Genomic DNA, 52,605 nt, shown 5'->3' with positions numbered 1-52,605 from the left:
GCATGCAGAAAGTACGAAAGGCGAATAGAATGTGACTTTTATCTTTATTAAGCGACATCCAACCTGTATACAACCCACTGCGTCGTCATTAGTAGGCCTGAATTGTTACCCAGTCTGATTTAGTGTATTTTTTTCTAAAACCATTAAATACTAATCATTGATTGTTTGTAATAATAATTTTATTGAGACGTTATTTTAATTCAGTCAGCTACGAAATTGGTAAAATACCATTCAAGAGGAATGAATGCGAATTATTCGAAATTGATGTAAATTATATCCGCACTATTTTAATTAGGTGAGCTTAAACGCTTTAATTATTGCTAATTAATCGTTGAATTATTCAGATTACACGAATAACTGAAACTGGATGTTCATATGAGTTTGCTTATAATATTTGAATTTTTGAAATCATTCAATAACCCTCCCATTCTATCAGCTTTTTTTGAAAAATGAAAAATTTTAAAGTTGCTAAACGTTAAATAATTGACTAGTTATAGGACGAAATTTAATAAATACTATTATTAGTTATAAAAAAAACCAAAATTGAATTAAAAAAGCTGTGGCAGCGGTGGGATTCGAACCCACGCCTCCGAGGAGACTGGTGCCTTAAACCAGCGCCTTAGACCGCTCGGCCACGCTACCGTACCAAACACAATCACATATGATGTATAAAAACATGGACAGTCAATGCATATACAGATAAACAGGGTGATCACAAAAAATACTGTCAATAGATTTAACATTTTGCATTTTCATCTACTTCGTCAATAACACAGGGTAATAGTAATTTCCTTGACGTTCAATTTTATTTCCTCTGATTTACCACCGCCCTTTTGACACTTTACGACCCTATACGCTATGCACACATTCAATCCGTCCTCAATTCTCATACGTCACATATTCACGAGCAAAATTTTACTACAAGAGATATAAACCGAGAGACGAGCGGTTTCCGTTTAGTTCTATCACCCTTGTCGTCGTCATCAAAATTAGGGCTTTTGTCCAAAATTTTAAACGAAATTAACACAAAAATTTTGTTGCGATTTTCGAATCAATGAATCGCATTTGGTTTTGATCGATTTTTATTTATTTGAAATAAATAAGCCGATATAACAAAATTTACATTTTGGGACGACAAGCACAAGCTTTCGGTATTATATTGAATAAAGCCCGACAAAAGTATCAATTCGGGCAGAGAGAGCGAGACAATTGGGTAAAACCGTAAAGCTGGTTTATATACGGTGTGATAAAATAACTAGATTAGAATACCGGCGCGATTTTGATCGAATCAGTGGAAATTAAATAATAAGGCGTCTCTGTGCCTTGTATGCTAATCGGGGCGGCAAACACAAGATTTTAATTGGACTAATGCGACAAATGACAAACTGGGACCACCCTTGTCGTCGTGGGGCTCTTCCTGTTTGAGTTTCCTTTACCAAAGTTTCCGAAATTCCCCCGTAGATTAATCGTAAGTAAATGTACTAATGGGCCATTAAGCCCGCCGCACCATCCCAAAAACTTGCGAGGTGAATTTAGGCTTAAAGAAGAAGAAAGCGCAAGATTAATTACGGATAATGATAAGGTAGCTCTTTTCAGGTTATAGATTTCCTTGTCGTATTGTTTGGATTACTAAACCGACTAAATAGAATTTAATAGCTGCGTTAACGTGCGAAAAAAAGTCTCAATAGCATTCTCGCAATTTGATTTATAGTCTTTTATAATGCACATTTTTCCACTACTAACATGATAAATATACCATTTATTGACCGATTAGTAACTTGAGAAATTAGTTTTCTCTACCTTAATGGTCATTGACTAAAATAGAGTCTAATCTCTAGTTCTAGTCTGGCACAAACACAACCATAGACAACCTAACAATAGACACTAAACTGAGATATGAAAATTCTTTGAGGAAAAAATGACCACAAGAGGGCCAGTCGGATTTTACTTGTGTCAATACTGTCATGTCATACATCAAGATCAACCTTTTTCTAAATCCTAACCCTATTTCCTATTTCTAACCTGCGTCTCTAAAGAAAACAATTTGTTGTAATTTCTGTGTTATTTTGTGTTTTTTCTTCTGTTTTGTTAGTGTTTTCTTATCATTTTTTTTTAAACATTGGAAAAGCTGGTTGTGTGATTCGTGGTTGCAAACCAGACAGTGGTGGTGATTGATGACACCGTTTGGACGCTAGAGGGCGTCAAAATTCTTTCACCCTAAAATCACATATTTTGGGACACACCTTTCTTTGACCCTAAATTACTCCCTTATTTGACAAGTTACGTCAAAATGTCATAGAAAGGAAAAGATAGAGCAGATTTCAAGCTTTCTAAAAATGTCCCCCCATGAGCTGATTGATGACACCGTTTGGACGCTAGAAGGCGTAGGTTGAAGGCTAGAAGGCTCAACCGACATTTTGTAACATTTTTCATTCTCTTTCTAATGATATATAAAGAATCTAGATTGGAGTGCAAATTACAGCTTCCCAAGGCTTCAAACTTAGCAACAACGCTGCAAACTCACAAAAAGTGACACAATTTTCGAGTTGAAATATCTTAAAAACTAAAAAAGTTAGAAAATTAAAAAAAAAAATGTTAATGTGTGTTGACAGGAAATAACCTGTCAGTTAGTTATGATTAAGTTAAATTTTCGTTTTTTCAGTAAAACTTTGACACCCTGTAGCTTCGTTATTGTTCACGTTTCCAAAAAATGTTATTTAACCTTGAACCTTATTTTTTGAAGCCCTATTCGCAGGTGAAAGGAAAGCCCCAACTTTGGAATCACCTTGTATAAAAAAATTGATTTTAATTTATTAATTAAGATGTACTTTCTACCATTCAAGTATCCTACAATCAATTTTGACCACACTGTATACATTTCTATTGACAGGGCTACATTGAGCTTTGGTTTAAACGGAAACAAAATTTAACCTTATTTACTTCCATAAACATTTTTCTGTAAATTTCTGTCTTTAAATTTATCTAAAAATTTTAGAGACAACAATTTTGTGCTTTCTGGAGTGCAATGAAAAATTGAAAGAATTTGTATATTTAAGGGTGATGAATCGTTTTGGAAAACTTTAAGAATTTCAAATTTATTCGAAAATTGGTCAGAATTACGCCAGAGAGTTTTCTTAGCTGAAAATTCGCTCAATGCAGCGCAATTTCGTTTCTCTCCCGACTCTTGCCCGGGAGTATGATTGAATATACGTAAAGCGCCTTCGGATGAGATGACTGCAGGGCATTTTGCATGAGAATTGCGCCAGAACTATAAAACTACTGCAGCATACCGAAAATGTGTGTTTTAAACCGTTATATAGTCGAAAATTGCCGTTTTCCTTAGCAAGCAATTTTCCAAATCGAATAAGTTAATAAGCCCTCACCCCCTCCGCCCTATTGGCGTCGCATGCCAAGCTATAAAAGAAAAAATGCCCGGTCCTGTAAGTTTTCTAAAGCAAATAAAATGCATTAACTGCAAATCGAATAGTCGTGTAGTGGTGGTGGCAAATGGGGTTTTCAGGCCACCGGAATTTATGCTTTTAAGTAAACTTTCTCGAAACTGGTTTCATCTAGGTTGTTTAGAGGTTATTTTTCACCCTTACGCGCGTATTATAGCAGCTCGACTATCTAATATCGAATTCAACGCTTTCCTAGACTATAATCCATTAATCTTGGATAGTTTCGTGTAAAGTTTTTAGATTTTGTCACACCATTAGAAAAACGTATTACAAGATGATTTTTTGGTATTGGACTCTAAATTAGGAGTTGGATTTTTTTTGTGGTGTAAATCTATTGTAGTATAAAGAAATAAATGATTAAATGCTAGTAGCTGGCAAACACGAGGCCTTTTGTTATTCCCCTAAACAGAACACCGTCATTTTTCTTATTTCAAGCACGAAACTCGAAGATGAAAGTTCGCCTTTATCTTGCTCAAAGATGCAGGGAAATATTGTAGCATCATCAAGTATACAGACACGGTCCGTCGAACATTCCATTCTCCCTAAACTGGCCCAGATCCCTTTTAAACATCCTCCTCTTTTCGGTGCCACAGCCCAAAGGGAATAAATCTCATCTCGGGATGCATATACGGTGGGTTTTGTCTAAAAGATGTGCAAACTAGCGTGGTTTCACTTTACAAATGCAAATGTGTGGTTGTGTTTGACCTTTTAGACAAGAACCCTGAAACGTCGTACACATTTTCTTTAAATGGCTCCAGCCACTCACGCAAACATCTCTAACGTGACAATAGACAGCTGTTGCGGTATAGAGCAGTCAATCCAACTTAGAGTAACTATAAATTTACCCTTTACGGTTTAGCGCTGATCTGACCCGGAAGTCACTTCGACTAGAAGCTGATTATCGTTAAAACTTGACATAAAACGTTATCCTCAAAGAAAGAGGGACTTCGTTAACGAGACTTCTCTATTTCTTGACGGAATTGTGCTCTTATCCCTCTCTCTCTCTTTCCTGCGGCGTTTGATTTATGACACGGTTTTTTTGCCGCAATAAAACAGTCATCAATTTTTTGGACGTATGTCGTCGCGATGGCTGTATAGAGAAAAACGCCGGAAAATAGAAATTACCACTAAATTGCGTTGTCGATACCCTTGATCATAATTTATTAGGTTATGATACACGTTTTATTATTTTATTGCTTATAATGTCATTTTTTTTATGACTTCAAATTCTGACAGATGACGTTTGGCAGCCAGTTACCATTCTGTCCTTTATTCAATTCCAAACCTGAAAACTGTCAAATCATCAGTGTGACTTTGCATAAATCAGTGCATTTTTGGCATTTAGAATCTTTGATTGTGATAATCAACTATTCGGAAAAATTACAAATTAAAGGCGTCAAAGGAGAGGATTTTCCACCCATCCCCCCCGTCTGTACCTAACAATAAGTACAAAGGAAACCGTGTAAAGAGACCTTCCCGGAGTGAATATTTAAAACGCCCATTTCTCGACAAACAGAGAAAGGAAATCGGCATATTCCGAGTGCTTCGTAAATTTTTAAACTCCACGTCGAGCATACAAATTGGTGCTGTAACTTTCGGCTTTTATTTTTCGACCGTTATTGTAGGTATACACGGTTGCATTTCCATACAGGGAGAAATTTATCAGTTGAATTTACGATTTTAATATCAAATTATGTTGGAAACAAAACGGTGTAAACATGATCACTGAGAGAGTAGCAGTTTTGTCATAATCCTTTTGCTTAGACTATTGGTCGTAACCAATAAGAATCACGGAGGGCGTGTCAACACACCTCCCGACCAATCAAAAACGATATTCATTCATGAAAGTTCCAGTCAGAAAGAAGCTTTTATTGACCGTATGTCAAAATTTACATTAAGACATTGAAAATGGTGAGGTTTTGTTTTTTGTTTATCAATCCCAATCCTCTGACCGGTTTCGCCGTATTACGGCTCATCAGAGAGGCTATAGGGCTTGATAACCAAAGAACAAAACCTTCGTTCCAGTATAGTCAACTGGATGCCAGAAATGATAGTTGTGTGCAACATCTGGTGACATCTGTACTCAACTCTATGAGTTAGAAAGTACAGATGGCGTTCCAAAATCTAGGAACAGCACCATTAATGCCGCATCATTCGGTAAACACCGATCTGATTGGTTGAAAATGGTGAGGTTTTGTTTTTTGTTTATCAATCCCAATCCTCTGACCGGTTTCGCCGTATTACGGCTCATCAGAGAGGCTATAGGGCTTGATAACCAAAGAACAAAACCTTCGTTCCAGTATAGTCAACTGGATGCCAGAAATGATAGTTGTGTGCAACATCTGGTACATCAACTATTATTACATTAAGACATGTCTAAACCGTGGATAATATAGCGTTTTTTCAACTATTAACCATATTTTTTATGGTCCTTTTATTGAATTTATTTATTATAGAATGTGATTTAAATTTAAACAATCATAATTTTGGTCGTTGGAACTTTGCAGGTTTACCAACAAGAAAATAACATACACAGTCCAGAATTACTACCAACCTGCACATTTCAAATAAACAGACACAACTTAACCTCACTCTAGTCTGTCTTGTCAAATCGGTAAACAACTGAAGCACTGTCAATGTCAATTGTCAATCAATATGTTTCTGTCCTTTGCTAACCTTAAAAACACACCGATGCCATGTTGCCGAATACTGCCGTAAAACAAAAATTGCTCTAAAATAGTTTATATGACACTTTGGAGTTTATTTTTACTCTTGAATCAATTTGAACCACCCTGTATAGAGATAAATACTTGTTTGGACTGGTTTTTCCTTGTAAACTGAACTAACAGCAATTGCCTGTACAACATTGTAACTGATTCGTAAAAGGCTATTGAAATGTAATCCTGGTGGATGTCAAAGGGCGAGCTTGTATTTCAGATTAACGGTCTAATTAAGGAAAATCGTTTGACCAAAACAAAGTAACTCCAAAGATGAATGATTAACCGAGATCGGGGAGAATCGTGTACTTGCTCTGTAAATTAATTAAAGACTAATTGGGGGCCAGCGAAATCATCTATTCTATGGAGACCTTTGAAAACACGGGCCGGGCGCCAATTATCTGACAATTTAACAAGGGGTCTTGTCAATTACGGGTCTTAGGACGCTTAATTTGTCTTGATTTGGTGCCGTTTGATTTAATTACTAACACCATGCGACTGAGACGTTTTTTGGACCGCAAATTGCTGGAACAACGAGGCGCAGACAATTAATGCAAATCAAATACCAGATTTCCCCATAAGTTCCTCGTTGAACTGACAAATTAACGTATTGACGAATCCAATCTGTGTACCTTGAATAATTCAGATGAGAGAGATAATGAAGTGGCGTTCCCGGTTCGATATAGTATAAGGAAGCTGGCGAGTTAATCCCTTACATCGAACCGAATGGTATCTCAATTTGCCTTCGATTAGATAGCATTTCATTAGAGACGAGTTCATTGATTTCTGCTAATTGGCAGAAGCTGGCAACTAGAAATTTGCATACTCGACCCTCGATCTACTGCTTGTAATTTCTTCTTGCCACGCCAATAATTTACCTCTACCTATGCCCACTTTTTCTTGCATGATTTACGACTAATTTCATATGAAGATCGTGCTGGCAGGTAACCATGTCATTAGTGTCGGCTCGATTTTAAAAAATGAGTTTTTTTTACTAAAATGTATGGATATTAATCTTTTTGTAGGAAAGAGATAAGAAGAGACAAGTCTTGATGTCGTTATAGTCAATTAACCTTACATTTCCATTGTTTTGCTAACTTACAAGTAAACTTACTTACTTAGTAGTAAAGAAAGACCCCTAATACCCCCCCATTAATTTTTTTAGAAAAATGAAACATTTTTTTGTGCTTATTTCACCTAATTTAAGATTCTTTTGTGTAAATATGCCCTTTGCTGTGCATTGGAACCCTGATAGAGCAAAATAAAAATTGGCAAAATACAAAATGAGCCCATACTGACCTCTCTATTATGTGACTCTGTGAGGTCACAGCAATTGCGTTTGATTCCTACTATATGTAGGTAAAAATGTTTGTTCTGGTATTTTTCTGTGATATCATCAAAAGGCGTTCTTTTGTTGATGCCACATGCAAGACCGAAATTAAGCTGTTAAAGACGGTTCAAAATGCGAAACTTTCTTTCTTTATTCCAGATAATTTAATTTTAAACCTCGCCCGCTGGCAAGGTTTAAAATCTCAGTTGAAACTTCCGACGCCCTCGAGTTTTGGTCTTTTTGTAGTTTTTCGTTTCTCCCGAATTTAAGCGGCCTTGCGGCATCCATTGTGATCAGGTGAAATTCCTAACTCGGGGGAAAAATCCCGAATTTGGGTACTTGGAAATTAATTTTGACGTAGTCAATCAATAGTTGGCAACGGAAACAAGCCATTTTCCCACAACACTGAATAGAAAATCGAGAAGAGGCCTTCACGTTCATTAATCTCTGCCGACGAATTAATCAGGACGATCGTTGAGAATTAGTAAAACACTCGTTTCCTCATTAAGGATTTGGAAATAATTGTCCTCCGGAATTAAAAGGTCCCCAAATCCTTTGTCCCCATTTCACAAAAGGACCGAATATTAAGTGAATTAAGTTATTAGGGATTTTTCGCTTCATTATCTATTCAGCACTAGCTTAAGAACACTTTTAACTGTTCTAAATGTAATACATATGTTTTTTCATTCGGTCATTTCATTTTAAAAAAGGTCACGTGACTTGGGCAATCTATAGTTTCAGTCAGGCACGTGATCTTTAAATTGCAAAATGGTTAAATGGTTTCGTAACTTTGAAAAACAAAGAATTTACGTTTGAAATATATTAAGTGTACGGGTGCAGTATTTTTGTAAACACTTTCAAATCAAAATACGTCTAAATTTAAAATTTTTTAATCAGTCACGTGTTTCAATCTTTGTTTTCACGTTTTACGGTTCAGAGTGTAGCACAAATGTCAACTCTTTATAATTACTCATTGGTTGGCATATAGAGGTCGCCACAGATTGCATCTGGCTCTTACTCACTTAAACTGTCTTTTTCCAGTTATTGTATAAATTTAGGGTAATAAGGTGGTATTTTAGGACAATTTACCGTCAACAGTTTCACAATATAGCAATAATCAACTTGCTGCTACACATAAATCCTCCCCTGAAAGCAAACTCAGCTCGAAATTATCAGTATTTCCACGTCATTAGCCCTTTTAAACAAAACATTGTACTTACTTAAGTGATTAATAATCGCGATTCCGGTGCAGTGTCAGCGATGCAAGCAGGTTGTTGTGACGTGGAAAAACCGAACCAAAGCCATCGATTAACGTCTCGACATTTTATCATTCTAATCCGACACACCTTAGTAAATACAACAAGCATTTTAGCATGACAATAGAGGTTTATTACTCTATCAAGAGCATACGTTAAGCCGTTCAGCCTGAGAAAACACCGACATAGTAAGACGCCGCCATAAAGGAAAATTACCTCGAGATAAAGCACTGTCTCTCCTCTCTAATTATTACCCCCTGCCCTATATACTCAGCTTAATCCTTATTGGATGGATTAGGATGCTTCCGGTGTTATATTTATCTAATGAAGGGTAATATACGCTCAAAAGGAGCAAAAACTCCTCTTTGATATAATAATTGTAAAACATAACGTGTACAGGAAAGTAAAGATGTCAGATTTGATATACATAAAACCAAGAATCCAAATCCCTCTCTCCAACATCAAATGGAACGGAAGAAATATGCTAAAAGCGTCATATCGAACTTTGCGGACCACTTCACCTTTTCTTATACGGAAAAATGGCTAGTAATAAAACACCCATTGTATAAAATAAGATATATAAAAGCCACAGAAATCGATTTCCTTTATGTGCACTTTTTGTCATAACTTGAAAGAGTATGATACACCCTTAACTAGAACGTGTATGATAATGATTTTCGCAAAATTGTCACTGACGAGTGAAATTTATGAACCTACCTGGTAACAGGGTCATAAATTTTTCTGGGTGCGTTGACTTCGTTCCAGGAACACCGTCAATTTTTCATAGATCCGGGCCTGTCAGACGGGGCGTGTGCATGTATCAATGTCATTTGATTATTCGGCATTTTCCTCCCAAAGTAGCTCTCTATGTACGTGAATGGGGAACATATTGAATACAAACGACCGTCAGTTTTTCTGAAAAGGGTTTGTACCACTTTTAGTCGGAATATCATGTCTGGGAATGACTTATTTTCATTTGTCTAGTTTTAGTTTATTCTATATTCCAGATTGTACATCATTTCACTTTTGACTACCCTACATAGTGGGTATAGTAAAAATACTAAATAATTGAGCTATTTGGATATTGTTGTGCATTAGAACCCTCCTGGAGCAAAACAAAAAAATTGTCAAAATGAGCCACAACTGGCCTCTCTAGCTCTTCATGTTAATGATATATTGAATTTCAAAAAGCAGTAAAAAAACACCCCTAAATTTTAAAGTGCTTTTTTTCTACTTATTTCACTTAATTTAAGGTCCTTTGGTATAAATATGCCCTTTGCTGCGCATTGGAACCCTTCTAGAGGAAAATAAAAAATGTCAAATAGCATATTTTTTTACAATTTGTTTGACACACGTCGCTTTGACACTAAATGACTGCCTTACTTGACAAGTTACGTCAAAATGTCATAGAAAACAAAAGAAAGAGAAGATTTCAAGCTTTCCAAAAATATCCCCACTTGAGTTGATTGATAACACCGTTTGGCCGCTAGAGGGCATCAAACTTCCTTTACCGTAGTATCACATATTATATTGTAAATATTTTTTAGTTAGATTTCATGTATCTCTTAATGCGGCCGAGTGACTGGCAAAGAAATGGTTAAAATGTTAACTTAGGTTAGGTTAGGTCTAACTCTGTTAGTTTTTGAGATATCAAAAAACCGACTGCATCAGCGCCTTTTCCGGGAAATTTTAACATAAAATGACACCGAGACGTCAACTGTAACTTGACAAATAAAAAATCTGTATTTTTTGACAGTTCGAGGCCGCCATTTTGAATTTTCTGTCAAAATATTGACATGCACCTCATTTTAAAGGAAATTTCACGTAGTTTCCAGAAATGACAGACAAAATGGCGTCCCAGGCCGCCATTTTAAATTTTCTGTCAAAATATTGAGTTACACCCCATTTTAAAGGAAATTTCACGTAGTTTCAATAATTGACAGACAAAATGGTGTTTCAGTGCGCCATTTTGAATTTTCTGTCAAAATATTGATTTGCACCTCATTTTAAAGGAAATTTCACGTAGTTTCAAGAAATGACAGACAAAATGGCGTTCCAGGCAGCCATTTTGAATTTTCTGTAAAAATATTGACTTGCACCTCATTTACTGCAAGTTTGAGCGATTAGACAGAATTTTGGTTATGTGCTGCAAGTGTATTTTATTAGGTAGTAATTCTGTTAACAAAACGTCATCGGGGGAAAAACTGGATTTTCGAGAGAAAACTCGAAAAGTTTACAGCGTCATAAAATTTAATAGAGTGGCTCTTTAAAACCTGAAAGCTCCATTATTTCGTAAGGCAGGAATTATAAGGCAAAAGTTTATTGCACGGGTTCTCTGTTTATAACCGGGGCTCGTTTATCAAAAAGCCTGCTTACTGCTGCTCCGTATAGTTAGTTATTAGTCAACTTTCGAGGATTTACTAACTATAAAATTTAGTTGTCCTTTACTGTATGTTTCCAGTCCGCAATTACGGACCTTTGGCAATTAGCGACCTCGGCAGCACCTGGTTGTAATTAGGTTTGTTGTTCGACTAAACTATACTTTTGCAGTATCATCGAAGTGGGAAAGCAAGTCGAGGAATTCGGGGCCGATAATCTCTCCAATAAAACAGATCAAAGCTGGAAAACCATTAAGGGAATAGGCGATTATCTGTATCGATTTCCCAGTCGGACCTCATGCACGATTCGTGAGAAAATCCAGACTTTTCTTCCATAATCTCCGGGACGATTTACCAGTTTTTTTGTCTTGAATGAGTTGTTAATATGGCGGAGCACGTTCCGACTGCTACAATTTAAGTACAGTACCAATAATCCTCTGCCCTCGAATGATACACGATTACGATCCCGGTTTATCCAGAAATGTAAATTATATGTTGCCGTTTACGTTCCAACTAGTTAAAGTAAACAGCAATGTATCTCGAAACTATTAAACATCGAGCACTGTACTTCCAGATATTATCCCCTGTGGCGTTTAAACTTTGCTCGTTTTATGCTCCATAAAATCATCCACATGGATAAAGTCAATATTACAATAACCATCTTTAATGGATATATCTTTTAAATCCAAATACACGGGAAACTGGTTGGAGGAACACAGTGGTAGGACATTAGTTACAGTGGCCTCTCTAAAATCGGGCAACCCCTTCCTAACCTAACATTATAAATAATACATGACACTGTCACTTCATATTTAAGAAAACAGGGCTAAATTGCTAACTGACAGCTGGAATGCCCGAAACGAATGTTTTCAAAACTGATCACCAGAGGAACTATCTATTATTTTGTAATGCCAATCAGAAGCAGTGGCGACAATTAGGTTTTGTAATGTAAAATGACTTTTTTTTAGTTTAAATTTTTGATTTAAAAAAAATTTCCAAATGCTTCTCGGGTAGTCGTAAAAACATTCCAAAACACTATAGAACCTGTAAAATGCCTAGCAAAGCTTACAAAGCAGCCTAGAAGCTTCCAAATGCTTTTCAATTTGTTAATAAGCTCTCAAAAACTTCTGTATGTTTCTAAAGCAGTTTAGCAGCAGTCTAAAACCCTCAAGGCTCTTTAAACTGTCCAAACACCTTCCAAATGCCCCTAAAGTAGTCTGAAAAGGTTTTAAAACACTACAGAAACTCCAAAAAGAAAGAAAACGATTGTCTTATTGGATCACCCGGTACACTGCTGTCATTTACGCAAATACTGCACACGTGTCTGACTTGTTACATAATTACGTCATATATTTTGGTTACATTGTTGCCAGATTTAGGAAAAAAACATTATTTCTAGCATTCTAGTGTGTGTGTGTTTGTTTAATGCGGTACATATACAGAGGGAGGATTAGAGGATAACATAAACATGATAAATTGTTTCGCCGAATTAAAACCAGACTGGGATCCCCAGAGTAGGGGAAAAAAAGTGAACGGCCCTAAAACCCTATTATATTTACAACAACTGCTGTACATAGTAAATATAATGGGGGTTTTGGTAAATCGCGCCTGTCGCCAATAATCCGGCCATTAGCCAATTGTTTGTCGGCCACATTTTTATTCGATTTACAGTTGGAATTAAGGTCGTTTGAAAAGTTGAGCCTCAGACAGCTTTTGCCACACCCGGTAATTAAATATAGAATTGTCAATAATGGCGACGAAGACGACGTTTCAAGTGCTCTTGCCTGCCCTCTCCGACTCTATTAGAAACTTTGGCTGGGTTTCCGCCACCACAATTGAACCGATTCGGGGAAAGTTTGATTGGAGTCTGCCATTTATTGACAATTGTTTCCCTTGACGATCTAACGCAGAGTGATTTTTCAAAATCAACCGACTATTAACAAGGAAAAGTGTCATTACTATTGCCGCACATAAAATGTGCCTCTTTGCTGAGAATAAGATTGTCCTTTGAAGCTCAAGGCTTAAGGGAATCGGTAAAGGCTTTACGTTTTTCGATCGCGATGCTTGGCTTACGTGTAGAAAAATATATAAAAAACAGTGTTCGTTCTTTGTTTCTGTCGATAAAACTACGGCAGTGTTAACGCAGACATTGGATTGGAACAAAAATGCAAGATTTCCGCTCCCAAATTCGAGCAACTTTTTACTCCTATCTTTTAACCCAAATTACGGCTTTAATTTTTAACTTATTTGCGTGATTTTTTTTTATTAAATAGCTAAAGGTTTGGGGAATGTGCGAAAGTTATTTTTGTCACCAAAAAAGTTTTGCAGGTAGGAAAAATAGTGACTTGAAAATTATGGTAATTTTAGCATTTTGTTAAAATGCTTCTAAATATTTTAATTGACGTACTATTAAAATTATATTGACTTTCGCACATTCTAGCAAGTGTCTTCTTTCATATGCCGTTTAAAAAACAGCAATATCTAGCCTAGTTTTCTGGGTTAAAAGATTGTCATAAAATGCATTGAATCTCCCATAAGACGTTTTGCTTTACCGATGCCCTTAAGGCCACTTTAGAAAAATTTGATGGCGGCAAACAATTTTCAAAATGAAAAGCCTTTTCTATGCGACACTAACAAATTACCTCGAGTTTTACACCGAACAAGTCGAAGGAAACACGCCGCGCATTTAAGGTAGGATTTTTAATTAATTTTTCCGTAAAGGAGAAGGTTTTTGATAAAGATTTACGAGAATTTCGAACGTCCAAAAGTTAAATTAGTGTAGAAACAATGCGGCGGAACGATGATTGATGTAAATTTTCAATGGGATATTTGTCGTTCGGATGCGGAACGCCAACAACACGGCCTCGTCTGCTAAATTATAATTGCATTTTCGATGTTATATAATAATGGAAATGCAAATGGTGCTCAGTTTCCACTCTTCCGGATACCTGGGGGACCCTCGTGTTACCTTGACTTGTTTCCCCTAGAAACGCAACGAGCAACACTCAATAGTTAACATCAACTACAGAGTTTCTTGACAAAATACTGAATGGTGTTTACAACTTTTTAGTCAGAGTTTTGACAAATACTTTTAGTGAGAATGAAAACAAGTGACCTATACTGAAGTGCAACCAAATTTGATATGACGTCCATATAACCAAACCTAATAATTAGTGCTAACATTAATATACTTTGGAAACATTTTTTTGAAACTTTTAGAAACTTGTAGAAGCTTCTAGCAACTTTTTGGAGGTTTTCAGTATTATTTAGAAGCGTCCAGCATTTCAAAACTGATTCTAGAGGTTCTTAGCAATTTTAAATATGTTTTTGAAACTGTAGGACCTTCTTCAAAGCCTCTGGCACTTTGAAACATTTTTGGAAGGTTTCAGAAACTTATAGAAGCTTCTAGCAACTTTTTGGAGGTTTTCAGTAGTATTTAGAAGTTTCCGGCAATTCAGAACTGATTCTAGAAGTCCTTAGCAACTTTTTGGTGACCTGGAGATCCAGTAACTTTCATATGTCAAGAGTGCAAAATTTGGAAAAATTGTTTGCAAGCAACAGTCACTTTCTAAGAAAAATAGAAAAGTTATGTTAGGTTGGTTAGGACTCAACAGTCTAAAATTATTTAAAAAAAAAATCATATCTCCCAAACGATTAAGGTTAACTTAGTGATTAACACATTTGTAGCTCTATCAGCAAGTAACTACAAGACAGTCTTTTGAAGTTTTGGTTACTGGTAACCTGAAGCGATAAAAGTAACCCTTAAATTTCATAAAGGGAGAAATAGCAGATTCTAAATCTACTTAGCAAAAGTTTATTGAGGTGCTTGATGATTTTCAAAGAGCTTTCTAACAAAAGATATACTACAATAATATACAGGGTGTTAAACTTTAAACAGCGCCATTTTGTCACATAAATGACGGCTGCCATCCGAATCAAACTTCGCTTAACTAATTCTTGGTTCTTTGGTTTAATAAAGGAAAGTTTAATGGGAAATCTTCACGGTGCAAGAAAGCAGAGAGAAAAGCGTCAGATTTCCACGACAGATAAAAAAGGCCGGGAGTTTGGGTAAAGTTGGGAAAACTACCAGTAAATCTCGGAGCGGTGCGCCATAATTAAGAAACTGTGTAAATATTGCTCGAAGCTATCTTAAAAGAGCAACGTTTGCGGGGGTAATCTAAATATCTGCGTGTCGGGAAATTACCATACATATAGTAACCATCAGGTAACTAGAAGTAAAAAATCTGGGCCTTATGGGGCACGGCTAAGAAACGAAATTGAGCCATAAATATTTTCGGCTGTCGAAACTTTGCTTAATAAATCCCAATCCCAGATAACCGAATTAAATCCCGTTTTACGTCAAGAGGGGGTCGATACATCCCCTAATTAACTCCCTTAACAACTTCCCTTTTCATTATATTTATGGCTTTATAAAATGATCAGTTTTTTGCCGGTAAAATCACACACTGATGGTAATAAATAAGAACTTTTTACCGCAACCAGAAGCCGCAAAGTAATGAATTCTCAAACTTGTAATTGCATTACTTGTAGTGTTTGCATCTTGTAGAGGGTGGATTGATCTACGGTCCTCGAACTTCTTCCAACTCAATTAGTAACACATTAGTCCGTTGTATTAGGATTTAAGCCGATTAGCTTGAGGAACTTTCACGTTGTTGTTCCTCAAATACAATTCGAACCTTTGCCCTCCGCCACGTTCGATGGCGCCCATAAATTACGTCCCTTAATCGGAAATCCGGCTAATTTGCCTTATGAGGATGCTGCTAACGTTCAGATTTTCACTGTGCGGACTAAACTAGTAAGATTAAGAAGAGAATTTTATGAAAAAATTGCCCCATTACAACCCTGTTACTTATAATCTTTTGATATGAAGTTTAAAGAAACTTACAGCAAACATGACAGTGTTTACTTCATGCCTAAGAAAGCTTTGTACCTTGGCAAGTAGTTCAAAAACATTATTTTTCCCCCCAATCTACTGGTTCCTTTTGCTCGATGACGCTGTTTGGTGCGGCAATATCAACAATTAATAGGTCGATTAGTGGAAAAACACAAATTTCCTATAAATAATGAGAAAATTAAATATTAATAATAATTCTCATTAGGTTTCATGAGTATGTAGAACACTCTAAAAGCTTCCAAACAATCTTTAACTAGTCTAGAAGCTCTCAAAAAATTTCAAGGCAGTCTAAAAGCTTCTAAAGCAGTTTAAAAACTTCCAAAAGTTCAAATTTACATATCTTAAAAGCAGTCAAGAACCTTCAATGCTCCTAAAGTAGACTAAAAAGATTTCAAAACACTACAGAAACTCCAAAATGCTTCTAAAGCAGTCGGAAGTCTTTCAAAATCATTTAGAACAGTCTAAACAATTCCAAAAGCTTTTCAACTAGTCTAGAAGCTCCCAGAAGATATTAAAGCAGTTTAGAAGCTTCCAAAAAATGTTGTGAACCGTGTAAGAGATTCCAAATGGTTCTAAAACATTCCAGAACCTTCAATATGCTGTTTAAACAGTTCAACAATCTTCCAAATGCTCTCAAGTAGTTCAAAAGACTTTTGAAAGTCTTCAAAACAGTTTAAAATCTTTCGTATGCTTCTAAAGCAATTTGAAATCCTCAAAAAATTTCTAGAAGTTGAACTCAAAAAAAATGTTGCATCTCTGAAAGAGTTTTGAGCTTTTTTACAGATTTTTATGCTTTTTTGAAGAAAATAATTTTGCTTTTTAAGCGCTTTTTTTCACGACTTTAGTGCTTTTTAATCCGGACTCTAGTTATAATGTTAAACAGAGTTGTAGAGAGTATATGACACTTTTGAAAATTCTCGTATGGTTAAACAGAGTTGTAGAGGCTTCTAGCAATTTTTGTAAGGTTTTTAGTAGTATCTAGAAGTATCTCATTTTGGAAAACTTCTTGTAATGTTAAAGAGACCTGTAGAGGCTTCTGGCACTTTTTGGGAGACTTTTAGTGATAATAGAAACATCAGACACTTTGAAAAATTCTAGTAAGGTTAAAGAGACTTGTAAAGGCTTCTGGCAATTTTTGTAAAGTTTTTAGTTCTTTTGTAAGGTATTTAGGAAACAATTTTGACAAAGACATCTTGTCATATTATATCATCTGTTAATAAGTCAAAGTGTGTGAAAATGTTTTGTAGGTTGCCTAAACTGTAACGACTAAATAAATTGTATTCGGGGCGAGTGAAGTTGGCCGTGGCAAACTAAAACAATCCTACGGGGCAATTCATCATATTAATGGGAGATTCTATCGCATTGCAGCATATTATGTATCCTAGAGCATACCGGGCTCTGCCAAATGTAGCTCTATATTCATTTGTCAAGTAGGACGCTCGCTATTAAGCTATTTTGAGTGGGAAGACTATCGATCTTGCGGAAATATCTGGAGCCGTTTGAATGCCCGACAAATTCCTGATCTAAAGCTTTAGAGCCCCAATATAGGTGTAGGAGGGGTGGGAGGAACTTGAGTACAAAGACTTCCCCCCCTAAACCAGTTTTTTTTTTAAACATCAATCACGTAACGTATGATCAAACACAGGGAATAATGAGATTTAAACGGGGGACAATGATTAAATAATCGATCTCCCAGGTATAATCACGAAATCCCGGGGTCGTGCATTATGGATCGTCCACACATAATACACGGGGGCAGCTTTCGGATGTAAATTTATCCCCCTCACGCCACAACCCATTTCGTATTGACGCGATTTTCATTAACAATGATTTGCGACCTGAGTTTGATTTGTTGCTCAAAGTTACCGGAGGGATATCGTGGTACCCATCGGGACCTCCAATAATTGTCACTTTTGGTTGATTGCATTTCCAAATTCCATATGGGCTTGATATTGTCTTAAAAAAAGTCAAATTTAGTCAGCCTTATAGGAATATTTGAAAATTTTGAAAAATATAAAAATTATTCAGGATGAGTGTTTACCTAACGATCAAACCAAGTTACACACAATATTTAAGTTTTTGAGGACTGCTGAACTGAAATTAAAAAACCTATTAACACTTACTGATACATTATCAATTATTATTGATTAAACTGGTCGTTTGTAATAACTAGAGTTTCGCATCAAAAATTACAATTATTATACATACTTTTAAAGGTAAAGATTACTAATAAGCACTTAATCTTAACAGACTACAATTTTTGCTTTATTTGTGACATTAACGTGCAGATTTCCTATTCCGAACTCATCGATAAATAATATTTTCAGCTGAAAGTTTCGCGCGTCCCTGTTAATTACCGGAAACAGTAAAATGCGCAACCGAAACCTGCCATTTGGTAATTTCCATGATAAATGTTCCGTTCCCGTTTTCTCGGCTAATTTATCCGAATAAACTAGCGGGCGCACGTACCGTATATAAAGTCGAAAATGTACGTTTAAATGCGTATGCCAAGGGAATTTCAAATTATTATCGTGTTGTTTTTGTCAATTTTTTTCCGTCACGTATTCCCCCCTCTTAAATCTCCATAATTTTATTGAAACAACCTTATAGAGAGCGACGAGCCAATTCGAACTATCAAGACCAAGACTTGATAATGAATGTTGCCAAAGCAAAAAATTGGAAAAGCCTCTAAATTTGAGACACCCTCTATAATAAATGTTTATTTTAGTAAGTAAGGTACTCCTAAATATCTACTAGTTTTGTATGTAACGTTTTTTTCAAAATTCAACCAATCACCCTGTACATACATTGATGTAATGAATAATACGGGTGTTATTCAAAAACAACTTTTTCTAGATTAAAAAAAGAGGTTTCGGATGCAAAATAATGCACGACTCGGTGAGATAATTTTTATTCATGGCCGGATTTGGACATTAGCATTTTAAATGAATTTAAATGAAATCCTCCAAGTGCCATCTTAAAGTTCAGTTTTAACTTCCACGAGGTGACGGTATTATACCTGTATTTAAATAGATCATTAAAAGAATGGACTTTTTTGGTGGTAGGGGAAGGAATTATGCGCCAACTTCCCGTTAAACCGTTCTTCTTTTGTTTTTTTCCCGTTTTTCGAAACTTTTTTCCCGGTTATAATGAATCGTATTTTAATTGCCGTGACAGCATCAAAAATGCTTGACAGAATTGCGAGTTCACTCGTTAAAACCCTGAAAACTAGTCAAACTGGTTTGAGGCATTGCTGCAAAGAACAGCCCACAATAACCGCAGAAGAAATTACCCCTCCACAGTATCAAAGAAAAGTCTACAAGGAAAAAGAATGGCGTCCCTACTCACCCTTTGAGCCTAAAGGTACCAAATGACCTGGCTTTTTCAAGTCTAGAAAGTGATTATTTGCAGGCAAAACCGAATGGGTTTTAGCCAGACTGGATGATCTACTCAACTGGGGTAGAAAAGGTTCTTTATGGCCCATGACTTTTGGTTTAGCCTGTTGCGCAGTCGAAATGATGCACTTTGCTGCACCACGATACGATATGGACAGGTATGGTTGACACTTGTGTTGGCAACATTGCTGCTACTAATTGTGCAGATTTGGAGTAGTCTTCAGAGCATCCCCAAGACAAACCGACGTCATCATAGTAGCCGGGACGTTGACCAACAAAATGGCGGTTGCGTTCCGGAAAGTGTACGACCAAATGCCCGAACCCAAATGGGTTATTTCGATGGGCAGTTGTGCTAACGGCGGAGGGTAAATCCGTCATTATCTTAAACGAGGATTAAGGGTGGTTTTTCAGGTATTACCATTATTCGTACGCGGTGGTAAGGGGATGCGATCGAATTGTCCCCGTGGACATTTACGTCCCGGGTTGCCCGCCTACTGCCGAAGCTTTACTGTATGGAGTGTTGATGTTGCAGCGAAAGGTGAAAAGGGAACGAACACTGCAAATGTGGTACAGGAAAAATTTCGGATGAATGTTTTACATCCGGAACGTTTAAATTGGCTATTTTGTCTCGATTTAAATCTCCATGTTTTCGCTTGTTTGTTCAAGTGTCCTTACTTTTAAAATAAACGAGTCGCAAATCTGAAGAAACTATACTGAAGTAGATCGCAATTTATTTCGTTTCAGGACACTAAAAATTGCTTTATTTTTTACAAAAGCTCGTCTTCAAGTTTCATTAAACATCTAATAAAAGAATATATTCTTCAGATACCCTTCTTCGGACACCCCGTATTGCCGTTTTCCGATTGATGACACCGTTTGGACGCTAGAGGGCGTCAAAATCATTTCACCCTAAAATCACATATTTTGGGACACACATCGCTTTGACCCTAAATTACTTCCTTATTTGACAAGTTACGTCAAAATGTCGTAGAAAACAAAAGATAGAGCAGATTTCAAGCTTTCTAAAAAATGACACCGAGACGTCAACTGTAACTTGACAAATAAAAAAAGTTGTATTTTTTGACAGTTCGAGGCCGCCATTTTGAATTTTCTGTCAAAATATTGACATGCACCTCATTTTAAAGGAAATTTCACGTAGTTTCAAGAAATGACAGACAAAATGGCGTCCCAGGCCGTCATTTTGAATTTTCTGTCAAAATATTGACTTGCACCACATTTTAAAGGAAATTTCACGTAGTTTCAAGAAATGTCAGACCAAATGGCGTCCCAGGCAGCCATTTTGAATTATCTGTCAAAATATTGACTTGCACCTCATTTTAAAGGAAATTTCACGTAGTTTCAAGAAATGACAGACAAAATGGCGTCCAAGGCCGCCATTAGTTACATTAAACATCTAATAAAAGAATATATTCTTCAGATACCCTTCTTGGAACACCCCGTATTGCCGTTTTCTGGTCAAATTATAAACGAAATTTGTCGCGCTGCAAAACAACGTCAGCAATCCATTATAATTTCCTTTTAAAGAAAACGCTTCCTAAACAATAGCAGAACATAAACGTCTTCCCTGATACAGCATCCAAAGACCAATTAACAATGAATAATGGCCGTGTCGTTTATCATAATGCCAGTGGCGTGCCATTTAAAAGTCTGCAAATATTGCAATTAAATGTTCGAAAAACGTAATTGGTTTCGGTCGATTGGAACCGTTCAATCGGTTCCTCCGCGGTTCCGGTTGAACTTGAAAACCGTATTTTCATTTATTTGTGTTATCGGATTGATTGATACAGTCTGTTTACTGTTAATGTCCCGTTGCTTTTATTCGATTAACTAACCAAACAATGATATTATTCCTAGTTTACACAAAATACGACAAGGACTTGCAAAAATGTATGAAAGTCAAATTGAGTTTTGCTTTAAATCAATTAACGATACAAAAAGAATTATCATTAAAGGAAAATTACGGTCCTGACAGTGAAAGTCAAGTTTCCAGGATTTTTTCTACACCATTTCCAAATGTAGTTCAGAAAAGGCCAAGAGAGATTCAGAATAAGGAATTGTAATTCAAGGCAATTCCATAAAATACATTATCTGTGGATAAAATCAGAAAAGCTGAAACTTAATATACTTTAGAATACAATGAATATTAGGAAAAAATTAACACTATTTAGGTTAGGTTAGGTTAGGTGTTTGTTTCATTTATCTGTAACCTGGCATTATCACGTTGACATATTGACAAGATTGTGCTAAAAAAATGTTTAAGAAGAAGCTATTAGAACGTTGCCTATTCCAAGTTGTGCCCAGAAGGAACCTGGTGATCAATGTGGACCAACTCTACGACAACAAAGTGTACAAACTCCATCTCTTGGAGGAGGGACCATCTCACACCACCGAACTAACCAAAACTGACGCTTTGAAGTACTACGAGCAAATGGACGAGATACGAAAAGTGGAAAACTCCATCGCCCAATTGTACCGACAGAAGAAGATACGCGGGTTCTGTCATTTGTACGTGGGGCAGGAGGCCGTGGCCGTTGGCATTAATTCGGTGATGAGGCCCCAGGACACGGTGATCACCTCGTATCGTTGTCACGGATGGGCGGTACTCAAATGCGAATCGATTTCGTCCGTAATTGCTGAACTAATAGGCAAGTCCCTACGATATTCCAAAGATTCCTAACCTTACTTTGGACCGAACCCAGGTAACCAGTCGGGGGTTTCGAGGGGTAAGGGGGGTTCCATGCATATATATGGCCCCCAGTTCTACGGCGGGAATGGTATAGTAGGCAGTCACGTGCCTTTAGGAGTGGGAATAGGCCTGAAGCATCGATACATGGACAGTGACGCCATTTCAGTCACTTTATATGGCGATGGTGCAGCCAATCAAGGACAGGTGTGTGATTTTCTTCAAGCTTTCAATTGATTTTTTGACACACATCGCTTTGACCCAAAATTACTCCCTTATTTGACAAGTTACGTCAAAATGTCATAGAAAGCAAAAGATAGAGCAGATTTCAAGCTTCCTAAACATGTCTCCCCATGAGTTGATTGATAACACGGTTTAGCCGCTAGAGGGCGTCAAACTTCCTTTACCATAATATCACATATTTTGGAACACACCTTGCTTTGACTCTAAATGACACCCTTATTTGACAAGTTACGTCAAAATGTCATAGAAGACAAAAGATAGAGAAGATTTTAAGCTTACTAAAAATATCCCCACTTGAGTTGATTGATAACACCGTTTGGCCGCTAGAGGGCGTCAAACTTCCTTTACCATAATATCACATATTTTGGAACACACCTTGCTTTGACCCTAAATGACACCCTTATTTGACGAGTTTCGTCAAAATGTCATAGAAAACAAAAGATAGAGCAGATTTCAAGCTTTCCAAAAATATCCCCACATTAGTTGATTGATAACACCGTTTGGCCGCTAGAGGGCGTCAAACTTCCTGTACCTTAATATCACATATTCTATTATAAATATTTTTTTTTAGTTTAATTTCATGTAAATCTTAATCCGGCCGAGTTCCTGGCAAAGAAATGGTTAAAATGTTAACTTAGGTTAGGTTAGGTCTAACTCTATTAGTTTTTGAGATATCAAAAAACCGACTGCACCAGAGTCTTTTCCGGGAAATTTTAACATAAAATGACACCGAGACGTCAACTGTAACTTGACAAATAAAAAAGTTGTATTTTTTGACAGTTCCAGGCCGCCATTTTGAGTTTTCTGTCAAAATATTGACTTGCACCTCATTTTAAAGGAAATTTCACGTAGTTTCAAGAAATGACAGACAAAATGGCGTTCCAGATCGCCATTTTGAATTTTCTGTCAAAATATTGACTTGCACCTCATTTTAAAGGAAATTTCACGTAGTGTCAAGAAATGACAGACAAAATGGCGTTCCAGGCCGCCATTTTAAATTTTCTATCAAAATATTGACTTGCACCTCCTTTTAAAGGAAATTTTGTGTAGTTTTAAAAAATGACAGACAAAATGGCGTTCCAGGCCACCATTTTGAATTTACTATCAAAATATTGACTTGCACCTCATTCTGAAGGAAATTTGGCGTAGTTTCAAGAAATGATCGACAAAATGGCGTTTAGGCCGCTATTTTGAATTTTCTGTAAAAAATAGACTTGCATTTTTTAAATTTTTTTGAAAATAAAAAATTGCTAAAATTGCGCTTTTTTGTAATAATAGCATTTTTTCAATTCGAAAAATGTAAAAATGCTTTTTTTGTACTTATTTTACTTAATTTAATGTTCCTTAAGGTGTACGAAGTTTTCAATATTGCCAAACTGCAAAACATTCCCGTGTTATTCGTGGTGGAGAACAACCAGTACGGTTTGGGTACCGCGTGCACCCGGAGCTCCGCCAACAACGAATACTACAGACAGAGCACCTTCCTTCCCGGCGTGAGAGCGAGCGGGATGGATATACTCAGCGTAATCGAATCGACCAAGTTCTGTTTCAAACACATCCACGATGGAAAAGGTCCAATTATACTAGAACTGATGACTTACCGGTTAGTCCTTGTTTAGTGTACGTCCAAAAGTTGAGACAAAGCTATATTTTAGATATTTCGGACATTCCATGTCCGATCCTGGAACAAGTTACCGGGAACGTAGCGAGATCCAGGAGGTTAGAGAAAAAAAGGATTGCCTACACAGTTTTAAAAAGTTAATTCTGGATAGTAACTTGGCTAAGGAGGAGGAGCTGAAAGCTATTGAGGTATTCAATCAAAGTTTAGCAGAAATGAGGTTTGAAGTGTGAATTTTACAGGAGAAAACCAAAATCAAGGTAAATAAGGAAACTGAAAAGGCTGAAAAGGACCATCCACCTCCTCTGGAAGAATTAACGGCCGATACGTACGTGATTTGGCCTGATAAAGTGCGAATGGCCAGAATGTTGGAATGGGTTCCTTACAAAACCATCGCCCACTATAAATCGTCTGCCAAATAAAACATGTTTATTGAAGTATAAATGGAAAATCACTAAAACTACTTAGTGGAATTAGGGCCTTATCATTCTGATAACTAAATGGGGTCAGAGGCGTGGGAATTTCAAAAAGAAAAGCGGCGGCTCTGACAAAACAAAATTTTTAGCAACAAACGCAATAAATAACGGTTGTGGTATCATATTTTAGGAGGGAACGATAAAGATATATGGCGTTCATTCCCGTGTGCCCCCCCTCAGGCAGAAAGAGATATAAAAATGGAAGACAAAGGATATTTACCGAAATTTAAATGAGGCAATTTAAACACGCTACCGAAACTGGAAACGTATTATGATTTCATTTCGGGGGAGACCATCCTTACCTTCAAAAAATAAATTGCCCATTAAGGAAAAATTATACAGGACCCTCGTTCTTACCTGACAAATAAAAACGTCGGTAAAAGAATTATTTCCCTTTAACCGCACGCCCTTTTACTGAAATCTGATGATTTTGTCAATTTTCTAGTTAGTTTTCTGTGTCTACCGACTTTATTCGGCAGTAAATCTTGCTTACCTACATGGAAATATGGTAAGCAAGTGAATAACTAATGCACGGGTATTGCAAAAGCCAGGCTTAATAGATAGAAGAGCTGAAATAGCGTCGGAACAGACACATAAAGCGGTGACAAATTGTGACCTGCGGAATGCATATAACTGCTTGCACACGCTAAATTACGAAATTCCATTTGGACTGAAAGAGGTTCTGGTAAACTTAACAGTGAATAAGTTAAAATTGAAAGAGGGAGAAAAAACCTGACCATCATACACTCCAAAATTATGAAAATGCGTGTAATAGTAACAGTAAACCATGAAAGAACATCCTTTTCTTCCGCCCACCGCAAAACTCCTCGTAACTTTAGTAATTATGCTTCGGTATAATGGAAAGTTAATTAAATCCGTCCAGAGTGTATAATCTCGAGGATTTAATTTTCACAAAACAAGTTTTCTGTTAGTTTAACAGATTATTTTCTAAAATATTCAGTTACTCGCCATTAATTTTTTTTTGGTGAATAATTACCAATTTCAGTTTGAATACCGAATAACATGGGGTACGTCACACAACGTATATACCCTTGATAGTTGTTGTGCAAAATCTGGTGACATCTGTCTCTATGAGTTAGAAAGTATAGATGGCGTTCCCAAATCTAGGAACAGCCCCATTGATGCCGCATCATTCATTCATTTTCCAGTTGACTATACTGGAATGAAGGTTTTGTTCTTTGATTATCAAGCCTCTCTGATGAGCCGTAATACGGCGAAACCTGTCAGAGAATTGGGATTGATAAACAAAAAACAAAACCTCACCATTTTCAACCAGTATATACCCTTATTAAGTTAGGTTAGGTTAGACAACATTCTGATGTGCTTTTTAATGAAAATTAATAATCAAGACTGTTTTACACACATTTCAGTGTGGGTCAATTGTGTCGTAAAAGTCAATATTTTGACAGAAAATTCAAAATGACTGCCTGGGACGCCATTTTGTTTGACATTTCTTAAAACTACGTGAAATTTCCTTTAAAATGAGGTGCAAGTCAATATTTTGACAGCAAATTCAAAATGGCTGCCTGGGACACCATTTTGTCTGTCATTTCTTAAAACTACATGAAATTTTCTTTAAAATGAGATGCAAGTCAGTATTTTGACAGAAAATTCAAAATGGCGGCCTGGGACGCCATTTTGTCTGTCATTTCTTGAAACTACGTGAAATTTCCTTTAAAACGAAGTGCAAGTCAATATTTTGACAGCAAATTCAAAATGACGGCCTGGAATGCCATTTTGTCTGTCATTTCTTGATACTACGTGAAATTTTCTTTAAAATGAGGTACAAGTTGTGTTAAACACAGGAATGTGCAGCCAGGTATATTCCAAACCCTAATCAGAAGGATATACAAGATGTCCGGACACAAACGGTATTTCGATATCTTGTCAGTTTGCGGCGCTAGACGGCGTTTTTAAAATTTTGCTTTTTTTAAGAAAAATAATCAATTTTGCGTTACCTGAACGAATTGTGTTATTATAACTAAATTCAGTGAAACACTGCACTAATCGGAAACAAAATCTGTTACAAGGATTACCGGTAGTAAAGCTTCCATTTTCAACTTGTTGAACATTTTCCAAATGGCTTTTTGCGAGAGGACGGTGAAAAAATTTAATTTTCCAGAAGGGGATAAAAGCGAAATATCCCTATCAAAGGGCTCCCAATAGCAATTATCGGTTGTAAAATAAAAGCACTTAAAAATCAATCAAAAATAATAATCTTTTATGGAAATGAACAGTAAAAGCCTACACAGTGGCGAAAAACAGTATAATTTGATTACCAGTTAGTAAAAGTATTGCTAAAATCCTGACTGTAATAGTAGTTTCGTTCGTTCCAGAATGGTTCGTAACTAGTTCCAAACCTGTTATTGGCGTAGTAGTGGTTAGGACAGCACCAATGAGAACCCATCATCACTACGTCATTATTCGAATTAGTCTCCATAGTGTCTTTGGTGTAACCCAACATGGCGGTTGTTAGCAAGTTGGCGGTGGTCTGGCTCAAATCAGCACAAAGGATTTTCGCAAACCTGGACACATCCATTGATCTTCCTTCCCTTAAAGTGTGTGACATTGCGGAAATATAATTTCTAGCCAATCGGAGGGTTTCAATTTTTGACAGTTTCTGGGGCGTGGAATTGACGTCCACTTGGGTGAGTTTAATCGGCATACATCTGCACCACCATAAACTGAACCGCACATAAACAAAACGTGAGCAAACCTACCTTCTCAAAGCATCCAAAGCGGCGTTTAGACCGTGCATCCGGTTCCGTTCCCGTGCGTTCGCCTTGTACCGTCTGATTTTCGCTTTGGCGTAGATTTTCTTTTTTCCGCACGCACCCGCCACCTCTTCATATTTTTCCATCTCATCAGTGAAAAACTGTTTCCCTTTGACGCAGGCCCTTTTATACCCTTTACAACCGAAAAAAACAAAGTCAGGAGCTTTTTCTGGCTTATTTTATCTCTATGTTGACGCTTCCACTTAACAATTAGCCCGATTTTCGTGAGGGGGGGTATCAAGTGTATACGTACAGGGACGGACTTGGTGAAAATCAATGGGAATACCTAAAAAAAATTCTCCAAAAATCCTATACTCAGTGTTTAACACCCACTGTGCAGAGATTTGTGTAAATTTGATGCTAGTAAGGTCGAAATTGGCACGAAAGTGACTGGCATTTTAAAAACATTAGCTGTTACAATTAAAATTATTTACAAGCCATTTTGAGCCTTATTAACGTAAACTTGCTTTTTTTCGCTCATTTGATTCTAAAAGAGGAGTGTAAATATGTTTTAGAGACTTTTAAAATTTCTAAATACACTGAAAAGTCTCTCAGGAGTTCTAGAAGCTTCTAAACATGTTTCAGAATCATTTCAAAAATGTCAGAGTCGTCTAGATTTATTAAGAAGTCTTGAAAACATGCCAAAACACATTGAAAAGTCTATTTAAGGTTCTGGAACCTTCTAAACATGTTTCAGAATCATTTCAAAAATGTCATGTGCCTCTAAATGTATTAAGAAGGTTTTAAAACATGTCAAAGCCCTCTAAATATCTTAGAAAATCTCTTTAAGGTTCTAAAAGCTTCTTCTCTAAATGTATTAAGAAGTTTTTATGTCAAATACATTGAAAAGTCTCTTTAAAGTTCTAGAAATCCTTAAACATGTTTAAAAGTCATTTGAAATATTTAGTGAAATACCAAGACTATTAAAAGTTCTAACATCTTTATAAGAGGTTTTTCTGTATTCTGTCATCTGGGGCATTTTCACTAAAATAACAATTTCACAAATATACAAAAGTACAGTAAAAAGTAGTGGTAATAAGGATTTAAACAAAAAACTAAACAGCAATGATACAGGGTCATGTAGAAAACCACGCAAGTTTTTGCAGATTTAAAATTCTGGGATCAGACAAGCAAAATGGCTGATTTTAGAAGTTTTTTAAGACATTCTCATATATTATTAAACGTGTAAGAACGCTGACGGGGTGTAAACAACAGAAATATGGGTCGACGAGCAAACCTCCTTAATTTCGAGAAGATTGAAAACAAAGCCAGGTTTACAGAAGGCTTTCCTGTCTTTTTGTCGCCCCCTCTAATGGATTAAGTTTTAAAGTTTTTTAATTTCTTTTCCTGGGGGGACGAAAGAAACCGCTTTCGCATTATTATCCTTAGATCATGTCACAGCGGAAAAGTTCACAAATTCAAGACATTTAAGCCAGTACTAGCTGTACTTGGTGTAGTTTTTAGATAGTTTTATGTCCTTTAAGCTTTTATGGAAAATGTACTAGTTTAACTTTAAAGGTGAAAAAAAATATAGAATTTACTTACATTTAATCAATTTTATTGCACTAACACTACATAACACATTAAATAGTCCAAAGAGAACTTAAGGTAGACATCTACAATGAGGTCCAGCGGAGTCCTTGAAGGAGCAATCGGCTTTGGAGCCGGGCTCATCCAGGTCGCAGTGTTTTTGGCAAGTTTTGTTGATACAGCGAGCGACATCTTCCGGAATCTTTTGGCTTTCAACTGAAAATTGTCAAAAAACTTTTAACAAATCGAATGAAAAAATCGGAAAAACCTTACCAAGATCAACAACAATGCACAACACTGCCAAAGCGAGGAAAGCAACTGTAAAGTATTTCATGTTTGTTGGTTTTTCGAGTACTAGAAAGGAATGATTTGATTTTGGTTAATTTTCTGCTTAAATATTAAAACTAAATAACAGTGGGGGGGTAATAATAATAGTTTCTTCCTGTTAGATGTACTCAGTTATTACCGAAACCGCATCAGGAAATTGATTTTTTCTTGCCCTCGAGATTTTAATGGAAATGATTCACTGTTAGTCGACCAGTTAAGTGAACCTTCAAATTGCAATTCGAAAAGTGAATTAGTTTCAATTCTAGTGCCGTAATAACAGTTCTTTAATTATTAAGCAACTAGTTAGGTCAGTTTTCTGAAAACTGTTTAATTCACACAATCCCACAGACATTTAACAAACAAAATCCTATTATACTGACAATCTCATTATTTTCCGATTAAGCAAAGTTGCTAGAGGACACAATCCCCATCATTAACCAGGGATTTTCCAGTCGACAAAGACCGTTTTTATTATTATTAACTGAAATTATTTAAATGCGAAAAAAATTGAATATGATGACGTGCAGCGAGAAAAAAACGATTAATTTAATAACCTGCAGCAAATCTGGTCATTAAAAACAACACACATAGAGGATATTTGCTATTTAGAGCTTATTGGTTTAATCAGGCTCCAATTAGAAGTCCATCAACAAGGATTTACGATAGTCGAGTTAACGGCGCGTATAATCAACGGGTGCCAAGTATGGGCTGCGTGCAGGCCATGTTAAGTAAACGCCTAATAACGGGCAATAGGCGAGGTGGCAATTTTTGTTTTACAGTTAACCCGTCAAAACTGAGCTAGGATGCTCAACTTGCGAAGAAATTACGACGTTTCTGGCCGAGATATGCGAGTTGAATGGGCGTTAATTAAACCGACTCAGTGGGTAGGCCTTATCGGCCGGAAACCACCCGTACGGGAGGTCCAACCCGATATAACTTGTAATTATATACCATGCAATATGTCGGTAATACAGATTGGAATTTCTTCAATTTTCATGATCTTTGATTTGATATTTTTCAAGCGCCACCTATTGTAGAGTACTAAACCATCCACACGTGTAGCGTAAAATTAAAAGTATTTTGTGATTGGTCAAGAAAAAGCAGCTAGCTGATCACAAAACCACCCACTGTGCTGAGATTCACGAAAATCCAGCACAGTAGGTAGTTTTTGATTGGTCAAGAGAAAGCAGCAAGTTGAAAGCTGCTTTTTTTGACCAATCACAAACTACAAACAGATGCTGCACACAGTGTTGCCAAATCAAAATATTTAATGGCGGTAGAATAATCAGTCTTTTGAGCACAGTCGTTTGACAGTTTGATTTGTGGCAGTTGTCACGTGATTTCCGAAGACTATGCAGTGACAATTGTCAAAATAACTGTTAAATCTCAGAAAATCGTCTTGTTTCGAAAACTGTATTAAAATGTAATTCTTGCAAATTCTAGTAAAATTTTGACAATTCTGACATTAGTGACAGACATCACGTGGTTTTAGAAAATAATTTGGAGTAAGATAATGACTGTTTTAAGCGCATTTTTAGAATCCTTATTAAATTTCCTATTCAATAAACTGAAAAAGTATATGAAAAGTTTCACAACCAACATAATGGCAATAATGTAATTAAAAACGGTAGATCATATACAAAAAACAGGAGAATGGTGGAACAACTACAAAAATGGTAGATATACCGTTTTAACGGTAGACTTGGCAACATTGGCTGCACATGACGTACTAGAGTAATAGAAATAAATGTTGGTGTTTCTAAAAGTGTTTCTGGTGCCTGCGGGAAACAATGACCGATGTCCAGGCCTAATTGCGTGCAACTATTAAGACCGGCCGGAATAATGCGAGAGGATTTGTCCAATAAAGGACTGGCAATGGCCAACACTTTATCTTTTTAGTTTTGGGGCTGGAATGCGCGAATAAATCGGCAAAGAGACAAAAAACCGGGTCCAGATTTATTGAAATGACCGCGGCAGATGTAGATAATGCGTGATTGGGGTGAATTAGGGACCGAATAAGAGGGTTTTATTAGCGAGACAAAACTTTTAGTGGTTTTTTGTTTGCTTTTGTCCTTTCTGGATTTAGTTTTAGTTTATTTAAGGATCAACAAATTACTTGAACAATACAAGGGTAACTATTAATACCTCTACCAAAATGCATTACCAAGCTAATTTATGTCCGGACATTCAAACCATTTTCAGTGGTACGTTGGCTTGACTTGAACAAACCTAAAAAATTCGCTGTATCGTCCACAAATCACAGGCCAGAATTAACGGACAATTAACCAGAAAGACCTTTTTGAGCAACGTGCAAATTCAATTAACAACGGTCCGGGCATTTCCGAGGGTAATTTGTTACGCCCACCCCTTTCTACCCTCTTGCAACCCTCCCCCCCTTTAGTGAAACCTGCAGACCAGCGAAATAACTATGCAGGCCACGCGCACTTCTCGCAACTAATTTTCCTGTAACCGGAAGTTCCTTAACCCTGCCGATCCAGAAAGCTGTGCGGCTCGTTTCCGGTCTGGCACCGGTGCCATCTAGTCAGCTTTTCGTGATCTTTTGTCTACCGGAAGTGGAGCGCATGTTGAAACCGGAAGCTGTCAACTTTTGTTGTTTTATTTCAAATTCCAGTGTAAATCAACCATATGACCAAATTCTAATCCTGTTATCAATAATTACTATTAAACATAAGTCATTATCATGTAGGTTTCTTCCAGAGATTTAGTTGGAAATCTACAAAATAACATTTGTAAGACATTCTGCCAACATAAATTGGCAAATTTCTGCAGTTTTTTCCGCATTATTACTCGATTATCCTGGATAATGACGGGTTTGTGTGTTTTTTCGGTTGAAAGTCGCGACAAGAATCTTAATGCCCTTCTTCAAAGGGAGCAGCAACCTAATTTAGAACAATTCGTTCCCAAAATTGAAACTGTATAGCAAGCACGATGGTTTGCCCTGTAATTTTGGATGATTACCGGCCAAATTCGAAACTTGTTTGTTAGTATTTACGTCTTTTTGTTACTTTAAATTGACTTTCAGGGTATTTGCGTAAGTCTGTAGTTTTTGTTTGTTTAAAAAAATACAGGACAGATAAAGCTTCTTTTTTTAACCACCCACTGTGAGAGATTCATAAAAGTGGCAAAAAGCTAAGAAAATTGGACAATATAGGAAGGTAAATGAGAGAGTATTTACTTTGATTTTTGCCATATTTGTGCAAATTAAAATACTCTAAAATTAAAATTCTTGCATTCATACAGCGTTGCAAAACCATTTAAAGGTCTCTACCGTAGTAGCATTTTGCACCTGCAAACTGGTTCTTGGCAAAATTGCTTCAGGTTTTAAGTCAATTCGACTGATGTTTGCACCACAATTTCGTTGAAACAAAATTTGGTCAATCCAGTGAGAGGTTGGGATTGGTCAAAATAAGCAATTTTCAGCTTGCTGCTTTTTCTTAACCAATCACAGTGTGCTTGTGCATATACTGCATAGCTTCCAAAAGGGCCATTTATGGAACTGTAAATACACACTTGTGACTGGTGAAAAGTGCATTTTTGCCAATTTTTTATTTTGCTTCATGAGGGTTCCAATGCACAGCAAATGACATATTTATACCAAAGGACCTTAAATTAAGTGAAACAAGTACAAAAAAAGTATTTTAAAATTTTTCATTTTTCAAAGAAATTAAAAAAATGGGGGGTGTTGGAGGTCTTTTTTTACTACTTTTTACAGAAAATTCAAAATGGCGGCCTGGAACGCCATTTTGTCTATAATTTCTTGAAACTACGTGAAATTTTCTTTAAAATGAGGTGCAAGTCAATATTTTGACAGAAAATTCAAAATGGCGGCCTGTGACGCCATTTTCTCTGTCATTTCTTGAAACTACGCAATATGTCCTTTAAAATGAGATGCAAGTCAATATTTTGACAGCAATTTCAAAATGGCGGCCTGGGACCCCATTTTGTCTGTCATTTCTTGAAACTACGTGAAATTTCCTTTAAAATGAGGTGCATGTCAATATTTTGACAGAAAATTCAAAATGGCGGCTTCGAACTGTCAAAAAATACAACTTTTTTATTTGTCAAGTTACAGTTGACGTCTCGGTGTCATTTTATGTTAAAATTTCCCGGAAAAGACTCTGGTGCAGTCGGTTTTTTGATATCTCAAAAATTAACAGAGATCTAAAATTTAACATTCTGTGTTAATTGTGTAAAATTTCTTTGCCAGGAACTCGGCCGGATTAAGAGACATGAAATCTGACTAAAAAATATTTACAATATAATATGTGATATTATGGTAAAGGAAATTTGATGCCCTCTAGCGGCCAAACGGTGGTATCAATCAGCTCATGGGGGGACATTTTTAGAGAGCTTGAAATCTGCTCTATTTTTTGTTTTTTATGACATTTTGACGTAACCTGTCAAATAAGGGAGTAATTTAGGGTCAAAGCAAGGTGTGTCCCAAAATATGTGATTTTAGGGTGAAATAAATTTGACGTCTTCTAGCGTCCAAACGGTATTATCAATCAGCTGATGGGGGGACATTTTTAGAAAGCTTAAAATCTGCTCTATCTTTTGCTTTCTATGACATTTTGACGTAACTTGTCAAATAAGAGAGTAATTTAGGGTCAAAGCGACGTGTATCAAAAAATATGCAATTTTTACAAAAAGTGCAATATTAGCATTTTTTTTATTTTGCTCTAGGAGGAGAGTTAGGTTAGGTTAGGTTAGGTAAGTTTTATAGCTTTACTGACTTTGACAATAGTAATTTGGCAAATTGTCTGATTCAATTTTAATGCTATCTTTGATGGTTTTTTGTCAATGTTTCTAAAACTGATAGAAATATTAATTACAAATTAGTAGTGTCAACTTTGACAGCTTGTTTATCGGTTATTTTTACAGTTCCATTTTTGACCACTATGTAGCCCTTAAAATCCCTCATTAAATGCCCAACTAGAGTGTTCTTTTCCTCAATATTGGCATAGTAACTCTTACCGATTGAACAGTTACTTTAAGACCAATTGACTGGTGTTTGTCCAGTCTCAGACGAATAATAACTGGTAGCTAATGGCATCCAACAAGGTCGGTGGACCAGTAAACATATAAGTCCCGTGGTGATTTCACATAAATTGAATTATTTATAATAGGGAGAGGACTAGGAAATCGATATTTTCCGACCGACATATGCAAAATAATAATAATTTAAGGGGAGAAGCCGAAACGGTGTGAAATATTTGCGGAATATTACGGGATCTTACCGCAATGCGCCACCAGAAGCATTATTTCCATTTCTGTGACGTTAACTGGCACCAAAACGGTTCTAGAAATGTGCCAGAAAATCAATTACACACGTGACCCCAACAATAATCACGTGATTATTTCAAAATATAAAAATAGGTTTTGGTTTGTTCCAATAATTACCAAAACGGATTGTCATTTGTCAGCCCTGTAAGTTAGTCGTGTTCCATTAAAAGCTGGAAAGCTTTCGCGTGTTCACCCTTATTGACGGGACAGGTAATTATTAATGATGATTTGTTACACGTTTACACGTTTTGCGGTGTTGTCACTCACCCTTATATCAGTTTTTGATCCCTAAATTTATACGGAACAATAAAACCGCCATCCTCAGAGAAATGTTTGAGGCATTAGAGGAAACAACGGAGTCTTATCGCGGTTACGTTACACCGCCCCCAGGCTGTCCCGTCAAGATAAAAACGGGCATTTACATAAAAGGTGACGGCCTAAAGCTTAATTCAGATTAAAAGTCACTCTGGGAGGCGAGCAAATCCGAATTAACTTTTCTTTGAGTGACGCGATTAGTTAACATGACGAGCGTACCGCCAGAATGTTAATTGTTTCACCTGATGAAGCCGTTGAAGCGAAAACGTCTTAATTGACTTTCTGGGTAATCAAAACGGAAATTGTACCCCAATTTTTGTTTGACCACAAATATCCTTAACCTTCCAATAAATTTTGTAGTTTTAGACTGTGAACGTTTGAATAGCATAGGATAGAAACAGAATATCGCAATCAAGCAACCTTAAGAACGAATTTGGTTTTTTACCTTAAGGACGAATTATTTTTTTTTTAGCAGCACATTATTTTTGTATTATATTGGGTATGGTAAAAAGGGTCAAAGCAAGGTGTGTCCCAAAATATGTGATTTTAGGGTGAAAGAATTTTGACGCCCTCTAGCGTCCAAACGATGTCATCAATCAACTCATGTGGGGACATATTTAGAAAGCTTGAAATCTGCTCTATCTTTTGCTTTCTATGACATTTTGACGTAACTTGTCAAATAAGGGAGTAATTTAGGGTCAAAGCGAGGTGTGTCATTATTATAGTGTTTTTGTATTATATTGGGTATGGCAAAAGGAAAATTTTCTTAATTAGGTTTCATAGAATAAGTATTTATTTACAATATCTTGATTTCTCCTCAGAATATCTCATTTTCATTTAGTGGCCCAAAAATTTGTCTACACTCTTGAAATTTTTAGGCAATTAGCCAGCACAGTTATAAGTAATCTTCTACACTTCTTGTACTTTCAAATTCTGAAAGCTGACATCGAAAACGTATATATTTCAGAGAGAGTCATCAGGAAAGTATAAATCAGAGTGACATAGGTAATCCCTTTTGGCTGCGTGTCTCCTATCCTTTTATTCGCAAGAAATCGTAGCAGCTGAACATTGAGCTTTACGGATAAGTCGGAGTAACTAATGGTAGACGAAGACATTGATGGCCGTCGCGTCAATCCGTTTCCTTCTACCGATACTTAATGGCAGGGAAATGTGTTTAATCACGAATGCATCCCCTAAAACGGCGCTAAAATCTATCAATAATAACCTAATACATCGACAATGTAATAATTTAAACGACAACCGACGAACTAAAATTATGTAATGAGTTTAAAGCCTGCGCGGACCTATTACTGTCCATTATTCATCCGGCCAATTTTCGATACGAACGAAATTTCCAAATACAAAGCTAATTTGTTTTATAATAGGGTGGTGGCAAACTGAAATTCGTGCCATCGCCAATTTATTTGCCGCTTTTTGTTGAAAGGAATATTAAAATTTTAATGAAAAAACTCCTAGCAAAATCAGGTGGAAAGTTCAGTTTAGTTTTCAAGAAAAACTATTTTAAAACTCACTGGTTTTATACAGGGGTTTTCAATGAAAAGTAGCCACCCTGAATATCTTCCAAAATAATTTCTCTATTAAAACGGTGTTATCAATCAGCTCATGGGGGGACATTTTTAGAAAGCTTGAAATCTGCTCTATCTTTTGTTTTCTATGACATTTTGACGTAACTTGTCAAATAAGGGAGTAATTTAGGGTCAAAGCGAGGTGAGGTTAAAAATAAAAAATATTTCTGCTAGATGACTTCTAAAACATTTTTGGTTCGAGGAACGTGATTTTTTTTTTTTTTGTGCACGAACAATCATTTTTCGCTCGAAAAACAGCTTACTCGATAGGTCCGTAGGGGAGATTTATCCATTTTCAAACTAGAGAAGACGAAATAAATCTAATTCTGTTACGGTCCACTGGCCAAAACGGTGGCGCAAAACAAAGGAATGTAAAGATCATTCGTCTTAATTAATTCCGGCCCTTTAAACTGACCGATTTCGTAGAGGGGTAATGGTGTCCGATTTTTGTGTGTAAAGTCTCTATTCAGACGGGTTTTACCCATTTTTAACCCTTTTGTGTTCGCAATTCAAACTTGATCTGGATATGGTGCAATTTCCTAGGATTCGAGCTAATTAGTAAAGGGCGAAGGGAGCAAAAAGAAAATTAAATCTCGCCTTAGAAACCACCGTACAATTCCGGCTTATCATAATAATATAATATATTTTGCTGCACCCTAGCTACCTGCAAAGTAGCGTTGAATGTGGCTTTGTGGAGATTTCAGATTTACACAGTGACGTCCCAGATTTTGTAACCCCTTTACAAACTTTTTCCTAAAAATGGTGGAAAAGTGTCAAGTTTGCGTTTGTCCCATGTACTACCTTTAGACATTTTTTTACGTTTATTTCTGACCACGCCACTGGCTAGGTACCTGATGTATATTTCTTCCCTTCGTGCACACTAAGAGGATTCATTTGCCAAAGTGGGATAATGTAGCCATGTTAACTCCCGACTATTAGGGATCCGGCTTCCTTATTATTCCCAGTCAAACGCTGGGAAGGGAGAGATTAACGGGGATGCTTTGGTTTGATGCTCGGTGTATTAAACCAAATACAAGGTAGCCCTGATTTAAGAAAAAACATTACAATCCCGGTACGCTGCCAAAACGTATTGAAAATGTCATTATGGTCCATTTTTGCATACAACCACGCTCGATTATAACGGCAAATCCCGGTCGTTGATGTAATTTGTTTCAAGCAAATTTAAACCTTGTATACAAATTTTATTTGTCAATTTTACAACTAAAATTTGTAATTAAACCAACTATTTCACTGCCTTTTTAACTCATCATCCTCTTGCTAACCTAACCTAAACTAAACTTTGGATAATTTCTCCTCCACTCAATCAATATTTAATATCTCAATTCCTGGCAAAGAAATTTAACACAGACAGTTAAAATGTTAAATTTTAGATCTAACTCTGTTAGTTTTTGAGATATCAAAAAACCGACTGCACCAGATTCTTTTCCGAGAAATTTTAACATAAAATGACACCGAGACGTCAACTGTAACTTGACAAATAAAAAAGTTGTATTTTTTGACAGTTAGAGGCCGCCATTTTGAATTTTCTGTCAAAATATTGACTTGTACCTCATTTTAAAGGAAATTTCACGTAGTTTCAAGAAATGACAGACAAAATAGTGTTTCAGGCCGCCATTTTAACCCTCCTGAAGCAAAACAAAAAACTGAGAAAGCAAAAGATAGAGCAGATTTCAAGCTTTCCAAAAATGTCCCCACATGAGTTGATTGATAACATCGTTTGGACGCTAGAGGGCGTCAAAATTCTTTCACCCTAAAATCACATATTTTGGGACACACCTTGCTTTGACCCTAAATTACTCCCTTATTTGACAAGTTACGTCAAAATGTCATAGAAATTTCACACAATTTCTGTTGACTATTTCAGTTTTAGAAACCTCTTAGTCACGTGACTGTTATTCTGTCTAGTCTGATTGGTACTTTGATTATTGGTATATTATTGACTAAATTACTGCACTTGGAGGCGTTTGATTTGTTTTTTATTAGTGAATTTACTTGAAAACCACATAATTGGAGTGTGGTTTGTTCGAACTAATCCCGAAACAAATTTTAGATGCAATAAAGCCATCCGAAATGGATAATTTTCCGATAAATTAGATTCGGGACCGTTCCAATCTTAAACAAACATTGGTTTAGCATACGAAACGAATTTTTCTCACGGATCGGATCGCGTGCCATATTGTAGTGACATATGGTCGAATAAAACAAATATCAACATATTGCCCTTATCGCTAGATTAAGCAGGACCGGATCAGGCTTTCAGTCTTTGTACTGTTAAAAAGACGTACTATACAACTAAAAAAAGCTAGAAATGGTCATTTTTCTTTGCTATATCAATCTCGGCAATTAAGGGTAAATCCTATTAATTGATGATGTTTTAGACTAATTTGAGATTTACGATTTTCTATTTGCCATGGAATTAATATTGTTATACGAAAAGGTCGTTTGTAGTTGTGGATCGTCATTACATATTTAACACGGACGAAACAAACACCCCAATTTGCATACGTCCCCGCAAACTCGATTGTAGCCAGGCGGCTCTATCCTTAACTTTATTACCCTTGTACCAGCCCTTTTTATCCATTATTCCCGCTCTAAATGTTTAACGAACCTATAATCTACGAGCGTGACTTTTTTGCTGTAGAACTGTACCCAGAAGCCAAAGTAATACAAAAATTAGGTCAAGAAACTTCCACCCTTTAAATATCACACCCCCTCCCCCTAATAATTTATTCTTTTCCTCGGGTTGAATTTCGTCAAGAAGCGAGGGCAATTTTGCGACAACCGCAAGAAGGGCATCCATTATGCAATATTTGCAGCCCCCTGCCAGACACTGCACGAGAGAGTTGGAAGGGGCTGGGGGCGGCCGAAATTAGCGAGCTCCAGGTAACGGAAGCACCCGGAAATAGAAACGGAAGCTTTTCGGGCCAAGTAAGGATGCTGCCACCGGAAACGGATATGACGTAGTCGTACAGTCATTCTCAGACTCTCTGCGCATAAATTTGCCATATTCTAACCTCCTTTTTTCGTATAATTTTTCGTTTATGCATCACGTAACCGTAAGACATAGCAGAAGTTTGAAAACCTCTGGTTTGAATTACTTCGTCATCAAAATGTATTATAGCACAGTTTTCTAGTGTACAGGGTGTCCGGATTTAGTGAGTTTTAACAGGAAAACCCCCCCATTTCCCTTTGACACTTTTGACAGGTGATTTCAAAACCTGAGTCAAAGGAAACAAAAAAATGTAATATCTCAGTGATTTTTAAGATCCATTCAATTTAAAATTCAAATAATCTTCAACTAGTCTAGAACCTCTCAAAAATATACATTCAGACTGCCATATACAAGGCAGTCTGTATGCTTCTAGAGCAGTTTAAAAGCTTCCAAAAGTTCAAAGTAAAATGTCTTAAAAGCAGTCCAGAAGCTTCCAAAAGCATTTAGAACAGTCGTCGAAAGGTTTCCAAATGCTTTTCAACTAGTCTAGAAGCTCCCAAAAGATATCAAAACAGTCTAGAAGCTTCCAAAAACTCCTAGAACCGTGTAAACGTTTCCAAATGCCTCTAAAGCATTCCAGAACCTTCAATATGCTCTTTAAATTGTCCAAAAACCTTCCAAATGCTCTTCAACTAGTCTAGAAGCTTCCAAATGCTCTTTAACTAGTCTAGAAGCTCCCAGAAGGTATCAAAACAGTCTGGAAGCTTCCAAAAATTCCTAGAACCGTGTAAAAGTTTTCAAATGCCTCTAAAGCATTCCAGAACCTTCAATATGCTCTTTAAATTGTCCAAAAACCTTCCAAATGCTCCTCAAATAGTTTAATACACTAAGGAAACTCCAAAATGCTTCTCAAACAGTCGAAGGTTTTCTAAAACAGTCTAGAAGCTTCCAAACGCTTTTAGAATACTCTAAAGGCTTCCAAATGCTCTTCAACTAGTCTAGAAGCTTCCAAATGCTCTTTAACTAGTCTAGATGCTCTCAGAAGATATCAAAACAGTCTAGAAGAAATTTTAGAACCATCTAAGATTTTCCAAATGCTTCTAAAGCATTCCAGAATCTACAATATGCTCTTGAAACAGTTCAAAAACATTCCAAATGCTCCTTAAGTAATTCAAAAAATGTTTGATAATTTTAAAAACTGTTAAAATCTTCCATATGCTTCTAAAGCAGTTTGAAAGTTTCAAAACATTTCTAGAAGTCAAAAAAAGTAAAAAAAAATTTATCTCCGAAAGAGTTTTGTGGTTTTATAGATTTTTATGTTTTTTGAGAATTTTGCTTTTTAAGCGCTTTTTTTCACGATTTTAGTGCTTTTTAATACGGACTCTAGTTATAAATAAACATTAAATCAGCAAAGTTGGTATTATTTTAAACAATTTGAAATCAAAGAATTTATGTCGTACAAGTTTTAATTTTTTAAGACACTCTTGGGTGGTTTGTTTAGCCACGTAATACTGGGACACCCTGTATAGATAAAATTTCTCTAGAATAATAGTAGACTTTTGTAAATATCACTTTCTTATGGAAAGTTTTCTTCTAAAACTAAAAATAAAATTTGTATTGGGGTGGTCTGTATTCAATCAATAACCCTTGTACCTACAAAGCATTTTACCCTAAATGAGAAGAAAATTAAGGGTATTTTAATTGAATGCTCGATAAATTTAACCGGAACAGGCCTTCACCTTGTCCCTGGACGTATATAGATCATCATCGTCATTTACGCCGGTTACAACTTGACATTTCCACTAAATATGTCACCCGAACAATCTCTCGACCTTTTCACCGACCCGGTATTTATGTACCTTCTCGCTCTTTATCCGTTTGATTTATTTCCGGATAATAACCGGAACTTTGTTTTGTCCGCTCGGTCGATGTAACATAAATCTGGACTTTAATTGTACGTTTCTATGTCCAATAATGTTATTTTTAGGGGCGGATTTTAATACTTTGTGCCATTGGGACTTTCCAATAAAAGGGGCCGGAGACGCACACTCGAGAAAACTAAAGATTATTCCGGCCGAGAGGGTAAAAATTTCATATCATGTTGATTTTTTGGGTCCGGACGTTTGTTTCCCCTTTATGACAAAAGTTTTGTCTAAAACTCGATTTTATTGCCATAACTTTTTTTTTCTGCCCGATAGATGCACCTTATTGGAGCATTCTAACGTGGAGAAGACCGTTTTCTAGTGGCATTCCACTTTAATACAGAAAAGAAGAAATATTTAAGTCACATGATGAAAATGTTTTACAATTTTTCTGTTTTTAGGCTTTAAGTTTGAAATTTATTTATGAAAACAAATAAAGATATTTATTGATTGTTATCTATCAACGGTCCGGTAACGACCAAGGCCTACAAGGCTACGCTTCACCGTAATAACAGACATTTAGCAAGAGAAACGCTTATGGGGCCAAATTGAATGGAGTATCGGTAATCGGTAAGGAAAAGACTGCTTCCGCTAAACAAAACGTTAATTATTTATTTAAAAACCAGTGGCGCGCCCTCAAATCCAAATTGGAACCTAACGGAGTGCGGCAAAAACCTTCGGGTACGCACCTGATCGAAATAAGTACACTATCTCTTCACATCAACCCTAAAGGAGTTTAAATACGTAGAAAACCATATATGTTAACGCAGGAGGCTCTGCCCCAAGGGCTCTACCATTAATTTCAGTTGCGTACGCCAATAACTTTAATTTTTTTTTTTTTTACTTTCCTGCTCCAAGCCTAAATGATACATTTTAGAAGATAGGTACAGGGTCGTAAATCTTGCTTTAATGGTAAGTAAGGATGCTAAATAAATTCATTATTGCCAATATATGTTAATAGAACTCAAATTTGCTTGAAACACATTTGTTTCGTTATGGGAATTGTCATAATTGCTGAGATTGATGGTAAGCGAAAATAGACTTTAATGGAAATTTTACAGACAACATGTTAATTTAAAATGGTTTGTAGTTGTGAAGATCATAACACATATTTTTTTTACTTGAAACAATCTTATTCTTCATTTTCATGGTCATGTTTGGAACAGTCTGTATATTGTACAGACAGTTGACGCATTTTTCTTCCGTTTTCAGTCTGGATTAAAAAAAAAACTGTTATCGGGTGGCTCTAAAACTATCTGACGAATCGCTAAACGAGTAGATACGAATCCGCTTTTAAAGTCGAAAATTTATACGGAAGTTGGAAAGTTTTGGCTACGAACCGTGATTGGAATTCAAATTAAAGTAGTCGGACGTACGAATCGGATTGGTTTCGGTGTTAAAGCGACTTTTCGTCTCCAGAACGAATTTCCCGTCTGGAAAAGTCTCGGATAATTGCATCGCAGATATACAGAGTGACGTAGACTTAACGAGTCCACTCGTAAAAGCGGAGAAAGTGTCTACGCGCATGGTTCTGATCGGCTCGAACGATTACCCTCGTAACCGAGCCCCAGGTCACCTAGTCGATTCGCATCGTGCCAGTGGAGAAGTTGTTCGGTTTGCACGGTTTTAGAACCAGGCCCCGTACGAGTGCGTCGACTCTCATCGATCGTATCCTACAGAGAGGAATTTCGCCATCGTCCATTGTATTATAACATTTTATTATTACACATTCCAGGTAGGCAAAAATTTCAGGGCATTTTTCTCCAGGATACTTTAATTCGGGCTAAGGCCTCGTACACACAGCGTCACGCTCGCCAACAAGCCAACCAATAGCAAAACGGTATTTGAACCGTGCAAGCTTCAGCTGCCGCATTGTGCACACAGTTTATATACCTCAAGCACATAAAGATACAATACATACAGCTTTAAGTCGGCTTTACACTGTGTTAAGACGCAATGCAGCCTCGATTCTCTCTGATGGTTAAGATCCGGGATTTTATGATTAGTTAACGCCTTTCTCGTATCTTACTCTAAGAAAACAGTCTCGAAAACATGAATCATATACACAGCGTTCCAAACGTGTTAACTATACAGGGTGTGTGTCACAGATTCAAGATTGGTAGACACTTCACCAAAAACATATAAGGCGCATTCACCTTCCTGATACAATGACAGACAAATGCAGTCACCAAAAAACATCTTGTATATAAAAACTAAAACAGGTTTCTTGTTTTACTGTTCAGGAAAACTCAATGATGGCGTCTGGAAAAAAATGGAGAGAAAGCGATACCATCAGGTTCGTGGAACTGTACGAGAAAGCTGAATGCCTTTGGAATTTCCGCCATCCTGTATATAAGAATCGCAATGCTCGTGACCAAGCCATCCAGCACATTATCAAGGAAATGAATCTACCAGGTAAGCAGTGTGAAAAATTCAATTCCATTCTAAAAACTACTATAAAAATTACAGATTTTGGAGTAAACGAACTGAAAAACAAAATTAAAAACATCCGAAGCACCTACCAGCAGGAAGTAAATAAAATCCGAAGGTCCAAGCAGAATTTTGACGGGGATATCATGGAGGAGTACAAAACGAACCTGGCTTGGTTCCCTATAGCCGATCGGTTCCTCAAGGGAGTCATTAACAGTACCAAAATCCCGTCCGTTAAGGTATTTTTTACACACACTTTATAAACTTTTCATATTAAATTCCATAAATAGACTGAAGATGAAGATTCGAGTTACTTCCAACAAGAATCTCCTGCTTTGTACAATCTGGTGGAGACTCAAATGAACGGGGACACTGAAAACGACGGACTACCCCAATTCACCATTGACGTACACCAGATCAAGGAAGAACCAGACGAGGAACCCCACCAGGAGGTTAAGAAACGTCGACTTAGTGGCCATCCCTACGATGACAAGTACTCTCTTTCACAAATTTTTTACTTGGAATTTAGTGAAGAATTTTAGATTTGAAGAAGTAGTAGGACATCGAAGCCCCATAACCGGAGAGGAAGGCTTAAAAGACGAGTGGTACTATTTTACCCACAATGTGGCTTGTCAATTGAGAAATTTACCTTTGGAGAGAGCGCTCTTGTGCCAGAAAAAAATTGTAGATATCCTCACTGAAGAAAGGATTGACTATATTATAAAACTGAAAAAGGAGGAAAAAGGTTGTAATGATTGAGACTAGGAAATGTACCATAGGAAATACCAAAGAGAAGTACAATATAATTACTTTATTATTGTGAGAAGTAAAATGTTTATTAACTTAGGCGGCTGTTGTTGTCTGTTCTGTAGCCACTGACTGTGTATCAGTGTCTTTTTCATTTATAGCAAGCCATGGTAGTCGTTTTTGTAGTTCAATCCTAAAAAAATACACAGGTCTGTCTCAAAAAAAAAAGCAGTTGACACTAACCTGAATTTAGGGTGACTAATCGCATAAATATAAGGATCAATACAAGCCACCAACTTGCAATTCAAAGCTGGTATCATTGAAACACCAGGAGTAATCAACGACTGATCACCGAAAGCTCCAATAAGAGCCAAAACAGCGTACGGTGTCCAGGAAACCACAAACATGAAACACACTGTAATTGCAGCTTTTGCGATCCGCAATTCTGCAGACTCGCTGTTTTGAGACTGGTTAGCCCTCAAGGATTCTACGTTCATTTTTTTCGCCTTCAAAATTTGCATTTTAAAACAAATATTGCTAGTTAGATTGCCCTCACTTGTTCCCTTAAAGCTTTTTCATGACTAAACACTTTACTGACAATCTGACTGTAAAAGTAGATAATCATCAGCATGGGGATGACGTAGGAAAAAGTGAAAATCGTTCCCACAAACAGACGATTATCAAAAGTACGGGTAAGGTAGTCAAAAGAGCAGGCAGTTAAATACCCCTCTATGATAGAAAGCCGTAAAAATCACATAAAAATTGGTAATTTCTGCTGATACCTGGAGCAAACCGTCCCCAGACCTCCAAAATAGGCATAACAGTCCAGGGTACAGTGTAGAACCAAATAAACAAAATCATTACAAATGCTTTGGTCCTAGTCAATTTCCCATCAAAAGGCTTTGTAATAGCTGTGTATCTGTCATAAGCTATGGCAGCGTTAGTCATACCTTAAAAAAACCAATAAAAAACCCATAAAACAAGCAAAAATGCTAAAAAAGACCTGCTCCTATCCCCGATAAGGCTCCCATTCCAGCAAACACCTGACACCCAGTTTGACCCAAGGCAAAACCGAAATGAAATGAATTATACAAGAAAATCGGCGCTTTTAACATCATCATAAAATCGCAAAAGGCCAAATTCACTACAAACATATTGGAAGCCGTCCTTAAGGGTTTTGATCTGGAATTTTCTCACCAACTCAAGTTTTCCAGTCAACTATACCAAACTTACGTAGTAAATATCCAAAGCACTAAACCATTGCCAATCATTGCTGCCACAAAGAAAAACACATAAACCATGCCCAAGAGTAAATGAAGGCTTTTATCGGGGGCCGGAAAAACTAGCCAGTGCTCCGGAATGTGAATCAGATCTTCAGGACCTAAATCCCAGCCCAAGTTTAAGGGAACACCAGAGTCTTTCACTCTGCAAGATTCGGTTTTTTGGCAAATTTGGTTTGTTAAAGTAAGTTGTTCTTACCTAGCTTGATAATAAGGTTCACTTGACCAATTAAAAAATGACTCTCTCATTTTGACACCCAAAACAACAAAACCAATCACAACATTCCTCCCTTTATATCTGGAAGGTTTATAAATTGGATTAAACCCAATTAAACATATAAAAGGATTAAACTGATTTAATTAGTTAAGCTTAAATCTGTGTTTGCAAATAAAAGCCTCATTATTCTATTATAATATATTACAACAATAACATAACATCACAAAACAACAAATTTATTTATCTGAACTGGGGCTTCTAGGGCCGGTGTCGGCGTTCTCCTCCTTGTCAAGCAATTTAAAGTCCATGGGCTTATCATATCCCATCAGTTTTATGTAATGATCTGGATGGGTGAAGCTACGCGGGTCTATAAATAGCCTACGGCCTTTTGCTTGGAAAGTTTCAAACATCCCTGGTACTTCAAGGATTTGAACGTCTTCCAATTTGAAATGAGTCTGCAAGACATCCAACTCACTAAAAAAATCACTCAAACAAATTCTGATGTACCTCTTTAGGAATTCCTAGTAGATTCAGTGTTTTAGCTATATAGGTCTGGGTAAGTTCATTGTAACTCAACTCTGTGACATATTTCCTTGTTAACATGTGCAGCAATAATGGGGTAACTATTGTGAAGAATCCTATAAATGAGTAGGCAGCCAATATAACAGGAACATTGCCTGTTGACACTATTTCTTTGTACAGTATTGGTTGCACTGTGATTCCTACTACACTACTTGAGACTGAAAAGAGCTAAAAAAACCTATTAACACTACATAGTGCCTTTAAATTTAACAATACCTTAACTGCTTTAACATGAGCTGCGAGTAGACCAGTATACACAAGTTTAACTGGATTTTTTGGTTTCTGGTTTGTACTCGTACTTAATCTGGTTTTATCCGCGGCAGATGAGGAGTACCAATTCTGGGGGGCTGTAATGGGGCGAAAAGTGATAAAGGGTTTACAGGATGTGACATTTTCGGCTAGTAGCAAAGATCGTCCGGGTGTTAGGGTCTTTAAAGTCACTCGAAATGCACAGAATAGTTTCAGGGACATGCTTGTTTACGAACTTATTTCAATTACAAGAGTTTTTGGTCTGAAAATGCTTAAAAATTGTAGTGTATTTTTAATTTTGAATGTTATAACCTTAAATTTTGGTCTGAGCCAGTGTTGCCAACCGTTTCACGTTCTTCGCCGCCACCGGCTATTCAATATTCCGCTACATTTGCCAAAACTCCGCTACAACCAAAAAAAAAGTAGCCTAAGCGCGATTAAATGGTATTTGTTCGGTGATTTACTCGCGTGTGTTTTAACAGTCGTTCCAAGTGCTAGCAAACTACGTTTCCCAAAAGCCAACGTGTATTGCTAAAGCTAAAGATGAACAAAAGAAGCCAAGTTAACCAACGCCTAACTTCAAGCGTATTATTAAACCTATCCAAACAAAAAGGCGCGAATGCGCGAAACAAAAAACGGGCAAAATGGCGTTATTTGGATCTCCGATTTCTTTGCAATCCAAAAATCTAGTCAAAGATGAGTGTCTTTATGTGGATCCGGACTCTAAAGATTCAGGATACAGCGAAGATAGCAAGGAAGAAGTTTTAACGTTGCTTTCATCCCCATTGACGTCGGAAGAAACCATCTTCACATTCCCCACTGAGGGGATTGATAAATCTGCTGTTAGCACCCCCAATTTGATTACGAAGAAACGATTGTGGTTCAGCAGCCCTCGGAAAGAAAGCCCTTCGGTCACCACAGCTATTGGCTTGAAAAAACTGAGGCTTTTTGACTTTAAAGTTGAGGTGACACAACCCCAAAATGAAAGCTGTTTGGACATCCCTGAAGAAAGTGCTGCTGCTTTGCTTGAAGAGGAAGAATCTGTAGTACCGCAGTCTGGCAATAGCGAATCCTTGTACGCCTTAAATGGGGACCGACAGGAACTCGTTAAGGAAGCAGTTGAAAAATCAGCAACCGAAGAACTGATTGGGGATTTTACAAAGTCTCACGCCTTGCCTTTAGTTACTGGCTCACACCCAGATTTAAGGTGCATTACCCCAGAAACACTCAAAGGACTTATTGATGGAAAATACAATTACATTGTGGATTCATTCAAGGTTAGTTATTAATTTAGTTATTTTAGTTTTCACAGTTTTTTAATTTTGTGTTTGTTTAACAGATTATTGATAGCCGCTACCCTTATGAGTATGCAGGGGGGCACATCAAAGGGGCCACAAACATCTATAAAATGGAAAACTGCTTTGAGTTGCTTAACATTCCAGCAAAGTCAAAAGATGAGAGGCACATTCTAATTTTCCACTGTGAGTTTTCAAAGCAAAGAGGCCCTACTATGGTTCGGAATTTAAGGTGAGTTGATTTTATAGCATTTTTTTAATCCTGTACTAATTGATGTTTTCTTTTTTTCAGAAATGAAGATAGAACCAGAAACGCTGGAGACTACCCAGCCTTGGCTTACCCTGAAGTTTATGTGCTTGAAGGTGGCTACAAAAAGTTTTTTGAGACTTTTCCTGAATATTGCGTCCCCACCGAATACACCAGAATGCTGGACCCCACCTATGAAGAAGAAATGAAATTTTTCATACAACAATGCAAATCCTCTGAAACTGTGACTGGAACTAGCAAAAAGGGACGCCATGGCAAAGTTTTCCGCCCCCCTATTTTGGTAAGAAAGTTTTTGTCGCCCAGATTCTGATCCCTCTTACCAAATAAAACACAAGCTTTTTAGACTTATATACATACAAATTTTTAGTATTATATTTTAGCAAAAATGTGTATGTTTCGCTTTTATTTTTTTAATCTGTGATTTATTTAACCGCCATGTTCTTTGACACTTTTAAGACTTTTAGTACAAATTATTCAAAACTTGTGACATTGCCATTTTAGTTTTTTAGGTAGTTTTAAGAAATCCTGATTTACGTTTTGTGATACTCATACAGTAGGTCTGTTTAGCAGTGTATTTTGAAGCTATACAAAATACAGTTGCTTCTAAGTCCACATGTGAGGCGTTTATAATAAATATCAACACAGTCGGTAGTAGTTTGTGCTGAAATCTACTGCAAATGTGGACTTACAATATTTAAATGGACCATCAATAATTGATTTACAATAATTGAATGGACCATCTGTATAGGAACTGACTTGAACGTTCCTTTAGCCTTAAATATAAGTAAAAAGTCTACTCCAGGCTAGTTTTTTTTTTAAAAGACTGTTTTTTTAGTTTTATAAGTTAATTGTTTATTTTTTTACTCGATTATATTTGCGCTGTTGTTGATTTTCAGAGATTACACTAACAAATAGGTATATAGGATTCGGTAAAAGTGTGTACAGCGTAAATACCTATTTAGTTTTTTATGTATAATGCTCACGTGCAATTAAATGGACCATCAATAATTGATTTACAATAATTGAATGGACCATCTGTATAGGAACTGACTTGAACGTTCCTTTAGCCTTAAATATAAGTAAAAAGTCTAGTCCAGGCTAGTTTTTTTTTAAAAGACTGTTTTTTTAGTTTTATAAGTTAATTGTTTATTTTTTTACTCGATTATATTTGCGCTGTTGTTGATTTTCAGAGATTATACTAACAAATATATAGGATTCGGTAAAAGTGTGTACAGCGTAAATACCTATTTAGTTTTTTATGTATAATGCTCACGTGCAATTTTAACTCCAAATTGCTATCTATACTAAGAAAAAAACCTATTTGGTGCAATTATATTTTTTTAAGATTTTAAATAGCTTGTAAGTGTTAAGCGGGTGTTTGTGAGTTTTAGAGGTGCCGAATAAATATGTTTATAAACATTTGAAGAGTTTTTATTAATTATAAAAAGTGGTCTAAATTCATTTTTACTGCGTTTAAGAAATTTAGATTGACTAGATAGTAACTGTACAATGATAAGAGCTTTTGCAAATAAAGAAAAGTCAGAAATGCAATGAAACATCATTTCAGTCAGTATTTTCGCAATTTGAAGGATACGGCCCTGAAATTTGTAACAGTAAATCAACTTTAAAATCCAAAAACATATTGCACTTTTTCCATAAACAACCTTTACTTCACTCAAACAGTGATAAGAGTTGCCAGTTAAAACGCAGTGAAACTTCTGAGCCTGAAAATGTCAAAGTTGCACTGTCATCTGTGTTATTAATTTATCGGCTCTCTCTTTCTCTTATGGATTAAAACAAAAAAAGACAGAGAAATTTAGTCAGTCAGTATGCTCAAAGTAAGGTTATGTTTGTTTGTTTTTAGTAATGTTTTATTATTTTTTTATTTATTACAGTTTTCGGGCTATTAAATGATCAATAGGGTTTTTACTAAGTTCAAAACTCTACTAAACATTAAAATGAACCCTCAACTGCCTTTAGTGGTGATCTTAGGTTCAACAGGGTCAGGTAAAACCAAACTATCTTTGGAGCTTGCCACCAAGTTTGGGGGCGAAATTGTGGGTGCTGATTCAATGCAGGTGAGTTCTTTTGCATTTTTCATGTTTTCACCCGCCACAAAAAACCTCAACTATTCAGGTGTATAAAGAATTGGACATAGCTTCGGCCAAAGCAACTTCTGAGGAGCTTGCTCTGGTACCACATCACATGATCAATATTCTCGGGCCGGAGCAACGGTTTACCGTGCTCGAGTACCGAAACATGGTGTTGCCTATATTAGATGATATTATTCAAAGAGGAAAGTTGCCAATTATTGTTGGTGGCACCAACTACTACATTGAATCAGTATTGTGGAAGGTTCTGGTCCAGGAACCGGGCGAAATAGTTCGAACGGGGAGCGGGATGTTGCCAAACGACGAGCACCAGCTGCCCAGTCATGTGTTGCATGAGAAGTTGAAAAAACTGGATCCTGCCATGGCTAAGAGATTACATCCAAATAATCAAAGAAAAATTTTAAGGTTATAGTTCTTAAAGAGGGCAAAGCCTCTCAGTGAATATTGAATTTATTAATGTGAAACCATAATTCTTATAGATCACTGGAAATTCTTTATCAAAAAGGCAAAAAACACAGTGAAATCATTGATGAACAGTGTACTACATCTAAATCAGGGGGTGGATTGAGGTTTCACAATGCTATAGTGTTGTGGTTGCAATGCAATCAGGTTGTGTGTTTTGTCTTTGTATTTTTTAAGCATTTCACTTACTTTAGGGTTTTAGTAGGAAGTTCTTGATCAAAGACTGAATGAGCGTGTGGATCGAATGATTAATGAAGGTTTGTTGGATGAGCTTTCACATTTTCACCAGCTTTGCAGTGATAATGTAATGTATGTCTTTTTCTAAACTTGTTGTGTTGGTTTCTAAACTTTATATGTGTAGGCAAGTGGACTATACTAAAGGAATTTTCCAGTCAATAGGTTTTAAGGAATTTTCCCCTTATTTCCTCTTGCCTGAAGAGGAAAAAAACTCAGATAAAGGTGTGTTGGAACAATGTGTGGAAGTGCTGAAATTAGTTACAAGGCGTTACGCCAGAAAGCAAACTAAATGGACTGTTAATCGTTTTTTGGCTAGAAAAGACAGACAGGTTGGTATCCTCCCCCCCAACCTCTCAGCTTACCCAGCAGTAATACAACATTACAGGTTCCTCCAATATACGGTCTGGACACCACAGACGTCTCGAAATGGAACGACAAAGTGTCCAGTCCAGCTTGCAGGATTCTAGAGAGTTTCATTAACAAAACAAAATGCCCAATTGAACCGCTACCAAAACAGGACAAAGAATCAATCCCCAACACTATGGAAGAGACCTTTAAGTGCGAAACGTGCGATAAAATATTAGTAGGAACTCGACAGTGGCAAATTCATATGAACTCCAATAAACATAAAAGAGTTTTGCAGTCTAAAAAGAGAAGTATAGAGAAAGTGGAGAGGATTGTTGATTGATTGAAATGTTAGGGTTTTTATTAAACTTAATTGATTTATAGTTGGTTCTAGGAGTTTTTAGTTCAAATTGCAAAATATTGACAGATTTATTGTGACAACCACAACTTTATTTCCTTCGCCAAAACGTCAATAAACTCAAAATGTCAATGTCACGCAAGCCTATTCATCAAGCGTCAAAAATGACATTATTTATTTCAATGAAAAATCATTATTAGTAACATAATGTAGTCTTTCTACGCCGCCAGTATATGCCAATAATAAGCATATTTTATTAGGCCTTCTAACAGCCACATTTTTACTGCGCACATCCCTAGCAAATCACATGACTGATTTGTTTGTGACAGTTGTCAAGTTTTAAAAAGGAAGAAGTGTTGTGTTACACACATGTCAGAATATACGTGAATTGTATGTGTTTTTTGTGATTTATTTTTTAATTTAATAGATTAATTACAGGTTTAGATCTGTAATTAATTAGTGATGAAGCCAATACACAGTCCAAGACAATTTGGTGGCCATTACCGGACGTTTTTACTACTTCAGAACAATTATTGTAAGTAGTTAAGTTTTTGAAAATGAATTTGAATGGGATTTAGTTGTTTAGCCATTTTCTGGCCAATTTAAGACGATTAAAGGTGTTAAAAATGTTACATTTAATAGCTGCGTTTAAGTAGTTAAAACCCAACATGGCAACAGTGTAACAGGTTTCAGACACATTTGTGGATAAGATTGAAATTTTTGATTCTGGTGCCACGGAGAAACTCATATTTTCACGTTATTTTGGCATTCTCCATACTGAATGGCCACATTCGTTTTCACA

The 52,605-nt window shown here is 36.5% G+C and overlaps 8 protein-coding genes, 1 long non-coding RNA gene and 1 other non-coding gene across 12 annotated transcripts; 5 read left to right on the top strand and 5 right to left on the bottom strand.

The window, feature by feature from the left end:
* Positions 1-560: 560 nt before the first annotated feature.
* Positions 561-642, bottom strand: TRNAL-AAG (transfer RNA leucine (anticodon AAG)). Its single transcript has one exon. It is a non-coding gene; the product is annotated as a tRNA-Leu (tRNA).
* Positions 643-19,188: 18,546 nt separating this feature from the next.
* On the top strand, positions 19,189-20,160 carry LOC145734526 (NADH-quinone oxidoreductase subunit B-like). The gene is made up of 4 exons (XM_081987947.1): positions 19,189-19,417; positions 19,466-19,607; positions 19,656-19,814; positions 19,861-20,160. Exons 1-4 carry the CDS (start codon positions 19,204-19,206, stop codon positions 20,036-20,038), a joined length of 693 nt encoding a protein of 230 aa, XP_081844073.1. The 5' UTR covers positions 19,189-19,203; the 3' UTR covers positions 20,039-20,160.
* Positions 20,161-21,668: 1,508 nt separating this feature from the next.
* Positions 21,669-24,487, top strand: LOC145734521 (pyruvate dehydrogenase E1 component subunit alpha, mitochondrial-like). The gene is made up of 5 exons (XM_081987943.1): positions 21,669-22,115; positions 22,170-22,360; positions 23,746-23,999; positions 24,052-24,205; positions 24,257-24,487. The coding sequence occupies exons 1-5, from the start codon at positions 21,722-21,724 to the stop codon at positions 24,434-24,436; spliced, it is 1,173 nt and encodes a 390-aa protein (XP_081844069.1). The 5' UTR covers positions 21,669-21,721; the 3' UTR covers positions 24,437-24,487.
* Positions 24,488-26,711: 2,224 nt separating this feature from the next.
* LOC145734638 (neurogenic differentiation factor 6-B-like) lies at positions 26,712-27,451 on the bottom strand. Of its 2 annotated transcripts, none has more exons than XM_081988118.1 (2): positions 27,232-27,451; positions 26,712-27,063 (listed from the first exon to the last, which is right to left on the bottom strand). In XM_081988118.1, the coding sequence occupies exons 1-2, from the start codon at positions 27,369-27,371 to the stop codon at positions 26,787-26,789; spliced, it is 417 nt and encodes a 138-aa protein (XP_081844244.1). In that variant the 5' UTR covers positions 27,372-27,451; the 3' UTR covers positions 26,712-26,786. The 2 variants fall into 2 exon arrangements, with proteins under 2 accessions (XP_081844244.1, XP_081844243.1); XM_081988117.1 differs by having other exon boundaries at positions 26,712-27,180; positions 27,232-27,438.
* A 1,370-nt stretch (positions 27,452-28,821) lies between these two features.
* On the bottom strand, positions 28,822-29,554 carry LOC145734959 (uncharacterized). The gene is made up of 2 exons (XR_014179564.1): positions 29,089-29,554; positions 28,822-29,031 (listed from the first exon to the last, which is right to left on the bottom strand). It is a non-coding gene; the product is annotated as an uncharacterized LOC145734959 (long non-coding RNA).
* A 13,244-nt stretch (positions 29,555-42,798) lies between these two features.
* LOC145734871 (uncharacterized) lies at positions 42,799-44,499 on the top strand. The gene is made up of 5 exons (XM_081988493.1): positions 42,799-42,957; positions 43,466-43,637; positions 43,692-43,891; positions 43,943-44,145; positions 44,195-44,499. Exons 2-5 carry the CDS (start codon positions 43,475-43,477, stop codon positions 44,409-44,411), a joined length of 783 nt encoding a protein of 260 aa, XP_081844619.1. The 5' UTR covers positions 42,799-42,957; positions 43,466-43,474; the 3' UTR covers positions 44,412-44,499.
* LOC145734869 (opsin, ultraviolet-sensitive-like) lies at positions 44,449-45,997 on the bottom strand. Of its 2 annotated transcripts, none has more exons than XM_081988490.1 (7): positions 45,879-45,997; positions 45,633-45,824; positions 45,403-45,581; positions 45,182-45,349; positions 44,956-45,128; positions 44,643-44,905; positions 44,449-44,592 (listed from the first exon to the last, which is right to left on the bottom strand). In XM_081988490.1, the coding sequence occupies exons 1-7, from the start codon at positions 45,926-45,928 to the stop codon at positions 44,496-44,498; spliced, it is 1,122 nt and encodes a 373-aa protein (XP_081844616.1). In that variant the 5' UTR covers positions 45,929-45,997; the 3' UTR covers positions 44,449-44,495. The 2 variants fall into 2 exon arrangements, with proteins under 2 accessions (XP_081844616.1, XP_081844617.1); XM_081988491.1 differs by having other exon boundaries at positions 45,403-45,566.
* An 82-nt stretch (positions 45,998-46,079) lies between these two features.
* Positions 46,080-47,090, bottom strand: LOC145734872 (transmembrane protein 70 homolog, mitochondrial). The gene is made up of 3 exons (XM_081988494.1): positions 46,695-47,090; positions 46,404-46,646; positions 46,080-46,351 (listed from the first exon to the last, which is right to left on the bottom strand). Exons 1-3 carry the CDS (start codon positions 46,947-46,949, stop codon positions 46,133-46,135), a joined length of 717 nt encoding a protein of 238 aa, XP_081844620.1. The 5' UTR covers positions 46,950-47,090; the 3' UTR covers positions 46,080-46,132.
* Positions 47,091-47,345: 255 nt separating this feature from the next.
* Positions 47,346-49,709, top strand: LOC145734870 (M-phase inducer phosphatase 3-like). The gene is made up of 3 exons (XM_081988492.1): positions 47,346-48,004; positions 48,067-48,254; positions 48,315-49,709. Exons 1-3 carry the CDS (start codon positions 47,372-47,374, stop codon positions 48,598-48,600), a joined length of 1,107 nt encoding a protein of 368 aa, XP_081844618.1. The 5' UTR covers positions 47,346-47,371; the 3' UTR covers positions 48,601-49,709.
* Positions 49,710-49,820: 111 nt separating this feature from the next.
* On the top strand, positions 49,821-52,202 carry LOC145734867 (tRNA dimethylallyltransferase). The gene is made up of 7 exons (XM_081988487.1): positions 49,821-50,128; positions 50,186-50,368; positions 50,427-50,806; positions 50,881-51,010; positions 51,069-51,172; positions 51,225-51,429; positions 51,486-52,202. The coding sequence occupies exons 2-7, from the start codon at positions 50,201-50,203 to the stop codon at positions 51,786-51,788; spliced, it is 1,290 nt and encodes a 429-aa protein (XP_081844613.1). The 5' UTR covers positions 49,821-50,128; positions 50,186-50,200; the 3' UTR covers positions 51,789-52,202.
* The last annotated feature ends 403 nt before the right edge of the window (positions 52,203-52,605 follow it).

The sequence above is a fragment of the Ips typographus genome, linkage group LG10 (assembly GCF_016097725.1).
Source record: "Ips typographus isolate SLU linkage group LG10, UJ_Ityp_2.0, whole genome shotgun sequence".
Lineage (NCBI taxonomy): Eukaryota > Metazoa > Arthropoda > Insecta > Coleoptera > Curculionidae > Ips > Ips typographus.
This window is presented reverse-complemented; position numbering and strand designations above follow the sequence as displayed.

Excerpts from the sequence above, each read along its gene's own strand:
- LOC145734867 (XM_081988487.1), top strand. The coding sequence starts at position 50,201 with ATGATCAATAGGGTTTTTACTAAGTTCAAAACTCTACTAAACATTAAA. Across the intron at positions 50,807-50,880 it reads AATCAAAGAAAAATTTTAAG|ATCACTGGAAATTCTTTATC; the intron begins GTTATAGTTCTT and ends TAATTCTTATAG. Across the intron at positions 51,173-51,224 it reads CTTTGCAGTGATAATGTAAT|GCAAGTGGACTATACTAAAG; the intron begins GTATGTCTTTTT and ends TTATATGTGTAG.
- LOC145734638 (XM_081988117.1), bottom strand. The coding sequence starts at position 27,371 with ATGGAAAAATATGAAGAGGTGGCGGGTGCGTGCGGAAAAAAGAAAATC. Across the intron at positions 27,181-27,231 it reads GCTTTGGATGCTTTGAGAAG|ATGTATGCCGATTAAACTCA; the intron begins GTAGGTTTGCTC and ends ATGGTGGTGCAG.
- LOC145734870 (XM_081988492.1), top strand. The coding sequence starts at position 47,372 with ATGGCGTTATTTGGATCTCCGATTTCTTTGCAATCCAAAAATCTAGTC. Across the intron at positions 48,005-48,066 it reads ACATTGTGGATTCATTCAAG|ATTATTGATAGCCGCTACCC; the intron begins GTTAGTTATTAA and ends TTTGTTTAACAG. Across the intron at positions 48,255-48,314 it reads ACTATGGTTCGGAATTTAAG|AAATGAAGATAGAACCAGAA; the intron begins GTGAGTTGATTT and ends TCTTTTTTTCAG.
- LOC145734521 (XM_081987943.1), top strand. The coding sequence starts at position 21,722 with ATGTTTAAGAAGAAGCTATTAGAACGTTGCCTATTCCAAGTTGTGCCC. Across the intron at positions 22,116-22,169 it reads CGTAATTGCTGAACTAATAG|GTAACCAGTCGGGGGTTTCG; the intron begins GCAAGTCCCTAC and ends GACCGAACCCAG. Across the intron at positions 24,000-24,051 it reads CTAGAACTGATGACTTACCG|ATATTTCGGACATTCCATGT; the intron begins GTTAGTCCTTGT and ends GCTATATTTTAG.
- LOC145734526 (XM_081987947.1), top strand. The coding sequence starts at position 19,204 with ATGAATCGTATTTTAATTGCCGTGACAGCATCAAAAATGCTTGACAGA. Across the intron at positions 19,418-19,465 it reads CTCACCCTTTGAGCCTAAAG|GCAAAACCGAATGGGTTTTA; the intron begins GTACCAAATGAC and ends GATTATTTGCAG. Across the intron at positions 19,815-19,860 it reads AGTTGTGCTAACGGCGGAGG|GTATTACCATTATTCGTACG; the intron begins GTAAATCCGTCA and ends GTGGTTTTTCAG.
- LOC145734869 (XM_081988490.1), bottom strand. The coding sequence starts at position 45,928 with ATGAGAGAGTCATTTTTTAATTGGTCAAGTGAACCTTATTATCAAGCT. Across the intron at positions 45,825-45,878 it reads GAACCTTATTATCAAGCTAG|AGTGAAAGACTCTGGTGTTC; the intron begins GTAAGAACAACT and ends CGAATCTTGCAG. Across the intron at positions 44,906-44,955 it reads AAAAAGCTTTAAGGGAACAA|GCGAAAAAAATGAACGTAGA; the intron begins GTGAGGGCAATC and ends CAAATTTTGAAG.
- LOC145734871 (XM_081988493.1), top strand. The coding sequence starts at position 43,475 with ATGATGGCGTCTGGAAAAAAATGGAGAGAAAGCGATACCATCAGGTTC. Across the intron at positions 43,892-43,942 it reads CCAAAATCCCGTCCGTTAAG|ACTGAAGATGAAGATTCGAG; the intron begins GTATTTTTTACA and ends TTCCATAAATAG. Across the intron at positions 44,146-44,194 it reads GGCCATCCCTACGATGACAA|ATTTGAAGAAGTAGTAGGAC; the intron begins GTACTCTCTTTC and ends GAAGAATTTTAG.
- LOC145734872 (XM_081988494.1), bottom strand. The coding sequence starts at position 46,949 with ATGTCCCTGAAACTATTCTGTGCATTTCGAGTGACTTTAAAGACCCTA. Across the intron at positions 46,647-46,694 it reads CTCATGTTAAAGCAGTTAAG|CTCTTTTCAGTCTCAAGTAG; the intron begins GTATTGTTAAAT and ends AGGTTTTTTTAG. Across the intron at positions 46,352-46,403 it reads TACTAGGAATTCCTAAAGAG|ACTCATTTCAAATTGGAAGA; the intron begins GTACATCAGAAT and ends GATGTCTTGCAG.